Source organism: Grampus griseus, assembly GCF_964374135.1.
Source record: "Grampus griseus genome assembly, chromosome: 1".
Classification (NCBI taxonomy): domain Eukaryota; kingdom Metazoa; phylum Chordata; class Mammalia; order Artiodactyla; family Delphinidae; genus Grampus; species Grampus griseus.
In genome coordinates, this window is record NC_139017.1 from 137,478,647 (window position 1) to 137,550,259 (window position 71,613).

Consider the following 71,613-nt stretch of genomic DNA (forward strand, 5'->3'; position numbering starts at 1 on the left):
ATGTGGAGCCCAGCCCCAGATGCCTGGAAGGCCAGAGCTCCAAACCTCCCCATCACAGCTCAGTGAGGGAGGGCGGGGTGGTCTATGCATCGATTGGTGCATAAAGGAGTCAGGGGCTGCAGGCACTTTAGCTGAGTCACCACCCAGCCAGCGGCCAGCATTGCTGGTGTGGGTGGGGATGGGAGAGAACGAAGGAGCGGAAGGGGTCAGAGCTAGCCATATTTAGGTATCCAAGGTGGGCTGGATGCTTCACAGACCAAATTTATCATCACAACAACCGCATGACAGATATAATTTCCTTGCTGTACAGGAGAGGAAACTGAGGCCCAGAGAGGTGAAAGGACTTGCCCAAGGTCTCACAGCTCCGCTTCTTTTCCATCACAGTAAGTACATTTGTCCATCCTCCTGGGTTCCAGGAACGTAGACCTCATTCACGCCATTTTTCAAGCCTGGGACGGGTCTCATGAGCAAGAGGGAAAGAGCTTTGCTCTGTTCTGCCCTTTTCCCTGGAAAGTACCAGCTCAGGGCAAGGGTTACCAGAGGGAAGAGCAGGGTCCATCCACCCAGAATTCATGCATGCATACAGACAGGCATCACTACTTAATGTTGCCCAGGTACCTCTGTGTTGCAGGAAACCCCAGGAGGGTTCTAGTTCCTCCCTAGAACTTTTGATTCCAGCCCCAGCTCCTCAGCCTGGGACTGACAATGTGTAATCTCATTGTTTTCTTGCTGGTCTCCCTACCTGATGCTGGGGGCCTGTCACTGTCCCTCCTCTTTATCTCTCAGAAGCCTCCCACAGGAAATAGTCCAGGTACCTCACCCAAAGTGTTCCCAGGACCTGGCCCCTCCCATCACCCCCTCACACTTCACAGTAGCCCTCCTGAACCCCTGGCTTCTCTCCCTCATCTCTGTTTGCACAGGCAGTTTCCTTTGCCCAGACCACCTCCGCTCACCCACTCTCTACGACGTCCCCCTGACCACCGCTCACCCCCTGCCACTCCCAGCGACTCCTGTCCTACTCTGTGCCTCCTGCCCCTTGCAGATGGTCAGTCAGAGCTTCTCACACTGTGTGGAGAGGGCAGGCTGGTCTGGTTCACCTGGGGCCCAGCCAGGCCTGGGAGTCTCCTGATGTTGGCTCAGAGATGGATGAATGAGTGAATGAATGAATGAATGGTGAGGTAGTCTTCTTGGAAAGCGGCCGTCTGCAAGCCAGGAAGAGAGCCCTCACCAGAACCCGACCATGCCGGCACCTTGATCTTAGACTTCCTGCCTCCAGAAATGTGAGAAGTAAATTTCTGTTGTTTGGGGAATTCCCTGGTGGTCCAGTGGTTAGGGCTCTGCACTCTCACTGCCGAGGGTCTGGGTTCAATTTCTGGTTGGGCAGCTAAGATCCTCACAAGCCGCACAACACGGCCAATAAATAATAAATAAATTTCTGTTGTTTCCACTCACCCAGTCTATGGGATTTTGTTACGGCAGCTCAAGCAGACTAGGATTCACTGCTTCTTAAACAGCCCTGGAGTTGGAGGAGTGGGGCAAGCAATTTAGTTGCTGGTTTATTTCCATCTCCTGCTCTCTGTGGTCAAAGTCCACCCCATGGGCACTAGCCCCCTGCACGGCCAGCTTGCACTACTTGGCCCCCCAGGAAGCTGCTGGGAAAGCCAGGGCCTCTGAAGTTTCGGTCCAGGCCAGCTAGTGGGCAGAAGCAGTAGTCTCTCTTTGTCAGCTGGCGCTGACATGGGGGCTTCTAGGTCTGTGACGAGTGTCCAGGCTTTAAGGCCAACGTAAGGTGGGACTTGTCACTAAGGCCACTCTGGACAGGAAGCAAGGCAGGCGAGCTGAGCAGATGTAGGGGTGGGGACGCTTGAACTGGGTCTGGGACCGTGCCTCTTCTCCCTTTGGAGCTGAGTACTCCGTGAAGACAGGGGCCACGGCTTGCTCCTTGCCCGCCCCTAGTGCCATCACAGAGCCTGACACAATGTGGGTGTTAGTGAATGTTCATGGATGTGGCAAACATCTGTCACTTTGGTTGCTACAGAGCATATGAAAAATATCTGTGTGTTTCTGCACCATTAGGGCTTTCTGAACAAATTTTCCTGAAACCTGGGCCAGACCTAAGAGCAAAACTTAAAGTTATTTACAAAAGTGTAGATGAGAGAACTCCAGAGAGATGCACCTAATCGTGGACGAATGTGTTTCCATTTCCAGGGAGAATGGAGTTTCTCAGGTACTCAGTCTCTGCCGGACAGACTTACATACCACAGGGCTGCAGTGAGGACTCAGGCCCATTCAGTTTCCGAGGAGACCCTTCCAGGAGGGGCAGTGGACAGCTGCCTCCTTCCCCTCTGTAAGCAGAGAAACTTCATTTTTCATTCATTCCTCATTTATGAAACAGATTTTGTATACACAGGAGATTTTTCTGACTCTCATTATATTACCCCAAGGGTGAGAATTGGGGTGTGGGGAGTCAAGTGATTATTATTTGTCTTTTAAGTGAATAATGATAATCTATCTGATGTAGTCACCTTGTGTGCACATTCAGTATAAAATTAACAAGCATGAATACTAAAAATCCAACAGCTGTCCAGCATCTGAACATCCTTCCTATATTGTAGGGACTCCCAAACAGGGAGAAACAGACAGGAAACCTAAGGAGGAGAGAGTCCCATCCAGCCCCTTGGCACTGGAGTGTGGGCACACATTCTAAGTGTAGCTGATTAGCTGCTCCTTCCTGGCTTTGACCTTTGAAAGACATCTGGTCATTAGGGATTCTTGAAGACGGGGGTGAGGTCTTCAGTGGCCCGGCAGCAAGTGTCCAAGAAGGCTTCATCCCTCAGCAGACACTTCGTGGGCAGCATCTTCAGTGTGCTTGGCCTCCCTTACTTCCTGTCAAAGTCTGGCTCTCAAGCCATCCCATCATGTCTTACAGCTTCCTGATACACTCCATAGATTCCTTTTCCTCTTGGATTAGCCAGGACCCATTTCTGAGTTTGAGAAAGAGAGAGAGAAGGAAGGAAGGGAGGGAGGGAGAGCCTGACTGACACAGCTGAATTTCACGTGCAGTTGAATGTGTATGATTAAATCTCAAGCCAGCTGTAAGGTTGAAAGGTTGAGGTCTCTATTTCTCTTTCTCTCTCTCTCCAGTGGAGATAAATAGTAGCAACAGCCTTGGGCATGTCCTGACCTCTGGCCATCAGCTCTGGAATGCTGGAATGCCCAGCTGTGTTATCTGATAGTTGGTAACATTCTCTCTACCTTCAGCAGCAAACTATTATTTATGCCTGCAGGACCTCAGGAACTCAACAGGCTGAGATTAACACCATCATAGGGGGCTAACCTTGGAGAAGAGCTGAAATCTATTATTTGGGGCCCGATCAAGATTTGGCCTCTCCCACCTGAGCCCTGTCTTCATCAGTCTGGAGAGTTCACCGCCCTCCCAGCCCCTCACACCTCTGCACCTTTGCTCAGGCAGGGCCCCTGGAAGCCGACCCCCTCCTCTGCCTAATGGGATTATGCCCTCCTACATGGCCCAGGTCACCTCTGCGAAACACCACCCATTCCCACTCCAGAATGAACACTTACCATTCACTCTTCTGTGTTCTATTTCAGTGTTTTTTGTACTGATTATACACACAATTGGTTCTATGCCCTCTGATAACTTTATTGAACTACAAGTCTGTTGAATCCCTAGCAACCATACACTACTGGTCACCTACTAATGCTCAATAAATGTTTGATGATAGAATAAATGAATGGATTCAGTTTAGTCCTCTCATTTGACAGATGAAGAAAGTGGGACTCAAAGAAAGACGTATTAACTTGCTCCAAGTAATAGAGCAAGTAAATAGTGGAGCTGGGCTTTAAAATCAGGTCAGTCTGAATCCTCAGTCCTGTGCTCTTTCCATTTCTATGCCTTCACCATGATCATCATCGTCACTGTGATCGCCATCGACATCACCACCTCCACCACCGTCACACCACAATCATACAACCATCATAACTACTATCACAACATCACTACCACAAGTACCACCATCACCACCACCACCACAATTACCACCATCATCACCACCATCACCAGCATCACCGTAATCACCACCACAATTACCACCATCATCACCACAACCATCACCAGCATCACCATAATCACCACCACCTCCTCTACCATCACCACCATCATCACAATCACAACCATTACCATTGCCACTATCGCCATCAACACAAACATCACTGCCACTGTCATCAGCACTGTCACCACCACCATCACCACCACAGCCGCCACTACCAACACTATCAGCATCACCATGAGCTTCACCACCACCACCACCAACATCACTACTACCAACACCTCCATTAACCTCTCAATTACCCCCATCATGACCATCACCACCACCGCCATCATTACCACTGCCATCACTTCTACCACCAGTTCCACCACCATCATCATCATTGTATCCAAAGCTCATTCAAAGAGTTTTAGAGTGCTGAGTCCTCCTCGCTTTCTCAACTCCTGTTCAGTTGTTAACAAAACCAGCTTTCCCAATACAGTTTGTCCCCAGATGTGTCAATGCAAATCTTTCTCTGGTGGGTTTCCTACAGGACTTTCTGTGGCTGTATCAGCCAGACGGTCGGTACACATAGAGTGTTGTGTGGATACTAAACAGGGCTCCCCGTCCACGAGGAGCACATTGAACAGCCAGGAAAGCGTGCTCAGAGCACACAGGTAGGCAGCATGGCTCCTCGCTTCACCTGAACTACCTGACGTAGTGGGTCCTAAAGTCAAAGTGGCCTGGTTTCAAATCCTGGCTCTGCCTTTAAATGGCTCCATAACTCTGAGCCAGACTTCTCCACACTTCATCCATAAAATTAGATGAGTAGCACCTATTCCTCGACTTGTTGGGAGAAGAAACGAGATAACGCCTGTAATGTGGTAGCTCAGAGCTGCCAGGTATCAAGCATCTACTGTTAGTTCTGTCTGCCCCGAGTCTAGCATGGAGCTTGGCCCGTTGGTCCTATTGATTGATCTCCCCTGAACTCCTCTCCCAGGCTGTGTGATCAATCTCTTACAAAGGTAGAAAGAGCCACAAGGGTTGAAAGGAAGGAGTGACAGAGCCCAGCTGGAAGCTGAAGGTGGGGCAGGAGGCACTGATCAAAGGGGACTTCATTGGTGACTGAGCTCACTTTGAAGAGTACGCAGGGTTTCCCTTGGCCCAGGTGGATGGGAAGAAAAGGCAAATTTATTGTCCCTTCTCTGCCTTATTTCTGAGCCTCGACCATTGTACAGTTCATGCTGCAGGATGCCCACCACAGAGCTGACTTGCAAAAAAGCTGTTGAATGAATAAATATAAAGTGACTTTATTTACATATTACGCTATGACCACCACTAAACTGGTCACCCCTGAGAGCAGGAACCACACCTTCTTCCTCTCTGTACCCCAGCACCCAGCAGTGTCCAACACATTGGCAGTGAGCTGTGTTTGCAAGCAACACAACTCCAGATAATTAAGCAGAAAAGGAACATATTAAAAGATCTTGGGTATCTCACCGCATTTCTGGGAGGCCCGGAGAACCTGGCTTGGAGACTACACAGCCTTGAGCAAGGCCACAGAAGGCGCACGGGCTTCAGTAGTTGTGGCACGCGGGCTCAGTTGTTGTGGCTCTCGGGCTCTAGAGCGCAGGCTCAGTAGTTGTGGTGCACAGGCTTAGTTGCTCCGTGGCATGTGGGATCTTCCCGAACCAGGGCTTGAACCTGTGTCCCCTGCGTTGGCAGGTGGATTCCTAACCACTGCGCCACCAGGGAAGTCCCTGTGCTGAGCATTTTCCACACTTTCTCTCCCTTAACTACCAGCACATCCCTGTTAGGTTGTGTACTGTCCCATTTTACAGATGAAATCTGCCTTAGACTTGCTCAAAGCCACACAGGTGACAAGATGAGGATCTAGAATTTGAGCCCAGATGTGCCTGTCCCCTGAACCAGAGTCCTCGCCTGCTAAGCTCTTTTTCAGAGCAGAGCTTAGCCTTAGGGATATGGCTGCAATGGCCATGAGTTAACAGGATGGGCTGCAGAGGGAGATGGGGGCTGCAAGACCATTTCAGCAGCAGGGCATCCTCCAAGCTTTACGTGCCTATTATCCTTTTGGTCTCACTTGCCTCTTACTCAATTCTGAATTCCTCAGGTCGGAGACCACTTTAATTTACCTTTGCCGCCCAGCCACTGGCTCAGGGCCCAGCCCCCAGTAGACCCTCTGTGATGTGAGTTGAGTGAATTGATTGGATGCCCTGTGTGTTTCCAAGACAACAGGCCTGTCCCATTCATCTCTGCAGCCCTAGAGCCTGGCACTGGGCCTGGCACGTGGAGGGCCCTGAATGGCTGCTTGGTGCTCACCAGGCTCCTCATAAACCCAAAACCCTCTCCAAGGAGACTTTAGGCCTCGACTCCCTCCCCGTCTTAACCTCATCAGAAAATTACCTCCCATTTATCTCATCCTCGTGGACGATTTAACCTTCCTAGGTCACCATGTGCTTCTTGTTCTTCTCCGCTGGAACCTGATTAGAACATCGACTTGATCCCCTTTTAACAGCTTGTGTCCTGGCAGCTCTCCAAAGCATGGTGTCAGCTCTCTGCCTGCCTCATTTCTAATTCTAACAACCCAAAGGGGGGTATTACCTCCATTTTCCAGAGGAGGAAATGGAGAGGAAGTGCAAGCAATTTGCCTAATAATTGAAAAAGTCTGATTAGAAACCCAAATCCTGTTAATGCTAAAACATGGACTTTAAGGTCTGTCTACGGGTCTCGCATTAAAAGAAAAGTGTGTAACAGCTTCATCCATTCTGTGTGTGTGTGTGTGTGTGTGTGTGTGTGTGCGCGCGCGCGCATGTGTGTATTTGCTGCTATGCCCAGGCACTCACTCCGATAGACGCCAGACTCATCATAATGACCCAGTGGCCGCCCTCCGGGAATTCAGAATCTAGATGGGATGTTTTGTTTATTTTTAAATTAATATATCATAGAGGATCTTGGCCAAGGTCCAGTTATTTTAACAGAGAGAGTTTAGTATAAAGAAATATAAGGTCAGTTAATGTTGTTGACTCGGTAGCTGAAGAGTCAAGAAGGAAACACTTAGGAGGGAGTAAGTGCAGGAAGTGCGAGAAGCTGCTGACTCCGCTGCGGGACAAAGGGAAGAGGTCGGAATTATTCAAAGTAAACACTTGGAGGAGGGTCCTGTGGGCCTGGGACCCAACCCCTGGGGATGGGGGCTGGTTGCTGGTGCTGGTGCCTGTGAGGATGTTCTGCAAGGACTGGGAAAACTGCAGATTGGATCCAGCTGCTGCTACAGGGAGGCACTGCTACTGCAATAGAAGCACTGCCGGGTTATGCTCACAGGGAGAGGATGGCAGACACCTCTGGAAGCAAATAGGAGGGAGCAAGTCCCTTCTTCGCCCTTCCCCTCCCCCACTCCAACTGATGGCTGAGCAGCCTTTCTCCCTCTCTCCCCGCCTCTGTCTCTCTCTTTCTCTCTCTGTCTCTCATGTCTTGAGCACATGCACAGATCCTAATGTAAGGCCAGTGGGCAAAGCAGAACAGTGTAGTTTGCAGAATCCCATCTCCAGTATCCAAAGCCAAGCGTAGAAAGACAGGGTTGGAGCTGAGAGGCGATAACTTAATAACTGACACAGGATAGGAAAGGGTCTGGACTGGAAATCAACGTTCCTGAACCTTCTCCTGTCCCCGTCCACTAACTTGCCATGTGGCTTGAAGTATGTTGCTTTACTCCAAGCTTTGGTTTCTTCTGCTGCAGAATGAGAGGGGTGCTCTGAACTCCTGCTTCTCAAACTGTGGTCCTCAGACTAGAAGCTTTGGAATCCCTTGGGAGCTTGTTAGAAATGCAGACGTTCTGATCCCACCCCGACCTCCTGAATCAGAATCTGCATCTTGGCAAGATTCCCAGTGCACAGTCAAGTTTGAGAAGCAGTGCTCAGAGTGCCCCTCCTAGCCAGGCCCAAGGCTGACAAGCATAGCAAGGCCAGGGACAAGACCCAGGCTCGCGGTCAGACAGGTCTGACTCGAATTCTGCCGTGGGAGCTGGCAATTTGCTTAGCTTCTCTCAACTTCAATTTCCTCATCTTAAAAAAAAGAGAGGGATTTCATGAAACTCATGGGATCACAGTAAGGATGAGACAAGGTGAAATATGCAAAGTCTCCAGACGCCAGCAGGAGGGCCTCAAGAAGACGTTTATAGAATCTGTTAGAGAATCAGTGTACCAGTGTGGGTCAGGACAGCAGGACAGTCAGTCTTCCTGGGAGCAACACTGAAACCGGACCTCAATGAATTCACAGGACATGAACAGATTAACCACACTCCAAGGAGACTGGCATCTGAAGAGACTCCTTAAAAAGCCAGAAATGTCAAACATTTGTTCTCGCCTCTAGAATAAACAGTGTGCACCTAGGAATGCCTCGTATTTGTTGTGTGCTCTTGAAGTCATGATGACTCTTCTCCTGGCCTCAGTTCCCACATCTGTAAAATGGGATCATTTTGTAATTTTCCCATGGTGGACATTACTTATATAATGAAAAGACATTTGCATAGTCGTTTATCTTTTAAAGAGTGACTCCAATGCTTCCAGCTTGGGGACTGTATTGGTTGTGCCACATTCCGGGATAGGGCCTTTGGGAGGTTAAACAGCAAGAACTTCAGGTATGCTGAGATTGGCGTTCCCGCAGGACTCCAAGAGGAGATGTCCAGTAGCATTGCCTATACAGGATGAGAATGGGGGTATGTTTGTATATGTGTGCCCGATATGTCTCACTCATTTCCTCACTGTACAAATGTGGTCACATCTTTGTTTTTCACATTAACTGCTCAAGCCCCCACCTGCCTTTCTTAACAGAAAGTCCAAAATCTCTCTGTTAAGAGACCTGTTTCCTTCCCAACTACCCAAGAACTCGGAGGATTGAAGTCCTTACGTCACTGTTGTAATGACTCACCACTGTCAGATGGTGTCACTGTTCAACACCACTCCAGCTGCAGCCCATAGAGGCCAACAACCCTCTCCTTCATTTCCCCAAACAGAAGAGCAGAGCTAAGCCCTCCCTGTCCCCCGGTGGATGCTCGTCCACCGGATCCCTGTGGTAAGCTGTCGGTTGAGGCTTTTGCCCTTTCCACCAGCTCCAGGACCAGGGACAAGCTCGTGCGGTCCACCTGCTGGGTGTCTCTACCTTCAGATCTCAAGGAGAAGGGGCTGAGGAGGGGGCCCTCTTCTCCCCAGCAGTGCTGGATTCTTATGTAAATTGGCCCACGTTCCCCTCCGATCCTCTGCTTATCCGAGCCTGAGTCCAGAGACCCTGCACAGAGCCAAGGTCAGTGCCAAGGCGTCTTGCTTGGGAACGGCATTTCTGTCTTCCCGGACACCTGGTGCCCAGAAAGGTTTGGGAGCCTCTGCGTATGGGTGAAGAGTGAGGTCACAGCAGGTCTGGGGTGTTGAGCACCAGGAGAGCCATGGGCCAAGGAGGGGTCCCTGAGCCCCACCAAGGCTGGGAAGAGGGAGGGAGGGGGCAGTGCCAGGTGGGAGGCTGAGCAGACTGGTGGAAAGAGGGCATGGGTCACAGGCTCGGAGGGACAGGGTTTCAAGGAGAGAGGACCAAGACGGCAGGGAGGAGGCCTGAAGGGACCCTCTGGGTCAGGCAATTCTAAAGTCATGGGTGGTCTCGATGCAAGCGTTAGGAGCGGGTCACAGGAGCCTAAGTGAGGTTGCAGTGGGATTAGGAATGAGGAAATGGGCAGAAGTATGTGTAACTTACCCAAGGAGCATGTCTGTAAAGAGAAGCCAGAGTTGGGGTAGGGAGGGGGGCAGGTCCGGAGAAGGCTTTGCTATTACAGGGCGGTGCCTGTGAAGACAGCACACAGAAGGGGTAATTGACTTGACTGAGGGAGGAGAGAGAGGGATTGAGGGCAAATGTTGGGGGGAGACGGAGAGGAACAGGAAGGGTAGGTTGGCCCCATCTTGGGTCATCATGTGATACCAGCTTAAGGAACCTGCTTGTAGCCAGCAGGGAGCCATGGAGCTGGTAGAGCAGGGGCTGTGCTTGGAGAAGGTCATGTGTCTGGATGTTTACTTCACATTTAACCAAGCTGGAGATCTCTGGGGTTGACGTTACGTTTTAAGCCAGCTTATCAAAGGAATACCAGTGATCTAATTAAGATATATATTTCTACACTCTGACTTCTCAACCCTATCATCTCCACAACAATCTGAGACACATTTCTGTGCTGGTGAAGAAAGGCAGGACTTGACTTGGGCTAAGCTATTCATTCACTTGACCTGTATTACAAAGATAAAGTTGTCAGTTTCTTCTGGGGAATCAAAATGTTCTAATTAGATTAGATATGATGATGGTTGCACAACTCTGTAAATATACTAAAAAGACATTGAACTGTACACTTTAAACAGGCAAATTTTATCATATGTAAATTCTATCTCAGTAAAGCCGTTAAAATTTATTTCATACCCAACTAATGGGCAGCCGCCTATGAAACACCATGCCAAGGGGAATGATAGGTTTTCCAACCTACGATGAAAGAGTACTGTCTTCCTGGAGGCTCCAGCTCTCCCAAGCTGCCTACACACATTGCTCTCTCCTACTGACATCTGCAGCCCGGCACTGCTAGGCTGGTGGAGCCCACGCTCCACCAGTCCACAGCCAGTGCTAGACTGAGTTTTCATTGCTGTGGACCAGAGTTCTAATTATAGAACATCTGACCTTCCCCATGGCATCCCCACAGCCTAGCAGATTGTCTAACACATTGTAAGTGCTCAGTAGATATTTATTGAATGAATGAAAGAATGGCATAGCTGGAAGGAGCATAAAGATTTCTTTTTAATATCACTAACTTTAGGGACAAGAGTACTGACGCTCAGAGAGGTTAAGTGAACGGACCCCTTAGCGAATAAGAGGCAGTGGGTTCAGTTCAACATGTCCTTAGTGAGTATCTGTCTATAAAGATTTATTCTGAGGACTGTGAGTGATACCCACACAATGAAGATGAAGTCCTCGCTCTCCACAAATAGGGGATTTAAACTGCGTCATGCCCGTACAGGAGAAGGGAAGAGACGCTGAAAAAGTCCTTGAATCAGGCTCTGAGACGGAGCCGTATATTCGCCAGTCTCCTTCAGTCTCCGTAATTTTATTTTCCCCAATTTACAGATGAGGACATTTAATCTCAGGGACATGAGACACTAGAGGAAGATTCAAAATTTGAACAGGGGTCTATCTGGTGGCAAAATCTAAGCTCCTTTCCTAACACTATTTTAATTCAAGAAATAAAGACCAAATGAGTTCAAACGAAGAAGTTGCCTGCATCTCTTGGAGATGAGAGAGTACTTGATTGAAAACTTTGACAGAAAGCCATGAGGTGGAGGGAGGGTAAGGAGATGGGTGGTCATTTTGGATGGAGAAAATGCAGAAGGAACTTCATGTATGAAGAAAGGCCCATAAATCAGTTTAGCTGGAACTAGAGTCCATGTCAGGCAATAGTGGGGACAAGGGGGGAGTGGGAACTTAGGGCCATATCGTATGCAGACCCTTGAAAGCCAGGAAGAGAAACTTGGACTTACTTTGAAGATAGTGTTTCAACAGGGAGATGGCACACATAATCAGAGCTGGGCTTTGGGAAGAGTAACCTATCAGTGTATGCAGGTCAGCTTACAAAAGTGAGAAACTGGAGGGAGGGAATCAGGAAGTTGCTGAAATCATGCAGGGCCAGAAATAAATGGGTGTTCGGTGGAGTTGGAAAGGAGACAATGGTTTATATTGCTATAATGTACACGTGTGTATCCATCTGTGGATGGATGTGGATGTGATCCATCTGTGCTATAATTATATAATTGCTGAGTACATCTACTCAGTAATAATGAGATATTTACTGAGTACTGGGCACTTTGCTAAGTGCTTTATAAGCACAAATTCATTTACTACTCATAGCAGACTTAAATGGATGCTGTTATTATCCCCATTGTACAGATGAAGAAATTGAGGCTTAGAGAGACTAGGAAACACAGGCCAGCTCATACAATTAGCAACTGCAGAAAATGGAACTCAACCCAGGTTTGTCTGACTCCAGAGTCCATACTGTTACCCACCTGTTACATACTCTGTCCTCATGGCTACCTCTTCCTGGTTCCGCCTCCCCTTAAATAAGAAGATTTTGATGGAAATTTAAGGGCAACCTCATCCAGTGGAAAGAACATGAGACCGGGAGTGCCACAGGCCTGAGTGTGGTGGAATCCTGGCTCAGCCACTCACCAGCTGAGGGATATTGGGCAGTTACTTGACCTCTCTGAACTTACTCTTTCTGTAAAATGGAGATAAGAGACCAACTTCCCAGGGTTGTTGAGAACATTAACAATGAGGAGATATGGAATATCCCTAGGCAGTGTGTGGCACATAGTATCAAGTGTTCAATAAATGGTGGTTGTTAATAATGAGAATAAAGAGGCCTTCACATGAGGGCAACCAGGCTGATGAGAGGACTAGAGATCGAGCCATGTGAGGACCACTGATGAGCAGTGGCTGTGCTCACCTTGAGAAGGGAGCTATAATCGTCACCTTCAAATGTAGACAGTGTGTTGTCAAGTGCCAGGAGACAGGGAAGAATCATTCTGGGTGGCTCAAGAGGGTAGAACTGGGACCATCGAGACCCGTCCAGGAGTTTCTAACCACCTGAGCTGACTCACATTGAAACAGGCTTCTTTGCGAGGTGGTTGGGATCCTGTCATTGGAGGGTTTCCGGAGAGCATATGTGCCATCCATCTAGAAGGGATGCTTTGGGGGACATCCCTAGCTGTGCAGTGGTTAAGACTCCATGCTCCCAATGCAGGGGGCACAGGTTCAATCCCTGGTCAGGGAACTAAGATCCTGCATGCCACAAGGCACAGCCAAAGGAAAAAAAAAAAATAGAAGGGATGCTTTGCAACCGTGGTTCTTCTCAAACTTGGGTGTGTCAGCATCACATGGAGGGCTTGTGAAAGTACAGGTTGCTGGGCCTGCTTCCACAATTTTTGCTTCACTAGGCCTGGGGTGGGACCTGAGAATGTGCATCTGTAACCAGTTCCCAGGGGTGCTACTGCTGGTCTGGGCCCACGTTTGGAGAACCTCCACTCGAGAAAGCAGTAGTTTCTAAATCCCAGGCCCATTTGTTCGGTACACAGCAACACTTCCAGAAGGTGCAGCAAAGTCAGAAAAGTCATGAAATGCGGCAAGTGTTTTGCAATGCCAAATGTGTTCAATTTGAAGGACTGTCCTTTATTCTGAGCATGTGACTTTCCTACTTTCTCCGACGTTAAAATTTCCTTCCTTTCGTGGAAAGATGATAACAGATGGTGGTTCTCTTGTTAGTTTCTTGGTTTCTTTACATGGCAAAATAACAAGCTGGCAGCCCTGTCATGGTCTTCAATTTTTTAAAACATCTTTTTGGTCCATGTACTTCTAAAATTGAGGACATGCTGCTCCTGGGCATGTAAGAGTTTAGACTGAGTTTCTCTAAGAGATGCCGTCCAAAGTTAAGCTCAGGGGTCTTTTAAAAAGGCATTACGCACCTCTTTGCCTGGCAGAACTGCTTACTTGGAATATATGTGATCTTTTATTGATGATTCAAGGTATTATTATGCACATCTATTACTATAAAGAGCTGTCAAACCCACAAACATGCCCTCAGGGAGGCTACTCAGAAAAGGACAGTTTGTCTCTCATTAAACCACCCAGACTCCTTTCCAGTTGTGAGTAGCAATCCTTCTGCCTCTGCAATTCACTCTCACCCCACCCACTGTTGTCTATTCTTCCACCCATCGCCCACAGCATGTCAGGCCGCCGAGCTTATTAAATCAGTGGTTTCATTTTACACATTTTTAAGTCAGTAGTCTGTGACTTTGGGACTGTTTATCTCTGCCAAGGAATGAGGCCATAGGCCCAGTACATGATCAAAGAGATTTGCCCCTTTCTTCTGGGAAACGATGACAGATAATATTCACTGGAATTTGCCACCTGCCAGGACTTCTCTAGAGTGGATAATTAACTTGCCCAAGGTTAATATATGGAGGAGTCAGGATTCAAATTAGAGCTACGGGAATGAAATTGGTACAGCTAACCTCTTCTCCACCTGCCTTCAGGGGTGTTTGCAGTGCTGAGCAGCTGGAGGTCTGAACACTGAATAAATGAAGGTTCATAGATGGTATTGTTTGTATGTGATGCTTAGTCGTTGATCATTTTTTAAGGGATGTACTGATTTTGTTGGGAGAAATTGAAATTATTCTGATTTCAAGAATCAAGATGGAGAACAGGTAACTTCAGGACACTGGCCCTGTGCGGGCACTGGGCACTGGGCAACTAGGAGGCAGCTCTTTTGTCCCCAGGAGCTCACAGCGCGGCTGCAAGAGAGGAAAGCAGGACTGGGTACGGGAAGGGAGGAGCAGGAGACTGCCATTTTTGTGAAAAAACCTCTTACTGTGCTTTGGCCTGTTGAACTATATGCTTGTGGCCTTTGCTGAAGTCGAACAAAGCCCGGACCCATACCACTTGTGTGTGCCTGGTTCATGATAGCTTTCTTAGGAGGTCAATGCCCAGCATCTTATTCTCTTTGTCCAGCTCCCTAACCTCTCCAAACACTGACATATCAAGGACACATCAATGCCTACATTACAGTGTTGTTTTGAAGGTTATATTAAGATGATGGATGAGTCATGCCTGGTACAACAGGTGCTCAATTCTTCTCCTTATGATGATGATGCCAGAAAAATTTCCCTTCCTTTTAAGTATTCTGCATAATTGGACCGCTCATGAGGTATTTAGCATATTCTACTTTGTACTGTTACACTGTATTTAATTGTATTATGATAGTGTATTTAAATGTAGAGCATTGAGAATTGTGTCTGACAAAGAATCATGTTCCATAAATATTAGCTGCTGTGATTATTATGATTGGCATTGCTTTTTCTGCATATATATCTTACCTACCACACTATGACCCATGGGACAGAGGTCCTGTTGGATGTATCCATCTTTGCCCTCCCAACCTGTTCCCGGCAGTGATAGGCACATAGGCATTTGACCAATATTTTTGGAATGGACTATGGCCTATCTTATATAGTTATGAATATGTATATGACATTCCCAGAATTTCACTAACAGTTGTGTTTGTCTCTCAGTTGTATAGTACTCACATTCTGCCTTACTTTATAGTTAGCTTTTGTCATGTCTCCCCATTAATCTATGATCTCAAGGACCGTGTCTCTATAACCTAAGACCCAATTCAGTTTGCTGTATGGAGTTAAAGGTGGATACACAGAAAAGTGTCTATATGAAATAAATGAAACTTAAGCTTCAGGGACCCTCACTTACCGGAGCACCTCCTGAATCCCTGGTTAATGAGTGTCCTCAATTCAAAAAGCAGAGATTATTCACTGCATGAGAAAATTCGAAATGCTTTGAAGACTTACAGCTCATAATTGAAAGAAACTTAATAGAGATTTTTCCGAATTTGATAATGATCCGAAAAAATTTGCCATGACATTGACAATAGTTACTTATATACCAAAACGTTTCCAAACTATCAATGATAAAAAGCAAATGTTGATCAGCCATGTTGGAAGAAGGACTGAATTATCATTTTATTCTCTCTGCTTATAAAATGATATTATAAAATTGTTTTCACAGGAAGAAATGATAAAAGAGAATTGAGGCCCAAAAATATACGAAAAAAGTATGAGACAGGTGTATCCAGCAGTTTAATAAAAATTTTATTTTTCTAGATTTTGTGATATTTGTGGTACCTGTCATCTTAAAATGTATAATTTGTGATTTTTTCTCATTCTAAATAAGTAACCACAATGATGCTTCATAATTTTGTGGTCTTTTCCTTAAGAAGAGCATCCCGAATTGTATAAAACTTAGACTCTGGGAATTCCTTGGTGGTCTGGTGGTTAGGACTCCACGCATTCACTGCAGAGGGGGTGGGTTCGGCCCTGGTCGGGGAGTTAAGATCTTGAGAGCTCATGGCACAGCCAAAACAAACAAACAAGCTTAGACACCATAAAACCTGGGAATATCCTTGTTGATACAGGTTGCTTGTTAAAATAATAATCTGACTGTATTACTCTGAAATTTTTAATGTTTTTTCTGGCCCCCAAATGAAGTCCAGAATCATTACCGTGGCCTAGCTCCTGCCTGTCTCCTCCACTCTTCTCCTTGTTCCTTAAGCTCCAGCCACACAGGACTTCTTCCTGTGGGTCCTCCCAGGCCCAGAGTCTTCCTTCCAGGAGGCTATTTCCTCCATCTTGACCAAGTCTCACCCGGATGTCGTTGCCCGGATGATGCCTGTTCACTTTTCAGGTTTCCCAGGCAAACTGTCCCTTCTCCCCCAGATAAGATCTTGTTAAAATGAAGATTCTGATTCTGTAGGTAGGGGGTGGAGCTAAGATTCTGCATTTCTACCAAGTTCCCGGGTGAATCAGGCACTGCCAGTCCAAGGACCACATTTTGAATAAGAGGCACTGGACCTCATGAAGTCCCTTGCTTTACTACCCTATGTTCCTCTACTGTGCAACTTGTGTACTGTGTTCAAAAACATGATAATGAAAATTCACTGGAACTTTGCCCATCATAACAAAACTTTGAAAATAAATGTCCTTCAATAGAGGACTGATTGAATAAATTAAGCCACACACATATACCCCCGTACACACACATACAAACACACACTGGAATACAAGGAAACCATTAAAAATGCCTATAGCCGGGCTTCCCTGGTGGCGCAGTGGTTGAGAGTCTGCCTGCCGATGCAGGGGACACGGGTTCGTGCCCCGGTCCGGGAAGATCCCACATGCCGTGGAGCGGCTGGGCCCGTGAGCCATGGCCGCTGAGCCTGTGCGTCTGGAGCCTGTGCTCCGCAACGGGAGAGGCCACAACAGTGAGAGGCCCACGTAATGCAAAAAAAAAAAAAAAGCCTATAGCCTATGGTTCAGTTTTTATAAAGCAAACTGTAAAGCTCATGTTGAGTTGATCTTGTTTGGGAAATTATGTACATATATGTACATTGGCCCAGAGGTATGTCTAGGAGGATGTTCACGAATATGGGAACTTTAGTTGTCTCTGGATGATGAACCATTTGAGGTGATTTTTTACTTTCTTTTCTGGCTTTTTTTGTGTAGTTTGAATTGTTTAGAAGAATATACCCCACATTTCAAAAGGAATAAAGCTATTTTTACACAAAATATAATAAGTTATAGTATTATTAATCTGCTTTTTAAAAATATTGCTCCTTCTAAAACAGCCATGCCTTTAAAATAGCCACGACAAATTAGTAAGGGCTAATTTGCTAGACTGATTCATTAACGTCTTGGAAAGAAGACAACAGTGCCCTAAAGGCAAAGGATCAGAAAATGGACTCCGATGGCTTGTCCACTACTTACCCCAGTGATGTCCAGTTATCATTTCTTTGCCCCAGACCCAACGACCATAGACTCACTCTCTCAGTCAGTATAACAGAATGTTGTAGAGTGGGGAGCTTAAACAACAGACATTTTTTCTCACAGTTCTGGAGGCTGGAAGTCTGAGATCAGGGTGCCAACACGGTAGGGTGCTTGGTGAGGGCCTTCCTCTTGGTCCACAGGTGGCTGTCTTCTCACTGCACCCTCACATGGCAGAGAGAAAGAGCTCTGGTCCTATCACCTCCTTATAGGGGCACTAAGCGCACCATGATTAGCTCTTCCCTCATGACCTCATCTAACCCCAATTACCTCCCAAAGCCCTCATCTCCTAATACCATCACATTGGGGATTAGGGTTTCAACTTATGAATCCGAGGGGACACAAACATGCAGTCCACAGCACTCATCTTTTCTCCTATTCTGCCCCCAACCTATCACTTTACAGTTGGCCCTCCATGTGTGCAGTTCTGCATCCACAGATTCAACCCCCTGGGAATCAGGTGATACTGTAGTATGTATCTAGTGAAAGAAATCCACACATAAGTGGACTCGTGCAGTTCAAACCCATGTTGTTCAAGGGTCAACTGTATAGACATATATATATATATATATAAAATGTATACAACTCTTCATGTGCTTCCATAGTACCCTATAATTCCTTATCATAATCACTTAACACATTGATTCATAATTGCCTATTCATTTGTCCAGATCCCCCACAATGATCTGTCAGGACAATGATTGTGTCTAGTTCACTACTGTATCCCCAGTACCTTGCACGATTCCTGCACATCAATAATCACTGAAGAATGCAGACACGGTTAATTTCCATCTAAAATTGATTCCCCTTCTCCTTCAGGATGTTGCTGTATCTGATGGAGCCCCTGGAACCGTGGCCACTCTGGCCATTATCAGGGAAGCTGACCCGGGAAAGACAGAATAAGCAGAAGACAGGAAGAACCGGGTCTTTCAAGAAGTCATTGAGGGGCTTCCCTGGTGGCGCAGTGGTCAAGATCTGCCTGCCAATGCAGGGGACACGGGTTCGAGCCCTGGTCCAGGAAGATCCCACATGCCGTGGAGCAACTAAGCCCGTGCGCCACAACTACTGAGCCCGTGAGCCACAACTACTGAAGCCCACATGCCTAGAGCCTGTGCTCTGCAACAAGAGAAGCCACCACAATGAGAAGCCTACACACTGCAACGAAGAGTAGCCCCCGCTGGCCGCAACTAGAGAAAAGCCCTCGTGCAGCAATGAAGACCCAACGCAGCCAAAAATAAATCAAAAAAAAAAAAAAGTCATTGAGCTAATGACTTAACCAACTCTGGGTCAAACTACACTCAGACTTCTGGCTATATGAGAGAATAAACACCCTTATTGTTGCTGCTGTTTGAGTTATAAAGCATCACCAGTGAGAGGTTGAGGGAACAAATGAATGAATGACTCTGACCACGAGCATAAGAAAGCCAGCTCCCCTAGAATGGAGTTAAAGTCTTGTCCTGGAGACTTCAAAAACTGCTTACTGTTTTTAAGATACACAAGGTGATAAGACAACAAAGTCTTGATTATCTGGAAGTTAGCTTATTATGGTTTTCCAGATAAACTGGGCTTTTAGGCAAAAGCTGCACTTTGCAAGGGAAAAGAATCTCTTATTAGGGCTTCATTTAAAAACAAAGACTATTCTTAGAGATGTTTCAGAGTCAATACACATTCAGTCCAATCTCCTAAATGTTAGCACGTGTAGTCATAACTTGGAGACCTGTTAAAAAGCTGACTCCTGGGCCTCACCCTCAGTGGGATGTGGTGGGGTCCTGGAATCTGCATTTTAGCCAGCAATCGGATGTGGATGGTCTCAGACCACACTTCAAGAAGCCCTATTCTTTTTTTTTTAATAAATTTATTTATTTTATTTATTTATTTTTTGGCTGAGCTGGGTCTCTGTTGCTGCACGCGGGCTTTCTCTAGTTGTGGCGAGCGGGGGCTACTCTTCATCGCTGCGCATGGGCTTCTCATTGCGGCGGCTTCTCTTGTTGTGGAGCACGGGCTCTGGGCACGCGGGCTTGAGTAGCTGTGGCACACGGGCTCCGTAGTTGTGGCACACGGGCTCAGTAGTTGTGGCACGCGGGCTCAGTAGTTGTGGCACGTGGGCTCAGTAGTTGTGGCTCACGGGCCTAGTTGCTCCGCGGCATGTGGGATCTTCCCAGACCAGGGCTCGAACCCGTATCCCCTGCATTGGCAGGCGGATTCTAAACCACTGCACCACCAGGGAAGCCCAAGAAACCCTATTCTAAAGCTTGCACTTCGTATCTCTAGAACCTAACCACAAGATATGGTGTTTCACACAATAATCAAGGGAGCAGATTCAAGTGATGGAAAGATCCAGAAAATGGGAGCCATAGCTGGGCTTCTCTATTCACCAGAATAAGACGCTGATGAGGCAAGTCTCTCAAGCTCGCTCTGTCTGAATGACCCCATTTATTAAAAACAACGCAGATTAATAGTTCTCTGTAGTGCCACCCCTCAGACTGGTTGTGAAGACCAGATGATCTCAGTAGCTGTACTGTACAAATATAATAAAATGCTCTTTGTTAGGACTCTGGTGTTTACTGAGCTCCTTAATAAGTAAAATTATTTGTGTTCCTTAGGCTCTATTCATTAAGCAAGAAATGGGGACTCACATTTTAGAAAGATTGTTTCATGGTCAAACTGTAAAAGGGATTTTGCTTAATTTCCAGTTAACCTGAGTACTTGTTAACCAGAACATCCTATTCCTAAGTATTCTAACTAGGTTTTTATGTAAATAATATACATTTATTAACAGTAATTCATGAGTAGACTCCCTATCAAAGGGAGCTTCCTTGACTTGTGCAAAAATTAATGGGCCCAACAACCCACAGAATTGGAGAAAATATTTGCAAATCATGTATCTGATAAGGGATAATATCCAGAGTACACAGAGAACACCTAAAACTCAACAACAACAACAAAAAGCCCCAATTCAAAAATAGGCAAAGGATTTCAACAGACATTTCTCCAAAGAAGATAGAGCTATGGCCAAAAAGCACATGAAAAGACGTTCAACATCATTAATCAACAGGTAAATGCAAATCAAAACTACAGTGAGATACCACCTTACAACCATTAGGACGACTACTGTCAAAAAATCAAAATAGAAAGCAACAAGTACTGGTGCAGCCACTGTGGAGCAATATGGCAACTCAAAAATTAAACACAGAATTACCATACAATCCAGCAATTCTACTTCTGGGTATATGCCAAAAGAATTAAAAGGGTCTCCGAAAGATATTGGTACACCCATGTTTATAGCAGAATTATTCACGATAGCTAAAACATAGAAGCCACTCAAGGGTCCATGGATGGATAAGCAAAATGTGGTACATAAAATGGAATATTATTCAGACTTAAAAAGGAAAAGTAATCAATATCAAAATTATTAATGAGGTATTCTGCGTTCTCTTTTTTGCACTGTCTTTGAAATCCGGTGTGTGTTTTACACCTAAAGTATGTCTCAGTTTGGACTAGCCACATACCAGTAGCTAGAAGCTATTGTGTAAGAGAGTACAAGTCTAGACAATTCATTTTTGAAGCCTAATGCAAACAGCCTCTATTTTGACTTTTACGTTTACTTGAATATTTGAGCCTCTGTCTACATTCTTCCTTCATTCACTGGTCAGCAAACACTGGCGTGCCCACTATGCACCTAGCATTATGCTAGAAACTAGAAATACAGAAGTGGACATTTTATCCTAAAGCTCAGTCTGTGAGGGTGAGAGACACACAGAGATGATTATGAATAATGTAAAAGAATCATGACATAGACACCCTCTATTTTATGAGCACTTGAAAGGAGAAGGAAGTACCATCAATGTAGTTTTAGAGGTGTCCCTGAGTTGACTTCAAGGACCTGTAATGTTAGCTCTATGAAAAGGATGGGAAAGGGCATTCCAGAGGTGTCAGCTTGAGCAAAGGCCTGAAATGAGAGATAGTGGGACCCCAGGAACGTCCAAAGAGTGCCTGTTAGGGCAGAGACGAAAGAGAGGAAAGTGTGGAGGCAAGCAAGGCCACTGAAGGGCCTGGTAAGTCATGTTTGGCTTCTAAAATAAAAAAATCTACACTTCCTAAAATTTCATAAGAAGTAACTGTCTCTCTACAGGATTGCGGTGGAATGCAAATGGCACTGGATTTAAGCTTTTGCTGCTAACAGTCACGCTCCTCTGGACTGGCTGCTCCTTGTGGGCTGGGCCGTCTGCTTTGCTCACCACCCTGTCCCAGGGCCTGCAACGCTGCCTGGCAGAGCGGGAACTATAAGTTTACAGAGCCGGTACCTTCCTTCAGTCCTTTCCCCCAGTCCTCCCCTCCCCCTCAGTATAGCGGGAGAGGGGGAAGAGCGCCAACCCTAGCCTACGCTTCTTAAGTCCTCGGGAGTTCAGAGGCAGGCCTTCACCCTTCTAGGATGTTTCCTCATCTATAAAACGGGCTCACAACTACCCGCCGCTGGACTGTTGCGTAACTCAAATGAATTTACAGAAAGCGCCTCGAAAAATGAAAAGGTGCATCTCGTGGCCATGAGGGCATAGAGTGACACGACCTGTGGAGGTCGAGGCCAGGTTTCCACCCTCCCTGGCCAGTACGGACATCCTCGGCCAAGCTGCAGGGTGACGGACCCAAGGCGTGGGGCGCCCCGACCCGACCCCCCGGGAGGTAACCGAACGCATGACCGCTTAACGCGCCTCACGAGAAGGCGCCACCTAAGGAGAAGGGGAGGAGGTTGCAGCCGCGCCCCTCAGCGGCGGGGCGACTCGTCAGTCCCCAGGGCCGGGAAACCTGAATCCCGGAGCCGCAGAGCGCCGTAGACCCCACCAGCGCCAGGGTCCCCGGCCACCCCCTCCCAGCGTGTCTGAGAGGAGAAGAGGGTGGAGCGGCCTGACTCCCGCAGCCAATAAAAGCAGCAGGTTCCTGGTCCGATCCCCGGCGCGGCTCGCCATTGGTCACCACCCGGGTCTCGGCCCACCGAACCTTTGCGACCCGAGCCAATCGCGAGGCGGCGAGGTGTCCTGGGGCTCGCGGGGAGCGGGCCGCGGGCAGCAGCGAGCGCAGGCCGGCGAAGAGCGGGTGGCGGTGACCAGCGGCGCGAGCCGGCATCCCCTCCCCCGCGCGGTGAGCCGCCGGCTCCACCATGGAGCCCGCCGTGTCGCTGGCAGTGTGCGCTCTGCTCTTCCTGCTCTGGGTCCGCGTGAAGGGGCTGGAGTTCGTGCTCATCCACCAGCGCTGGGTGTTCGTGTGCCTCTTCCTCCTGCCGCTCTCGCTCATCTTCGACATCTACTACTATGTGCGCGCCTGGGTGGTGTTCAAGCTCAGCAGCGCGCCGCGGCTGCACGAGCAGCGCGTGCGGGACATCCAGAAGCAGGTGAGCGGAGCCGGGTGGGGCGGGAGCCAGGCGCGAAGTGGTGCGCGGCGCAGGGGAGCCAGGGCTTCACGGAGGAGGTGGCGTCTGAGCGGGATTTGAACTAAACAAAAATGTAACTGGGGGGAGGGGTGCTTCCGGAGAGGGAACGGAGTAAGCAAAAGAGTAGAACAGAGCATTGCTCCGACATTTATGGAGTGCCTACTATGTGCAGAGTACGTACGGGGATCTGCAGGGATGTAAAGAATCATAAGAGAGGGTAGGAGAGCCATGCTCAAGTAGCTCTCACCCGGCCCAATCGATTTCAGAGGAGAAGGGGGTCTTCAGGAAGGTTCACCTGGCGCTGGAGACTGGGAAGCAGGGGGAGTGATTGGGGGAAAGTGTGAGCATAGGAGAAGAGAGGCAGAAGGTTGGAAAGTCAGTTTGGAACTAGGTTGGGGAGGGCCCTTCAGTTTGGAGTTTACTCCTTAGCAAGAAGGAGCTTTCCGCCTTCTTGTAATAGAGGACTAAAGTGAGAAGGTAGCCCCACACCAGGGTGGGGAGCCTCACAGACCCTGCGCCAGGCGCTCACTCTTGACAAGGCAGTGCCCACCTCCCAGTAACTCTATACGTCCTCCCCTGTGTCAGCACCCACAGAACCCCTGCCCCTGCTGCCGCTCACAGCCGCGCCTCCTCCCTCATGGCCACAGCTGGCATGGGCATCAGGCCTGGGCATCAGGCCTGGGCAGTTTCTTGGCTCCCTCTGCCCCTCCTTATGTTCCTCTCTTACTGGCGTCAGGTTGCAAAGAGCTTCTGTTTCCTGCTGCCACCCTCGCCACAGGTGTAGCAGCCTCCATGTTCTGTTTGCTGCTGGCTGGGTTCTGCCTCCAACAGCATGAAGATGGATGCGGAGAGCCATCCCTGTGAGGGATAGACCTTGGGCCAGGTGGGAGCAGGCAACGTCTGGAAGCGCTTTACTCAGGCTGCCATGGGTTGCGCTGGTCACAGTCACAGCTCCAGAGCCCAGCCTACCCTCTGTCCCAAATGCACCCTGTTGCCTAGTTCTTTCTATGTGTTCAGATTTTTGATTTACCTGCTTGTCTGCCCCATCAGAGTGTGAGCTCCTTGAAGGCAGAGACTGCTATCTGACTCCCCTCTATCCCATGGGCCCTGGCCCAAAGCAGCACAGTGAGTGCTTAGGAACCTAAGCTAAACCAAAGGGCTCACTAGGGACAGGAAGATGAGGGACCTTGCCAGACTGGCCCGCTGCTGAGGACCTGCCCTGTGCCACACCCCATGCCATTGATGACCATTATTTCTCATCCTCACAGCAACACTTTTTTTTTGTTAACTTAGGTCTTTTTTTTTTTTAACTTTTGTTTGCTTTTTTTTTTTTTTTTTTTTTTTTGCGGTACGCGGGCCTCTCACTGTTGTGGCCTCTCCCGTTGCGGAGCACAGGCTCCAGACGCGCAGGCTCAGCGGCCATGGCTCACGGGCCCAGTCACTCGGCGGCATGTGGGATCTTCCCGAATCGGGGCACGAACCCGCGTCCCCTGCATCGGCAGGCGGACTCTCAACCACTGCGCCACCAGGGAAGCCCTGCATTTTTTTGTGTGTGGCATTTATTCCCAAGCCATAAGTTTTTTTGTTGTTGTTTTGTTTTGTTTAATTAATTAATGAATTTTTGGCTGCATTGGGTCTCCGTTGCCGCACGCAGGCTTTTCTCTAGTTGCGGTGTGCGGGGGCTCTCATTGTGGTGGCTTCTCCTGTTGTGGAGCACGGGCTCTAGGTGCGCGGGCTTCAGTTGTTGTGGCACATGGGCTCAGTAGTTGTGGTGTGTGGGCTCAGTAGTTGTGGCTCATGGGCTCTAAAGCGCAGGCTCAGTAGTTGTGGTGCATGGGCTTAGTTGCTCCGCAGCATGTGGGATCTTCCCGGACCAGGGCTCGAACCCATGTATCCTGCATTGGCAGGTGGATTTTTAACCACTGTGCCACCAGGGTAGTTCCGTAGGCCATAAGTTTTTATTTCTTCAGTTTCTTCTGGAATATATTTTTCTTCCGTGCAACCTCCTCTTCTGGTTTAGTAACAATCTGCTCTTTTTCGGTAAAGATCATCTCAGTGTGGCAGGGAGAGCTCATGTATGGGTTGATCTGACCATGAGCTCTGTTAAGTCCTGTGCCGCATCTTGGGGGCTTTATTCACTTGGATGTGCTCAATGACCAGAGAATCTGCATTTAAGCCCTTAAGTTCAGCATGACTGTCTGCATTTTTGAGCATGTGCTGTCAAAATTCAGCAGTCCTTTTGGGCCACTGACCCCGCGTCCAGCCCCACTGTTCGGCCTGGGCACACCTACTAACTCCACCGTTGTAACAACGGAATGGCACACGTTGCTTCTGTAAAGTGGTATCCGTCAGATACTTGGTGGCTTTTCGGTTATGCATACCCTTAACGGCCTGGACAGTTTCACCAGTGTTCTTAAAGTGAACACGAAGATTCGAACCTCTTGATTTGCATGATTTTGTGGGATTTTCTGGGTCAAGTGAATACCAAATCATTTTTAGAGGTCACCTCAGGCAGCTTACCAGAAAACGACCACCCTGGTAGGTCTTGTACCTGTTCTACAGGTGGGAGATATTGAGGTTCAAACTGTCAGTCATGTTCCCAAGATGATATAGCTAGTAAATGGGTCTGGAACTCAGATCAGCTTGATTTCAGAGCCTGAACTGTGACATTTCTCTCCCAGCCCATTTCATTCCACCCTGGAGGTCTGGTTCCGTTGACTCACACCTGGAATGTGATAATAGCTACCTGACCAGTTGCCTGTTCCCTGGGCCCTCCCCACCTCTCCTTGGCCTGCCCTTAGTCATAAGGGCAACACTCCACAGGATTGCCTCCCTGCCCGAAATCTTGGTTGGCTCGGGTCAGGATCCAACCCAACCAATGTTTCAGGCTTGATGGTCTCCACATTCACTTCATGCCCCACTGCCCCCCTTCCCATTCCAGGCTGCATGCAGCTCTCCCAATCCATCCTCCACACCTCTGATCTTGTATTAAGTCCTGGGACTGCAGAGTCAGGCAGGGGCAAGGTCTGCCTGGTCATCCCTTTACCCCCTGCTCACAGGAATCCCTTCCTCAGTAACACCCCTCTGCGCGAACACCTCTGCTTCACGTGGCACCCTGGCCTCTCCAGTCACAGAACAGTTCTTCCCCACGTTGAACTGTTTGCCTGACCAGCTTCAATCCAGCTTCTTCCAAGGACTCTTGGTTGCAAGTGATAGAAAACCAACTCCAACTGCCTTGAGCAAAAAGGGACTTCGTTGACCCAGGTCTTGAAAAGTCCAGGAGTAAAAGTGGCTCAGACATCACCGGATCCAGGATTCCTCTCCAGCTGCCATCCCTTGTCTCTGCTTTCCTCTGAGTTGACTTTACTCTCAGGGAGGCCGTCTCCCTGCGGAGGCCCCCTCCCTGCGGAGGCCCCCTCCCTGCGGAGGCCCCAGCAGTTTCTGGCTTACATCCAACCAGCCTAGCAAACCCAAGTGAAGTGAGAGGGCCTCTCCCAGCGTCGGTCTTAACTGGCTTCACTTGGATCACAGACCCATCCCTGAACCAGTCACTGTGGCCAGGGGGATAGAATCAGACCTCAGTCATGTGCCCACCTCCTGGGGCAGGAGGGGAATCAGCTTCACCTGGACCAAAGGAAGATGGGAGTGTTACAAGCAGATGAAGAGGACATGGGTGGTCGCAGGTCACAGCAACAGATATCCACCTCCCTGCCCTTGTCCATCAGCAGGAAGGGCATGCTTCCTCCCATGTTCCTGATGGGCTTGTCATTTCCTGGGCCATTTCTTCTCTGTACTTTGTGCTCTGGTCACTTACAGAAGGGTTTTGCAAAAGTTCTTCCTTCCATTGGCTTGGTTGGCCTCCCCTGCCTGTCCTCTCCCCCTGCTAGTGATGCATGAGTTAACATGCGCAAATGCTTGGAACAGGGCTTGGCACCTAATAAGCCTCAGTAAATGTTAGCTGTTACTCTGTTGACTATTAATTTAAGCCCATTTATCCTTCCAGGCCTAACGTTAGTTAGTTCTGATGGTGAATCTGGGCTCTGCCCTTCAGTGGTTGTGTGACCTTGGACAAGTTATTTTGCCTCTCATTTTCTTCGTCTGCAAAAGGAGGCAGGTCATCCCAACCACCTGGGGTTGTTGTGAGAATTAAGTGAGACAAGATACAGCAGTGCTTGGTACAATGATGGCAGCTAGTAAATAGTTATCATTTGTGCGGTTGTTATTACTACCATTACGAAACCTGTCCTGAACTTTGCAGTGAGAATAAACGTTTTCAAAGTGCTCTGATCCTGTTCTCTTGCTCTTTTTTCATTCTGCTTTGTGATGTGGCAGCACTTTGGCTTTTCTGTCGGCCTCACTAGCCGGGGAGAGTCCAGAGGATAGGGCCAGTGGGTGTTTCATCATTCCGCTCCTCCTGGTACCTGGAAGGATTCAGGGCCTCGGTAAATTCCCAGCTCCTTCTCCTGAAAGCAAGGCTGTGAGCTGCCCAGGGGATCTCTGGCAGGCCCAGCTCAGCCTCTTCTCATGTCTGCAGGTGCGGGAATGGAAGGAGCAGGGCAGCAAGACCTTCATGTGTACAGGGCGCCCTGGCTGGCTCACCGTCTCGCTGCGGGTTGGGAAGTACAAGAAGACACACAAAAACATCATGATCAACCTGATGGACATTCTGGAGGTGGACACCAAGAAACAGGTGAGAGTGGCATGGTTCCCTGGCTCTGGGAGTGGGTGGGGCACTGCCCCTGGTGCAGATGACTCACGGGGAGATGATTTTAGCCAAAGGCGTCTCAGAGTGGACGGGACCAAGGCCCTTGGTCATCACAGAAGGCTCTGGCCACCATTGCCATCCTCTAGAGCCTCACAGCTTTGGAAGAGAATGGTCATAGCCCCATCTCACAGGTGGGCAAAGTGAGAGCTCAGGGGGATTCTTTGATTATCTGCAGTTCTACAGGAAGACAGGGATGGGGAAATCATGGGCAAAAATGAGAGACAAAAATGAACCTATTTACCTCTTCCCAGTAAGGAAGCATGCTGGCAAAAATTGGGCTGTGGAGGTGGCTCAGAGGGTGGGCCTCATTCCAAGCTTTCTGGGGACCCACTTGTTAATAGCCTGAGATGTGTGCATACTCTTTGGCCTATCTCGTATTTCTACTTCTTGAAACCGGGCTCAAGGAAAAGGGAAATAAACTTAAATCAAAAACAACTCAGAGAGAGAGATTGTATCACGGCTTTGTTTTTAATCAAAGACAACACAATATCGAATAGTAGTGAGTTGTTAAATATGGTATATCCATGTCATGGCATTTTGTTGTGACACCTTGGCCAAGTTGCTTAATTTCCCTGTGCCTTTTTTCCCTTAACAGCTTTCTTGACATATACTTGACGTACAATAAACTGCACGTAAAATGTACAATTGGTAATAAATTTTGACATGTGTATGCACCTGTGAAACCATTACCACAATCAAGACAATGAACCATCACCCCAAAAGTTTCTTCATGCCACTTCGTAATCCCTCCCTCAGGCTCCTCCCTGCCTCTTTTCCCCACATCCCTAAGCAGATAATGACCTGCTTTTCATCACTATAGATGGGTTTGTGTTTAGAGTTTTATATAAATAGAATCATGCATTATGTACTCTCTTTCATTTTGTCTGGCTTCTTTCACTCAGCGTAATTATTCTGAGATTCATCCATGTTGAAGCATGTATCAGAAGTACATTCTGTTTTTATATATATTATGTATATATATTATATATATCAATCACAGTTTGTTTATTCTTTCACTTATTGATGGATGTTTGGGTTGTTTCCAGTTTGGGGCTGTTACAAGTAAAGTGGCAAGGAGCATTTGTATATAGTCATTGGGTGGACATATGCTCTTGTTTCTTTTGGGTAAATACTCGGCGGTGGAATAGCTGGGTCATATGGTAGGTGTATGGTTAACTTTTTAAAAACTGCCAAAGTATTTTCCGAGTAGCATTTACATTCCCGCAGGTATTCCAGTTGTTCCACGTCATCGTAAACTTGGTATGGTTAGTCTTAATTTTAGCCATTCAGTTGGTGTATAGTAGGTATCTCAGTGTGGTTTTAACTTGCATTTTCCTAATGACTAATGAATGATATTGGGCATCTTTTCATGTGCGTATTTGCCCTTTGTATATCTTTGGTGAAGTGCTTGTTCCAGTCTTTTGCTAAAAGTTTTTAATTGGGTTGTTTGTTTTCTTACTAGAAACAAGACCTTCATCATATATACAATTTGTAAATATTTTCTCCCAGGCTTTGGCTTGTCTTTTGAAAACCAGAAAATTTTAATTTTGATGAAGTCGGATTTAATAATTTCTTTTATAGCTTGTGCTTTTGACATTTTATTTAAGAAATCTTGCCCTACTCCATGTCACAAAGGTTTTCTCTTCTGTTTTCTTCCAGCAGTATTATATTTTTCAGGGTTTACATTTAGAACTATGATCCATTTTGAGTTAATTTTTGCATATGATGTGAGATATGGGTCCCCCCAAATTTTTTTTCCACGTGGATTTCCAATTGTCCCAGCCTGTTTTGTTGAAAACACAATCCTTTCTCCACTGAATTGCCTTTGCACCTTTGTTGAAATCAGTTGTCCATATACACAGGTCTGTTTCTGGACTCTGCTGTTCTATTGATCTGTTCGCCCATCTGTATGCCAAGAACACACTGTCTTGATTACTGTAGCTTTATAATAATAAGTCCAAAAGAATGAGTTGGGAAGTATTCCTTCCTTTTCACTTTTCTGAAGGAGTTTGTATAGAATTTGTATTATTTCTGTAATAATTAGTGGAATTAACCAGTGAAGCCATCTGGGCCTGGAGTTCTGTTTGTGAGCAAGTTTTTAACTGCAAGTTAATTTTTTTTAATAGATACAGGGCTCCTCAATTTATTTGTTTCTCCTCAGTGAACTTTGGCAGTTTGTGTTTCTAAAGGTATTTGTCCATTTCACTAAGTTGTATAATTGATTGACATAAAGTTATTCATAATATTCCCTTACTGTCCTGTGAACATTTGTAGAATCTGTAGTGATGTCATATCTTTCATTCCTGATTCTGGTCATTTTGTGTCTGCTTTCTTTTCTTCCTGAGCAGTCTGGCTAGAGGTTAATCAGTTTTACTGATCTCAGAGAACTAGCTTTTGGTTTCATTGATTGTTCTCTCTTTTTGTTTGTTTGTTTTCTATTTCATTGATTTCTGTTTGATTTTTGTTAATTTCTTTCTTTTGCTGACTTTGGGTTAAATTTTACTCTTCTTTGTCTAGTTTTTTAAGGTGACAGCAGAGGCCATTGACTTAGACCTTTCTTTTTTTTTTTAATATAGATGTTTAGTGCTATAAATTTCCACCTAAGCACGGTTTTAGAGCCATCCGCAAATCTGATATCTTACCTTTTCATTTTCATTCAGTTCAGACTACTTTCTGGTTTCCTTTTTGATACCTGCTTTGACCCAGAGGTCTTTTAGAAGTATGTTAGTTTCCAAATATTGGGGGTTTTCCAGAGATCTTTCTGTTACTGATTTCTAATTTAATTTAGTTGTTGTCAGAAAACATACTTTATATGATTAGAATGCTTTTCAACTTATTGAGACATACCTTATGGCCCAGAATATGGTCTACTTCGTAAGTGTTCCTTGTGCCTTTTTTAAAAAAAATGTGTATTCTGCTGTTTTGGGGTGATGTGTACTGTACGTGTCAATTAGGTCAAATTGGTTGATAGTGTTGTTCAAGTCTTCTATATTCTTATGAATTTTCTCTTTACTTATTCCATCAATTCTTGAAAGGGGGATATTGAAATCTGCCTGTGATTGTAGATTTGTTTATATCTCTTGCACATCTTTCAGTTTTTGCTTCATGTAATTTGAAGCTCTGTTATTAGGTATATAAATGTTTGGGATTTTTATGTCCTGTTGATTAATTGATCTCTTTTTTTTTAAAATAAATTTATTTATTTTTGGCTGCATTGGGTCTTCATTGCTGCGCGTGGGTTTTCTCTAGTTGCGGTGAGCAGGGGCTACTCTGTTGCGGTGCGTGGGCTTCTCATTGTGGTGGCTTCTCTTGTTGCGGAGCATAGGTTCTAGGCTTGCGGGCTTCAGTAGTTGCGGCGTGCAAGCTCTAGAGCGCATGCTCAGTAGTTGTGGCACACAGGCTTAGTTGCTCCGCAGCATGTGGGATCTTCCTGGACCAGGGCTCGAACCCATGTCCCCTGCATTGGCAGGCGGATTCTTAACCACTGTGCCACCAGGGAAGCCCAATTGATCTCTTTATCATTGTGAAATGACCTTTTTTAAAAATTTATTTTATTGAAGTATAGTTGACTTACAATGTTGTGTTAATTTCTGCTGTACAGCAAAGTGATTCAGTTATACATATATATATTCTTTTTCATATTCTTTTCCATTATGGTTTATCACAGGATACTGACTATAGTTCCCTGTGCTATACAGTAGGACTTGTTGTTTATCATCCTATGTATAATAGTTTGCATCTGCTAATCCCAAACTTCCAATCTTTCCCTCCCCCACCCCACCTCCCCCTTGGCAACCACAAGTCTGTTCTTTATGTTTGTGAATCTGTTTGTTTCGTAGACATGTTCATTTGTGTCGTAGTTTAGATTCCACATATAAGTGATATCATATGGTATTTGTCTTTCTCTCTCTGACTTACTTCACTTAGTATGATAATCTCTAGGTCCATCCATGTTGCTGCAAATGGCATTATTTCATTCTTTTTTATGGCTGAGTAATATTCCAATGTATATATATACCACATCTTCTTTATCCATTCATCGTCAGTGGACATTTAGGTTGTTTCTATGTCTTGACTATTGTAAATAGTGCTGCTATGAACATAGGGGTGCATGTATCTGTGAAATGACCTTTTCTATTACTAGTTATATTCTTTGCCCAGAAATCTACTTTGTCTGATATTAATGAAGCCACTCCAGCATTTTTTGACTAAGTGGTGACATGGTGTATCTTTTTCCATCATTTTCCTTTTTTTTTGCGGTACGTGGGCCTCTCACTGTTGTGGCCTCTCCCGTTGCGGAGCACAGGCTCCGGACACGCAGGCTCAGAGGCCATGGCTCACGGGCCCAGCTGCTCCACGGCATGTGGGATCTTCCCGGACCGGGGCACAAACCCGTATCCCCTGCATTGGCAGGCAGACTCTCAACCACTGTGCCACCAGGGAAGCCCCATCATTTTCCTTTTAATCTATTTGTATCTTTATAGTTAAAGTGTTTCTTGTAGGCAGCATATAATTAGGTCTTGCTTTTTTATCCAATCTGACAATTTCTGCCTTTTAATTCAGATTTAAGACCGTTTACATTTAATGTTATTATTGACACGGTTTGGTTTAAATTTGTTGCCTTGCTCTTTGTTTTCTATTTGTCTCATTTGTTCTTTGTTCCTTTTTTCTTTTTTTCTGTCTGCTTTTGGATTACTGAATAATTTTTATGATTCTGTCTTAGCTCTTTTGTTGACTTACTAGCTATAAGCCTTTGTTTTGTTATTTTAGCAGTTGTTTTAGGATTTATGGTATACACTTTCCTTGTCACACTCTACCTTCAAGTGATGGTATCCCATTTCATGTACAGTATAAGAATCTTAGAATAATATGCTTCCATTTCTCTTCTTTCCACCTTTGTGCTGTTGCTACCCTCCTTTTACTTTTATATATGTTATAAACCCCACACTACTAGTTATCTTTTAAAGAAATTTAAATAATAAGAAAAATCTTATATACTTACCCATATAGTTACCATTTCTTCATTCCATTTTGTAAATTTGTATTTCCATCTGTTTCATTTTCCTTCTGCCTGAAGAACCTCCTTTGACATTTCTTATATGGTGATTTTGCTGGTGATGAATCTTTCAGCTGCTGTATGTCTGAAATAATTTATTTGTCTTCATTTCTTTTCCAACTTGTGTTGTGGTAAGATACACATAACAATTACCATCTTAACCACTTTTAAGTGTGCAGTTCAGTGGTATTAAATATATTCACCTTGTCATTCAGCCATCACCACCACCCATCCCCATGACTCTTTTCTTCTTGTAAAACTGAAACTCTATATCCATTAAACAATAACTCCCCATTCTCCCCTCCCCCCAGACCCTGGCAACCATATTCTACTATCTGTTTCTATGATGTTAACCACTCTAAGTAACTCATGTAAATGGAATCATACAGTATTTGTCTTTTTGTGACTGGCTTATTTGACTTAGCATAATGTCTTCAAGGTTCATCCATGTTGTAGCATATTGCAGAATTTTCTTCCTATTTAAGGCTGAATAAGATTCCGTTGTATGTACATACCACATTTTGCTTATCCACTCATTCATCCATGGACACTTGGGCTGCTTCTATATTTTAGCCATTGTGAATAATGCTGCTATGAACATGGGTGTACACATAGCATTTCAAGACACTGCTTTCAATTATTTTGGGTATATACCCAGAAGTGGAATTGCTGGATCACATGGTAGTTTTAATTTTTTGAGGAACAGCCATACTGTTTTGCATAGTGGCTGCACCATTTTAACATCCCCACCAACAGTGCACAAGGGTTTTAATTTTTCCAAATCCTCACCAACACTTGTTATTTTCTGGTTTTGTTTTGTTTTTAATAATAGCCATCCTAATGGGTATGAGGTTGCCTTCATTTTTTTTTTAAATTTTTTGTATTTTAATCATATAGAGATTTTACAACATCTTTTATTCTTTTATTATTATTATAATTTTTTATTTATTATTATTTTCTTTTGGGGTCCACGGACCTCTCACTGTTGTGGCCTCTCCCGTTGCAGAGCACAGGCTCCGGACGTGCAGGCTCAGCGGCCATGGCTCACGGGCCCAGCCGCTCTGTGGCATGTGGGATCTTCCCGGACCGGGGCACGAACCCGTGTCCCCTGCATCGGCAGGCGGACTCTCAACCTCTGTGCCACCAGGGAAGCCCTGCCTTCATTTTTGAAAGATATTTTCAGTGGTCATAGAACTCCAGGTTGACAGTTTTTTTCCTTCAGTACTTTAAAGATGCTCCAGTGTCTTTTTTTTTTTTAATAAATTTATTTATTTATTTTATTTTTGGCTGTGTCGAGTCTTTGTTGCTGCGTGCGGGCTTTCTCTAGTTGCGAGCAGGGGCTACTCTTCGTTGCAGTACGAGGGCTTCTCATTGTGGTGGCTTCTCTTGTTGCGGAGCACGGGCTCTAGGTGCGTGGGCTTCAGTAGTTGTGGTACACAGGCTCAGTAGTTGTGGCTTCTGGGCTCTAGAGCGCAGGCTCAGTAGTTGTGGTGCACGGGCTTAGTTGCTCTGTGGCATGTGGGATCTTCCCGGACCAGGGCGTGAACCTGTGTCCCCTGTGTTGCCAGGCAGATTCTCAACCACTGCACCACCAGGGAAGCCCTCCAGTGTCTTCTTGCTTGCGTTATTTCTAACAAGAAATCTCTCATCCTTATCTTTGTTCCTCTGTATGTAACTTATCTTTTTCCTCTGGCTGCTTTTAAGATTTTATCTTTATAACTAGTTTTGAGCAATTATTACAATGTGCTGTGGTATAGTTTTCTTCATAATTCTTGTGCTCGGGAGTCATATAATTTTTCATCAGATTTGAAATTTTGGGGGTCATTATTTCTTCAAATATTTTTCTTTCCCTTCCTCTCTCTCCTTTGAGGACTGCTGTTACACATATGTTGGGCCACTTGAGGTAGTTCCACAGCTCAGCTCACTGATATGCTGTTCATTAAAGGTTTTTTCCTCTGTGTGTTTCATCTTGGATAGTTTCTATTGCTGTGTATTTAAATTCATCACTCTTCTTCTGCAGTGTCTAATTTGCTGTCGGTTCCAACCAGTGTATTTTTCATCTCTAACATTGTGGTTTTCATTTCTAGAAGTTTGCTTTGGATCCTTTTACTGCCTTTTAAATGTCTGTACTTAACGTTCTGAACATAGGGAATACAGTATCAATAATTATTTTAATATCCTTGTTTGCTGATTTTAATATCTGTGTCAATTCTGGGTCTGTTTTATCAAAACACATTGATTGATTATTCTCCTCATTATGGGTTGAATCTTCCCGCCTCTTTGCATGCCTGGTGAACTTTGATTGGATCCCAGGCATCATGAAGTTTACCTTGTGTGGGGCGCTGGATATTTTTGTACCCCTGTAGACCTTAGTAGACCTGTAAGACCTTCATTCTAAGATAGAGCCGAGTTAGTGAGAAACAGTTTGATCCTGTTTGGTGTTGATTTTTCAGGTGGGGCTGGAGCAGCATGTAATCTAGGGGCAATCATTCCCCGCTGCTCAGGCAAGAATATTCTGAGTACTCTACCCAGTGCCCTGGGAGTCATGAAGTTTTCCAGTCTGGCTTGTGGGAACAGATACTATTTCCTGCCCTGTGTGAGCCCCTGGCACTGTTACCTGCCAGGCTCTTCCCCTGGCGTCAGCCTCTGGTAATTTCGTCCTGTGTACGTACCAATCAGTCCTCAGTTGAATACTCAACGGGCACTCTTCGCAGTACTTCAGAGTTATCTCTCTGCAGTTCTCTCCTCTCCAGTACTCTGTCCTGCAGACTCTGTTCACCTTGGTCTTCTAGGGCTCTCGACTCAGAGTGCACTGGGCTCTCCCTTCCTGCACCGCCTAACTCCAGGCAGTTAGCTGGGGCATTCATAGAGCTCACCCTGTTTGTTTCCTGTCAGCAATCATTAACTTCCCTGCCTGACGTTTACTGTGTTGAAAACTCCTGTTTCATATATTTTGTCCTTTTTTTCTCCAGGCAGCAGGTTAAACTGGTTCTTTTCGCTCCATCTTGACTGAAAGCAGAAGTCCTCCTGATGGCATATTCGTGTGTCCATTAAAAATCATGTTTTTTTTTTTAAGCGCAAACGTTTTTTGTTTATTTTTTTATTATGTGTAACATAGGCAAAATTATTTAAGTCAATAAATTTTTAAGGATTTCCTTCTACTGCCGGTCACCTCAGTTCCTCCAATATTTGGGTCATAATCTTCAAGATAGCCCTTTCAAAAAGAATTTTTGCTCAATACACAGTTGTCTTGTCAGTCAGTCCGCAATTCTTTTAGTTGGGCTTCTTTGATCTACAGTGGAATATGGACACACTACAAAATTCCCCACCTGTAATCTTTGGGATCCAATTTCCCCAAGCAGTTTACTTTAGGACCGTGTTTAGGGTCAGAGGGGATGAATCTTCGTGGTTCTGGATTTTACACACCCTAGAAAAAGAGAAGCATTAGTTCCTGTTGAAGATTATGTCAAATTGAACAGTTTGAGAAACTATAGGAATACTGTATCGGTAGAAATACCAGGTCTAACATGCACAAAGCCAAGAAAACCAATGATGTCAGATACTGAATTAATATTGCCCTGTCCTTTGAACAAAAATCATGTTTTCCAGGAGCATTTAATGACAAGGGATCATGTCACAGTATAGCATTAAATTTTTTTTAAAAAGTCTGTGTTATGTGTGTTTGCATTGGTGTGTGTGTGTGTGTGTGTTGTATTAAAACATAAAAATAGTAATATAGATATGCATGGGAAAAGACAAAAAGGAGATATACTCCAGTATTAACATTGATAACTTCAAAGAACTAGGATTAATGATTTTTGTCTTCTTCGTATATGCTGTTTCTTCCAAATAAATGAGTATTTCTTCTTCTAGAAGAAAAATAAACTAAGTATTAAATATAAAGGTATTTGAAAGAACAAGATTAAACACTATCTAACCCAGCACCAGAAACCCCATTCACTGTAACTAAAGGTGGTGGAATGCTCTGGAAAGAGGCTCTAAAGCCCATATAGGAATCCCCATGTTGATTGTTTGGGAAGGTCTGGGATAACACCTTCTGCAGACAGAAGCCCCCATTAGGCCTGGCAGCCTCCTTGTGACCCAGGGTCTCTCTTCTGTGTCAGCAGATTGTCCGCGTGGAGCCCTTGGTGACCATGGGTCAGGTGACTGCCCTGCTGACCTCCATTGGCTGGACTCTGCCTGTGCTGCCCGAGTTGGATGACCTCACAGTGGGTGAGAACTCAGACAGTCCTAGCGTCAGAGCTGAGGAACCTCGGCCCACCTTCCATCAGGTCCAGGAGTCACCACTGTCCCATCTGTGACAGATGTCACCCTGTCTGCTCGTCCAGCACCAAAGACAGGGCACTCACTGCCTGTCAGTCCATGTCTGAACAGCTTATGTTATCAGAATGCACTTTTCAATCGCTGTTTGGAACCTACTTCCCTGTGACTTGCATCCATTGCTCCCTTTCTGCCCCATGGAACACACAGAATAAGTCGTCTCTCCTTCTATAGGATTCAAGGTCCCAGAGCCTTTCTTCTCCAGGGGAAACACCTTCAGGTCCTTTAACTGTTCCCAAGGGACACGGCTTCCCCCACCCAACCAACCCTTCTTTCATCAGTGTCCCTGTTGAAATGAATGCACAGGTTTCTAGGTTGTGTCTGGCCAGAGATGATGGCGTGAGCGCCCTTGACGGGGTCTCCCACCCATCTTCCACCTCTAAGCAAGCCCTCATGCCCACATCTTAGGCCCTCCTTCTCTCTCCTGCCCTCTACATCCATAGAGATGGGAAATCTCCCCTAAGATCTGCCAGCCCTGTCATGCCTCCTTCATGCTCTGAGTTTCCCCAGCTCCAGCAAGGTGTCCTTTTCCCAGCTCTCCCCGACCCCCTTCCAGCTCTGCCTGGCTAATGCACATGTCTCTGCAGGGGGATTGATCATGGGCACAGGCATCGAGTCTTCATCCCACAAGTATGGCCTGTTCCAGCACATCTGCACTGCCTATGAGCTGGTCCTGGCCGATGGCAGCTTTGTGCGATGCACACCGGTGAGTTCAGAGATAGGGGATGCCCCCACCAGCCTGCTCTGGGCATTAAGGACCCCTGGGAGGTGGCTCCCCTGGGGGTGCTTCGTTTCAAATACACCTGTCCAGTCTGGGTCTGTATCCATAATAATAACAGAGATTTATGTAGCCCCTGATATGTGTTCAGATACTGTTGTAAATGCCTCATGTATATTAAGGCATTTAATTGTTAAACAACTTTATGAGGTGGGTACTATTATTAGACACATTTTACAGATAGTAAACTAAAGCACAGAGAGGTGAATAAACTTGCCCAAGATCACACAGCTAGTAAATCCCACACGGCTGGGATTCAAACCCAGCTTATCAGGCTCCCAAGTCAATGCCCTTAGCAATTCATGTCACCATACTGTCTTGAAGTCAGTCCCAAGCATCAACATTCTATGCCAGTGGTGAGGTGTAACCAACAGTAATAAGAGGGGCTGTTTTGGAGAAATAAAAGGCAATTCCACGGCCCAAAGTAGGATGCAAACAGTTACGGAGCAGGACAGATTGAAACTTTAAATAAACTCGGATCTCACTGAGCATATCTAAGGAGCCCCTGGGAGAGTGATCCTTTAGAAGTGAATGTTTCTGAGAGCCACCAGAGTTGTTGGCCTCACAGAGTCCAGGGCAGGACTCCAGGCTTGAGAGCTCTGGTCTGGACGAGATAGACCTCTTTCAGGATTCACACCAGTTCAGCTCGTTTCCCGAAACGCTCGCTGGGCCCTGCCTTCTAACCTGTTTATTATGAGCAGAGAAAGGAGACAGGCATTCATGAATTACTTCCCTTCTCTGAGGTCCCGTTTCCTAATCTGGCAAATGCGTTGTCAGGAGGAGAACGTAGATGCCGTATGTTAAGCTCCTAGCACAGAGCCGGGTGTGCGGCAGACACCTGCTTATTACTGCTATGAGCTGACAGTGTGATCAGGCGGTGGCCCAGATGGGCATCGGGTGGCCCATGTCTGCTGTTGCAGAGACTTCTGCCAGCCTGCTGCAGAGCTCCCCTGCTCCAGCATGGTCCTCACCCCACCACCTCGCTGCACCCACCACACCAGTGCCAAGGGCGTTCAGCGTGAGCAGAGACCACACAGGACTGTCCTCTCCATAAAGCCTGGACAAGGCTAGACTTCTTCACAAGGAGCTTTATTAGAATCAAAGAAGCTGCCTTAGAACAGCCAGATGAAAAGTTGTTTGTCTCCAAGACAAATACCAAAACAAGAAAATCATGAGGTTAGAAGGAGGATCGCTGGATCAGGTGTCAGGCGGCCTTGCCTGAGCCCGACATTGCTGCACTGAATTGGGGGGAAGCCTTGGGTGAGCCATTGTCACCTCTTGGAGCCTCCCTCTCCTTACCCACTCAAGCAGGAACGTTAATGCTCTCCCTGGACTGTGGTTGGGGAGGGGCGGATTCACAGCTAATGGAATGGAAAAGGCTTTGTAAGTTTCAGTAATGGCCCATTTTAATGTCCCCTGGCTACCTTGACCCTCATTAAGGGTTCATCTCTCTCTAGCCTGGCCTGGGACCCCTGGCCCTTGGTCCCTCATTTTAGGACTCTGGGCAGAGCTGGTCCTGGCCTCTTCCTGGGTAGCCTGTGGTCCAGGGGCTGTGCCCAGGTGGAGGAGAGAGGAGGCACTCTCCCTGAGCATCCCTGGTACAGAGGACAGTGTAAGGTCAAATGTCATGCTGAAGCTGCAGGGGGAGGACTGAGGCCCAGAAAGTGCAGTTGCGAGGTCCTTGTTCAGGTTGACACAGATAGTGCCAGGACAGGGATTTAGCGCAGGCCCCGGGTCCTCTGCGCCCCGCTGATGACTCGCTGCAGCGCGGGGTTTGGGGGTCAAACATTCAGCATGTGTCCACTCCGCCTCACAGTCGGAAAACTCGGACCTGTTCTACGCTGTGCCCTGGTCCTGCGGGACCCTGGGCTTCCTGGTGGCCGCCGAAATCCGCATCATCCCCGCCAAGAAGTACGTCAAGCTGCGGTTTGAGCCGGTGTGCGGCCTGGAGGCCATCTGTGACAGGTTCACCCGTGAGTCCCAGCGGCAGGAGAACCACTTCGTGGAAGGGCTGCTCTACTCCCTGGAGGAAGCTGTAATCATGACGGGTGTCATGACGGATGAGGCCGAGCCTGGCAAGGTAGGCCCAGAGGAGGAGGGCCTGGATGGGCTGGGATAGAGCCTGATTCCCCACCCTAACCCTGCTCTTTGAGGCTGCGACCTGGGTCAGCCCACCTGGGCTGGATCTGTAGTCCACCATCTTAGGCTGTGACCAAAGTATCCATTTACTCTGCCCCTACCATCTGCCAGGTAACGTGTGTGTCTCTTGATAGGCGTAATCTTTGATCCTCACAGTAACCCCATTTTATAGATGAAGAAACCAAGGCTCCAAGAGGCCATGTAAACTTCCACAAGACGACAAAGCCAAGATTTGAGTGATTGATTTGATGCCTCAGGTTCACACCCCTTCAGCGTACACTGTGTAATGTTTAATAGCCGTTCTTTCTCCATTGAGAAAGGATTTGTGCTTATTATGAGAGGCTGGGAAAGTGTACCAAAGTAAAAGGAAAGAAGAGACTCCACCTATAAATATGACCCAATCCGGCTCTTGCTAATGTGTTTGATAGATTTATTTCCTCTCCTTTCGATGCACAGATGTTTTTAAAGCTTTTACAAAAGTAGTACAACAATGTTGAAATATATAAAGAAAAAGTTAAAGTGCATCTCTTCACCCAAGCATGCTCCCAGGGTAACCACTTGTAACACTGCACTCTTCAAGGCCTGTGCGTGTGCATGCGCGTGTACGCGTGTGTACATGCCCGTGCCCTCGTTTTATCCCGTGCTTTCTGTTGTTGCCTGTAATTAGCCTAACTCATTGCTTCCCGATGAGCATTTATTTTGCTTAAAATGTTTTGCTCTTACAAATAATATTGCATTGAAGAGTCTCTCGCATCTATCCTTGGCCTCTTGTACATGCATTTCTGTAGGATTGAGTCCAAAAAAAGGAATGCCTGACCCAGGGGTTTGAATATATTAAATATTGATAGACATGACCAGTGACCCGCCAGAAATGTGTGCTTCTGTCCACTTCCAGCGACGCAGTGGTGTGTGAGAATACCTTTCCCCCACGTTCTTGCCAGTGCTGGATAGCATCACTCTTTCATTTTTGCCAATCTGATAGGGTTAAAAATAGTAGCTCGTCTTATTTTGCAGTTCTCAGGTACTTTCAAGGTTACCATCTCTTTGCACAGTGTTTCGGTTTGTTTGTCTTCAGCTGTGATCACCAGTTCAAATTTGTAGTTTCTGGTTTAGTGCGATAAGCATTTCTACATATCGTTACATTACCTTCATGTTTAATGACTGCAGAAACATTGCAGTGAGCAAATGCCCTATCCTCTACTAAACCACTGCCCCATAGTTGGAAATTAAAGTGGTACCCTGGTTTTCATTATTTTAATTAATGTAGCAGTGGACATCTTTTGTCTATAATTTGAATAATACCTTCAAGTAGAATTAGTACAACAAAGGATAGGCACTTTTAAGGCTCTTGATCTATCCCTATATACTTAAAGCATTTTAAAATCCAAAAGGACTCAAAAATCATCTGATACAATTCCCTCTCCAAATAAGGAACGGAGGCCCAGAAGGGGAAAGAGGCTCCTCTGAAGACCCACGGCAAGCATGGGGCAGATTTAAGTTCGGGTCTCTGACTCCTGGTTGGGTGTTTATTTCCCGCCATACCAGCTTCTAGAATTTGTCATCATCTGCAGACTTTGATCGAGCACCATTCTTTATGGGACACTAGTGAGCACTGGAGGATGGAGATCCTGGAGAAGGAGTGGGGCTTCAGACACTGAGCCCAAATGTTCTGGTGTCCCCGGGCCCTGGCTCTGCCTGAGCTCAGGTCGGGCCAAAGGCCAGGCAGTGTGTCACTCTGAACCTAGTCACCCGGCAAGGAGGCCTCGTCCAGAGGTTTTCCACCTCGTCTGAGATGTTCCTCTGGAGGCTGCCAGTGGTGATAAGCTAAGGGCCGGGACCAAGGGGTATCACCACCCCCTTTGTACTGAAAGTCATCTCTTTGATGTATTAGGTATCACCTAAGGTTGCAGTTGGGCAAAAGGGATTGTACAGCTTTTAAATCGTTTGAACACTCTGACCAGTTCCCTTATTTCCCAGGAAGACCAAGGTTTTCCCCAGAGGCTTGCCTGGTATCGGTGGCAGAGGGGCCGGGCCTCGGGCCATAGACTTTTGCAAAGTGTTCCCACGATGCCGGATGAAAACGGGGCCTGGGGCCGGGGGAGAGTGATGGGTGCCAGAGGCATGTGCGTGTTTCATCTGAAGAGCATTTCTCCCAAACATGCCTGTTCGGCAGGCTGCTCGGGCGTTTGTCCCTGCGTGCCCAGGCACTGTCCGCCCTGGGGGAAGGGAGCCACCCCCGTTTTACAGGGGAGCCCAGAGATAGGAAGTGGCTTGTTATCTAAGTGCCTGGGCTGGAACTGGAACTCCTGCCGCCTCTTGGCTGCCACGGCCGCCGTGTGCCCCAGGAGAGACGTACCATCCAGGTTCTTTATCATGTCCCGGGCTTCTCTGGCACAAAGAGTTACCGATGAGTCCATGAACACCAGGAGTGCAGGTACCCCCGAGTCTCGGGTTCACGCAGCTGGTGCCTCTGCCGGTGTGTGACCAGGTCCACCTGGGGTTAGATCAAGCTGCTCTGTTCCTGTTGGATCTGACTCCCCTTTGCATTCGCAGGTGGAGGCCAGCCTATGGTGACTTCTGCCCTGCCCCGCACTTTCCACGCTCTAACTGACTTGGACAGGCAGGCTCTTTAGCCCGGTTCTTGGTACTTTGTGGCCTGGTTTCCCCACTGCAGAGTGGCCTAGCAGCAGAGTGACCTGCACACAGCAGTGACCCCCCGATGGGCTGCAAGTGTTGGCTGCCAGAGGTGGAGGGCAGAGGTTGCCTGGCTCCAGGGTGGAGGGAGCTGCTGAGGGGCTGGGTGCAGTGAGAGGGCCGGGAACTGAATACTGTGCCCCTGCTGTGGGCAGGCCCTGTGCTCGGCTCTTCCTGCCTTATCTCTTGTAGTCTCTCTAACCATTTTGCCTGTACTGAAAATGAGGCTCAGAGAGGCTAAATAACCTGCCAGGGTCAGCCTAGTGCATTATAAGTGGAGACAGCAGATCAGTAAACAGTAGGCACACGGCAGTCCCATTTATATAAATCTGTGTGTGTGTGAAAATAAAACCTAATGAATACACATCGGTTTTTAGTAGTTCCCTCTGGAGGGTGAGGCTGCAGGGGCATCTCTCAGGTTACACATTACTGCAGTGTCTGAAGTTTTCACAAGGAGCGTACGTTGCTTTTAGAATCAGGAAAAAAATTAATAGTTTTTTTTTTTTTTTTTTTAATAATGCCCACATTCCAGAACCCACCATTCAAGGTTCTCTGCCGTCCACCTTGGCCTTCTTTTGCAACATGGAATGTGCTTGAGTCCTTGCTTCTTGCCAGCCTTGTGACCTCGGGTAGTCCCTTCAACCTTGATGATTCTTTCTCCTGGTTAGTGAAGCAGGGACAGCCCTGCTGTGCAAGGTCGTGGAGGAGATAAAGAAGGAATGTGTGCAAGGTCATGGAAGAGATAATGAATGTATGCAAAGTCATGGAGGGGACAAAGAGTGGATACTCGGGTGCTGGTCCTGCCTCCCTGGAGTGTGGGCGCTTAGCCCGTGCTGCGATTATTCTCCAGCCACCCTGGGCTTGCTTACTTCTTGCCTCTGCTCCTGTCTTTCCCTCCCTGATGGTCCCCTGGCAACATTCTACCTCTCCTACGCGGCCTCCACTCTCTGCTTCCTCCTGTCCCTTTGCTGGGTGTGATCTCACCTGCCGCATAAAACTCGGGTGCCTCTCCCACCCTAAGAGAAGCTGGTATGACATGGGCCCGAGCGTCTGCAGTGTGTGTGTATGTAATTTCTAATAGTCACAGAGATCTCCCACAAAGTATTTATTTTTATTGCCATTTTACACATGAAGAAACAAGCTCAGAGTGTCCTGCGCCAGGTCACACAGCTAGTGGGTGACAGCCAGGGTCTGGCCTCAGCCGCCCAACCTGAAGCCCATGACCCTTCCGGGTTGCTGCCTGCCTGTCTCAAAAGCATCGGCCCACAGTTCCTTTCATGGGTGAGGAAGCTGAGGCTCAGAGAAGCTAAGTCATCCCAGGGCACACAGTAGATAGAGTCCTGAACCATTTAGGGCTGAAGAAAACACCAGCTAAATATATGATTTAGGCTTGGAGACCACGGGGCCCAGTGCCAGGGAAGACGGTAGCTTTACTGTGAGCTTCCTCCGTTGATGGTGGCTGCGTGGGGGGGAGCGCTGTGGCCAGAGGATGTGGAGCTTGGTCCAGGGCAGCAGGGAGAGCAATGTGGTCAGTTAATGCTGTCGGCTGTGGGACCCAGTGGGGAGGATGACCCATGCGCCGTGTTCGTGCCGACGCTGGCCTCGTGGGAGGGAGGTGGGGAGGAACACGCCTGTATGGAGCGCTGCACTGTGGCCGACGGCGACAGACGTCGGCACTTCAGTTCTCTCACCGAGGAGGAGTAGCAGGCTGAGCTCTCGAGCCTGTCAGGAGTTCGCTGTTGGGCCCAGGGCTCACCACTTAACCTCTGTGAGCTTCTGCTCTCTCTGCTAGAGAATGCCGGCTCTGCTTAGTAACCTCGCCCGGCTTTCAAGAGCCTCCAAGGCAATACTAGACATGAAAGAGCTCTGGAGAGGCCAGGAGTGCTGAACAGAAGCCGGGTATCACTGTTACGCCCCGATGGCTTTGGGGCTTGCCTGTGGCCTGACACAGTGCCCTCTGTCATTGCAGCTGAATAGCATTGGCAACTACTACAAGCCCTGGTTCTTCAAGCACGTGGAGAACTACCTGAAGACAAAGCGCGAGGGCCTGGAGTACATCCCCTTGAGACACTACTACCACCGCCACACGCGCAGCATCTTCTGGGAGCTCCAGGTGAGGCTAGGATTTCCTGGTAGTCCTGGCTCCTGGCCAGGCTGGCAACCAGGATGGTTTCCCCTCCCTTGGGGGAAAAGAGTGGCTTTGTCCTAGGGACCAGAACAGCCTCTTACCCAGCAGCACAGTGCTTCCTTCTTCAGGAGCGGCCCCCTTGCCTTAAAGCAGCGGGCTCTCCCCACACACTTGCCTGTGCCAGAAGGTGGGGCGCGGGGCCCCGTGCTTTGGGGAGCACAGACCTGTTCTGTCCTTGAGGAGCTGTAGCCCAGCCGAGCAGACAGACTGCGGCCTGAGAAGAGGAAGTGGCTGGTCCTGCCCAGGGCTGGAGGTAGCTGTCAAGCGTGGCCTTGACGTGTGAGCAGGAATTTGCTGTTGTGTGATGAGCGATGGGGAACAGTGACGTTTTAAATAAGTGGCCAGGGAAGGCCTCTCAGGAGATGCCTTGTGAGCGGGACCTGAACATAGGGAGGACACGCCAGGCAGAGGAGGAGCCAGAGCACAGGTCCTCAGATGGGCTGAGTGGGTAGCTTTTTATTTCTTTTTTTTAATTGAAGTGAAAACATAAAATCAAACATTTTAACGCGTACAGTTCAGTGGTATTTTGGTACATTCATGATGTTGTGTGTCCACTATATCTAGTTTCAAAATATTTTCATCGCCCTAAGAGGAAATCCTGCACCCGTTAAGCAGTTACTCCCCATTCCCTTTCCCCAGACTCTGGCAACCATCAGTCTTGCATTCTGTCTCTGTGGATTTACCTATTCTAGACATTTTATTTAAATGGAATCATACACCATGTGGCCTTTTGTGCCCGGCTTCTTTCACTAAGCCTGTTTTCAAGGTTCATCCACGCTGGAGCATGTATCAGCACATCATTCCTTTTCGTGGCTGAATAATTCTCCATCGTGTGGCTGGACCACAGTTTGTTTTTCCACTCACCTGCTGGTGGACGTTTGAGTTGTTTCCACCTGTCGGCATTGTGAACGGTGCTGCTGCAAACATTCACGTACAAGAATTTGGGTACTAGTTTTCAGTTTTGGAGGATACACGCCTAGGAGTGGAACTGCTGGGTCGTGTGATGATTCCGTGTGTAACCTATTGAGGAACCGCCAGACGTTTTCCATGGTGGCTGAGCCATTTTATATTCTCAACAGCAGCATGTGTAGGTTCCAGTTTCTCTACATTCTCGCCAGCACTTGTTGTTTTCTGGTTTTTTGCGATAGCTATCCTAGTGGGTAAGAAGTGGAATCGCACTGTGATTTTGATTTGCATTTTCCTAATGACTAGCGATGTTCAGTATCCTTCCATGTGCCTGTTGGCCATTTGGATAGTTCTTGGAGAAGTGTCTGTTCAGATCCTTTGCCCAATTTTAATTGAGTTATTGATCTTTGTTGTTGAGTTGTAAGAGTTCTATATATATTCTAGATATAGACCCTTATCAAATACATGATTTGCAAATATTTCCTCTCAATCTGTAGGTTGTCTTTCACTTCCTTGATAGTGTCTTTTTTTTTTTTTAGATTTTTTTTGATGTGGACCATTCTTAAAGTCTTTATTGAATTTGTTACAGTATTGCTTCTGTTTCGGTTGTTTGGCCGTGGGGCATGTGGGATCTTACTCCCCGACCAGGGATGGAACCCACACCCCCTGTATTGGAAGGTGAAGTCTTAACCACTGGACCGCCAGGGAAGTCCCGATAATGTCTTTTGATTCACAAAAGTTTTTGGTTTTGTTGAAGTCCAGTTGACCTATTTTTTCTTTAGTTACTCGTGCTTTTAGTGTTGTATCTAAGAATCCATTGCTAAATCCCAAAGTCACGAAGATTTCTTCCTGCCTTATCTTCTAAAAGCTTTATGGTTTTAGCTCTTATATGTAGGTTCTTGATCCATTAAAGTTAAGTTTTGTATATGGTGTGAGGTGGGGGTCCAGCTCCATTCTTTTGCATCACAGCAAGGTGCAGGTTGTCACAGCAAGGCTGCGTGTTTCTGAAGACAGCAAGAAGGCCCTTGAGCTAGACCTATGGTGGAGAATGCTGTCAGAGAGCAGCCATGGCCTAGATCATGTGGGTCCTTGTAGGTCGGGGAGGACTTTATGTTTTACCTTGTGTGGTAAGGAAGCCAGTGGAGGACTTGGTGCAGAAAAGTGACGTGACCTGATGTTTGTTTTAAAAGGATAATTTTGACAGCTAGGTGGAGAGTGGATGGGGTGGAGGTGGCAGGAGTGGGAGAGCGGAAGAAAGAAGATTGTGTCGTCCGGGGTGGTAGCGGTGGAGGAGGAAAGGGGTCTCAGATCTGGGAGGTGCTGTGAAGGTTGAACCAACCAACGGGATTTCCCACAGATTGCCCTTGGGTGTGATTCCAAGGTTAGGGACCCAAGCAACTGGGTGACCCCAGGTGCCATTGACTGCTATGGACAACATGGGGGAGGGGTCTGGGAAGGAAAATCAGAAGTTTGGTTTGGGACATGTCAGCGTGAGATGCTTTTCAGACATCCAGGTGGGACATTGAGTGGGCAGCTGGCACATATGTCAGATCTTCGGGGCAGAGGTCGAAGAAATCCATATCACTGTGGGTATCATCAGCAGAGAAATGTTAATTAACACCGTGAGACTAGATGAGTGAGGGAGGTTAGAGAAGAGAAGTCCCAGAGCCAAGCCCTGCAAGTTGAGGGAGGAGGAAGCAGCCAGGAGAGGAGAAGACGCCGTCAGCCCGAGGGGAGGAGAAACCCAGGAGGACTGGCATCCCGGAAGCTACCTGAGGACAGCGTGTCAAGAAGGAAGATGAACAGCTGTGTCAAATGCCCCTGCGTGAGATGACGACAAAGCATCGACCCCTGGTCTTAGTCGTGAGAAGATCACTCATGACCTTGAGCCATGGGGCTGAAAGCCTGACGTGGGTTCGAGAGAAAACAGAGACAGGGAAGTGGAGACAGTGAAAATGGAAATCTGAGAAGGCTCAGTATAAGGGAAAGCAGCAAAGTAGGGTGGGAGCCAGAGGGGGATGCAGGATCGAGAGGAAATATTTTGTGTGACTGTTTTATTTTTTATTTTGATTTTTTTTTTTGGCTGCGCCGCACGGCACATGGGATCTTGGTTCCCCAACCAGGGATCAAACCCGTGCCCCCTGCAGTGGAAGTGCAGAGTGTTAACCACTGGACCGCCAGGGAAGTCCATGTGTGACTTTCAAGAAGGGAGAGGTTACTGCATGTTGACGTGCTGGCAGTGCAGGGGAGAGGGTGTGCTCACAGGGTGAACCTTGAGGATGGATGGATCCTGTGCTCAGGTGGAGAGGTTGCCTTTAGGTGAGAGCACGGAGATTCACCCACTGGACAGGAGGGAGGAAGTGTTAATGGAACAGTTGCTACAAACAGGAGGACCATTTGGTGGTGGGAGGGTGTGGGAGTTCTTCTGTTTTCTCAGTGAGATAGGAAGCAAGGATTTTAGCTGAGATGAGGGGTGAGGGGTTGTTGAAGGACTGAGGAGAGAGGAGATGGGAAATTGTCCCTTGGAGAGTGGGAATGAATTAACTGGGGAAATGTCATAGGATTGCTGGGCAGCACTGGGCCTGCCAAAGATTCATGACCACGAGTTTACAGTGAGACCAGCCCTGGTGGTTGTGGATTTTCACACGTTCAGCTCTGTGGACGGGGTACAGCATAGGGAGAAAGTTAGATTTAACCACGGTTGAGGTTTTGCAAATGAGTATGACAAGTGGGGCAGGGTTGGAAAAGCCAGGACATGATCGGGATGAAATCCGAGCCAGCTGAGGCAGGGCAGTGAGGATGTGCGGGGCTGAAGGGACTGATACGGTGGCCTGGGTGCCCCTTGGGGTGAAGAATTGACGTCAGAGCACTGGAGGGCATGGGCGGCAGGAAGGAGAGTTAGTGGTGGCCAGAGGGCGAACGCTTGGAGTTGAAACTATGGAGATGCCAAATGAAGAATGTTGCCTACCATCCAGTTCTGCAGGAATGAAGTCATTAGGCCTTGCCGTCAACACCCCCTGAAAGGAATTCAGGGCAAAGGTCAGTAATGAGGCACTCTGTGCTATGGGAAAACTGGCAGATAAAGACAGCCTTCAGTTAGGTAGATATTTTGAGGAGAAAATTTTATGAACCCAAATTCTTGGATCTTCCCATACTTAGAAAAGTACCAAAACCATTAAGAAGACGGCTGCTCCTCATAACTAGCAACAGCCTTCGACCGAGACCAGTGCCTGATTACATGTACGCTTCCCCAAAATCACGTACATACTGCTCTGGCCTTTACCTCTTCGGAAGGTTTCTCAGAGCTGTTGGAGAGCGGGTCTCCCAGGCTATAGTCGGTGAGACACTGAATAAACTCAGCTCACAGCTCTGACGTGCTTTTTCTTTTTCCAAGTCAGCAGAGGCAATGAATACAGACAATAGGACAACATCGAGAGGTCAGCAAACTTTCTTAAAGGGCCAAACAGCAAAAGCTTTAGGTTCTGCGGGTCATACGTCCTGTCACAGCTGCTCAGCGCTGCCCTTGTAGCGCAGAAGCAGCCACAGGCAGTGCACAAACAAACGTGCATGGCTGTGCTCCAGTGATACTATGTATAAACACAGGCAGGGGCCAGATTTGGCCAGCAGGCTGGATCCGCTTGCAGACCGACTCCCACGGGCTGTAGTTCGTCATCCCCTGCTCTGGAGTGTGACATGAGAGTCAGGGCAGAGGCCAGGTGGAAGGTAAGATCGCTGGAGGACAGAGAGGAGGCTGGGGCGTGGGAAAGATCATAGAGGTGGATATTAAATCACATCAGTGATAAGATGAGTGTTGAAGAAGGTGGTAGTGATCTGGGAACGAGGGAGATGATGGGGGTGGAGATGATGGGCAGGTGGCTGCAAAGCTGCTGAGGGTTTTCAGGGAATGGGAGGGGCAGAGACCTAGAAGCAGTAATGAGGAGCCAACCTCCCCTCCGTCTACCCCAGATGGTCATGGAGAGAAAATGATACCGCCTCGGAGGGCTGCAGGGGCCAGCCAGGTTCCAGCTAAGAGCAAGGAGAGGACACGACACGGTCGAGAGAAGAGCTTGAGGATGGAGGGGAGTTGCTGCTGTTTAGACCATGAGAGAGCACAGGGGAGGGGTTTGGAAGATGGGGGGACAGCGGCCAGTAGGGTCAGGTTAAAAGACATTGCATCGCTGTAGCACATCAAGGGTGCTAGTGGGAGGCACCCAAAAGTCCACCGTGACTGAGATAAATCGGGATGTCAGGCATGAAGGAATTACACCTGGTGGTCTCCTAGGAGGAGGTGTCAGGTCACTTCTAATCGTGGGCTAGGTCTCTCAGGCAGGATGTGACGGGGCAGTGGTAAGGGATGGAGGAGTGGGCAGCAGAGGCTTCATCAAGGCCTGGGGAGCCCTGGGCTTCCCCCATCCCTGTTAGTCCTCCTTTGAGCAGTGTCCAGGCCCAGAACGTTTGGTGGAAAGTTTTGCCAAAGGCAGAAGACCCCCGAGTCCCTCTTTATCCCTGCCAGGAGCAGTGTTAAGGATGTGGGAGGTGTGGTTTTGTCAAGAGCAGGGATATTTAAGACAGGAAAGGAAAGAGGGGCCAGCAATTAACATGAATCACTCCTTACATGTTAGTTCTTAGGCCAGACACTTTACATGCATTCTCTCCGTCTTCCTAACAGCCCTGTGAGGGTAGGTCCTAGTGCTGTTTCCACTTAACAGATGAAGAAACTGGTTTAGGTTATCCAGAGTAACACAACTCAGTAAGAGATAAGAGTGTATTGGTTATCTATTGCTGCATAATGAATTAACCCCAAATTGTGAGGATTAAAACAACTGCCCAGTTTCGAGGCTCAGGGATTGGAGAGCGATGGTGTGGGTGTTTCTGGCTCAGGGCTGCAGTCAGGTGTCGGCAGGGCTGGTGTGCTGGAGGCTCTAGTGGGGCTGGAGAATCTGCTTCCTGGAAGGGTCCCTCACGTGGCTGTTGACAAGAGGCCTCCGTTCCTTGCCACCTGGGCTGCTCAAGTGTCCTCACAGCAGGGCAGCTGGCTTCCCCCAGAGCAGGTGATCCAAGAGAGAGACCAAGGAGGGGTCCTCAGTGCTTTCCGTGATGCAGTCTTGTCACCTCACCACTCCCACCATACTCTCTTATTAGAGCGAGTCACCAAGTCTGGCCCACACCCAAGGAGGGGGGAATTAAGCTCCACCTCTTGAAGAAAGGAGTAGCAGAGAACTCCTGGATGGGTTTTAAAACCACAGAGCTAGGTTTCAAAATGAGGTCTGTCTTCTATTTTTGTGCTGTTAAACTCTAGCCTGTACTGCCTGAAGTTAAAGGAAGAATCTGGAAGGATGGGTGTTTTACTACCAAGATGTGCGCACAGGAAGTTTGTTCAGGAGAACTCTGGCGATCCTCAACTGCGAGAGGAAAGGGAAGCAGGGCCGGGCAGAGGGAAAAGCGGAGGTGTCAGGCAGCCACAACAAAGACCTCAGCCAACCCACAGGGAGCTCTGGGGCTGGATGGCCCTCCAGGGCTGTCCCACCTTGAGGCCAGGGGGCTAGGACTTTGCAGCCCCACTCCGTGAAGGGTGACCTTGGAGATATTGCATGTTGGGTTCCAGACCACTGCAGTAAAGCAAATATCACAATAAAGTGAGTTACACGAATTTTTTGGTTTCCCAGTGCATATATATATATATATATTTTTTTAATTTAATATCTTTATTAGACTATAATTGCTTTACAGTGTTGTCCCACCGCATATAAATGTTATGTTTACACTATAGTGTGGTCTATTAAGTGGGTACTAGCATTATGTCTAAAAAAAAAGGGCATACCTTAATTTAAAAATACTTTATTGCTAAAAAATGCTAACCATTATCTGAGCCGTCAGCAAGTCAGAGTAGTGACATCAAAGATCACTGATCACAGATCAGAAGTGCAATAAAACGAGGTCTGTCTGTACAGTGTCAGGCATCCAGGACAAAGAATGCAGTAGCGCTCTGTGTGCTGACACCCAGGATACAGTGATACGCAGGAGGCTAGTAGACGCTGCCATTTGCGACTTGTGTTTTTCTTAAGCCCACGGACTTGTCTGTGCATCGAATGTCTCTAGAAGGGTACACAAATAATTCCTAAGAATGGTTGCCTTTGTGGAGGGGAAAGAGATTGGGATGGAGGAGGAATGATGAGTGGTCAGGGCTGTGAGGGAAATGGGATCAGGGCTTAGCCTTTGAGGGGGGATTTCTGCTATGGGCCTGTGTGGCTTTTCCAAGGACAACCAAGGGAACAATAAAAGCCACGCTATTTCCTGAGCTCCTGTTGTGAGCCAGGAACTGGTGTAGGAGCCGGAATCTAACAGAGAAGAGAGCAGACGGGCCCCTCCCTCCCTCATGGGAGTGGGCTGGTGATCAGAGGAGATGATTCCAGGGGAGGGGAGGGGAGAGGAAGAGTCATGCAGCCTCTGAAGCTTAGCATGGGGGCTTCTTTGGGCAGCCCCCACTGACCCTAGTCTGACGTGGACCCTTTTATGAGCTGCCTCTGCATCTCTCTGTTGCAGCTCTTCACACCTGAGGTCAGGGACCACGTCTCAATGATCTGGGTATCCCCAGCACCCAGCACAGAACCTGGCACCTGAGCACACAGGCACCTCGTCATTGTCTAACGAATGAAGGAATGTCCTTGGCTTCGAGGGCCCAGGAGCTATGAGGATGGGGTGTCAGGTGCACGCTGGCAGCCCTCGGGAAGACGGCAGACTGGGGGCAGGGAGGACGATCGTGAATGGGGGGCTCCTCCCTTGTGGAGGTTTGAGGAGTGGAAGAGTAAGGACAGCCCTGCTCAGGGGGGTTTCCCAAGAGGCCAGCTTGGGGGAGGCAGGCGGGGTCGCACTGTGCAGGGCCACAGGAACAAGAGAAAGTGGCTAGCTCTGCCTAGGATTGAAGGTAGCTTGGCCTTGACAGGTGAGCAAGAATTTGCTGTTTGTGTGTGTGGAGGGGTGGGAAGCAGTGACATTTTAATAGGGGCGTCAGAGAAGTCCTCTCAGGATATGCTGTAAAGCGAAGGGCTCATCGTTGAACCTGAGCGAGACCTTCCCCACCTCGGTGGGAGCCGTCTCTGGCGGTGTGACCTTAGGGAAATTGCTTAAGCTCTCTGAGTATCCATCCCTCTTGCCATTCAACGGCATTCTCAAACATTTATGGAGTGCCTGCACTGTGCCGGCCACACTGCCCTCAGCAACTAGAACAGCAACGATAGCTTCGTTGTCATTTTGCTTCAGGCAGTGGGCTGAGTGCCTTCCATTTGGTATCTTACCATTCATTCTCACAAGCCCCATTTTGCAGATCAGGAAACTGAGCTCAGGGAGGTTAAGTCCCCAGCCCAAGATCAACATCATAGCTGATAAATGCCGGAGCTGGGAATCAAACCCAGATCCGGCTGGGTACCACCACGCCCCCCCAGATAGGAGTGGACCCGTCACATTTCTGTCCAGTACCAGAGGAGGACCCAGCCCCTGGCACGTGGGGACACTGGGCCCTGCTGAGTTCCTTCTCTCCATCCCCAACCCTTGTCTTTTAGGACATCATCCCCTTTGGCAACAACCCCGTCTTCCGCTACCTCTTTGGTTGGATGGTGCCTCCCAAGATCTCCCTCCTGAAGCTGACCCAGGGCGAGACGCTGCGCAAGCTGTACGAGCAGCACCACGTGGTGCAGGACATGCTGGTGCCCATGAAATGCCTGCCGCAGGCCCTGCACACCTTCCACAGCGACATCCACGTGAGCCGGGCCGGGAGCTCAGCGGGGACGCGGGGTGAGGGTGGCGTGTGAGCAGCAGAGAGAGGGGAGTGCTGCAGAGCCTGCCTCCTGGGGGAGGAAAAGCACCAACACGCCCTCCCTGGCCCCCCAGGTCTACCCCATCTGGCTGTGCCCATTCATCCTGCCCAGCCAGCCGGGCCTGGTGCACCCCAAGGGAAACGAGGCCGAGCTCTACGTCGACATTGGTGCCTACGGGGAGCCGCGCGTGAAGCACTTTGAAGCCCGGTCCTGCATGAGGCAGTTGGAGAAGTTCGTCCGAAGTGTGCACGGGTGAGCGAGTGCCCAGAGTGTGGCCGTCAGCCACAGAGCACTGATGGGGGTGCTTTAGACGTGTCCAGGGGCTCCCACTCCAGGTTGGAGGCCAAAGCTGAGGAGCGGGGGGGACTCAGGACCACGAAAGCCACACAGAGGCCTGGACAGAGCATTGCTCAGAAACGTCCTGGAACAAACCGTGGACGTGCAAAATCCATGTGGACGAATCTCAAAATAATTATGCTGACGGAAAGAAGCCAGGAAAAAAGAGTACTGTATGATTCTATTTAGATATATATTTTTTATTTGTATAAAATTCTGGGAAATGCAGATGAACCCATGGTGACAGAAGGCAGTTCTGCCTGGCATTGTGGAGGGTGACGGACAGACAACACAGGGGAATTCGGGGCATGAAGAAAGTTTGGGGGTGATGGATATGGCCGTTACCTGGACTGAGGTGACAGTTTCAAGGTTACAGACAGACGTCAAACTTATCAAGCCGTACATTTCTTGTTTTTTAATTTATTAAAAAAATTTTTTTGCTTATTTTATTTATTTATGTTATTGAAGCATAGTTGCTATACAATATTATGTTACAGGTGTACAATTTAGTGATTCACAATTTTTAAAGGTCATACTCTATTTATAGTTATGATAAAATATTGGCTATATTCCCTGTGTTGTGCCATATATCCTTGTAGCTTCAAGTTGTACACTTTCCTTATGTGCAGTTTACTGACCGTCAAAAAAGAGAGAGAAAGCAGCCTGGTGAGCATATCGGGGAGACGGGCATGCAGTGCCCTGCATTCTTCTCCTGACTCTGCCTCCACTGCCACTTAAAGCCCTGAGCCCAGACTCCCCGTCTGTAAAATGGGGATAAGAATTCCTGCACCAGCCCCAACCACTAGCTCATTAGGGGGATTAAACAAGAGAAATCCTCCAAAAGCGCGTCCTGCCCTGCAGAGCAGGCGGTGCGTGAGGGGCGCATTAGGGATGGCTGGGGTTCTTTGCTCCCCTTTCCCCTCCCTACCCCTCTGACCCCCGTCCCCGAGTCCTCACCCTTGTGTATGCGCTGCAGGTTCCAGATGCTGTATGCCGACTGCTACATGGACCGGGAGGAGTTCTGGGAGATGTTTGACGGCTCCCTGTACCATAGGCTGCGGAAACAGCTCGGCTGCCAGGACGCCTTCCCGGAGGTCTATGACAAGATCTGCAAGGCTGCCAGGCATTGAGCCGGAGCCCACCCGGAAGGAGGCGGACGCGAGGGCGGACCCTGTCCCCAGGGCCAGAAGGCATCTATCTTCCCTCCACTCAAGCTTGGCTGCTCTGCCAGATCCACACTTTCAGAAAGAAACCCCCCCAGAAACCCCACCCAGGCAGCCCCGACACTTGCTCCCAGCCTCCAGGGGCAGCCAAGCAGAGTGGCCAGGACGTGAGATTTGGAGTCAGACAGACCCGAGTCTAGTTCCCAGTTCTGCCACTCATGAGCTGTGTGACTCTGAGTCACTCAGCCACTCTGAGCCCTGTTCCTCACCTGTTGAAAGGGGGTAATGCCGTCTTCCTGCTACTGTCATCTAAGTCAAGCGCCTGTCGCAGCAGAGGTGCCGGAGAAGCGGCAGCTGCTGTTAGCACGGCTTCCCACTCAGCGTCACGTCGGACTAAGTGCTTTGGATTCAGTGGTTGAGTCCGGGAAGGCTCCATGTTAGGTCACCTGGGCTCGGGTTTGGCTGAAGGGGGTGCCCTCGAGTTGCGCTGCCATCACTTGTCAGCTGCAAGACCTCCTCGCGGAGGGAAGGAAGGAAGGTTCCTCTCCATCCCTGGGGTCTTGGGAGGGCAACAGATGGGGCGGGCGGGCCCAAGATGTGCTGTGCCAAAGCCAGGTCTGATTCCAAAGTTCTCCCTGCCGTGCTCGGTGGCGCCTTGCCCCTTCCTCCTTCACGCTCAGGCTTGCAGGCCCACTGCAGCCGTTGCCCAAGTCCACTCAGAGGGGACTGTGTCCTTGGAGAAGACACTTCAGGGTTGAATCCTGGCCAGGCCCAGGCCTGGGACACCTGCCCAGGCTGGGTGAGCGGTCTCTGCTCTGAATTGAATCCAGAGGACGTGGGCTCATTCTTGCCTGTCCACCCTCCATGGCTCTTGTTCCCAGAACCCGCTTTGCCATGGTGGGGCTGTGTCCTCTGCTCTGCAGTAGGGGTGGGAGTTGGGGGGGGGGTGGGACCGCGCCAAGCAGGAAAATGGAGCCCGCCGTCACTCGGCTTCGTGGGGTTCCTCACTGCGGGGCTGAAAGAAAACAGCATCAACTTGATTTCTCCAACCACTCATCTCCCCCTTTTTTTCTTTCTCCCCCGACCCCCAACTGTAGTTAATTTTAGTGCCTTACAAATCCTAAGCTCAGAGAAAAGTTAGCTCCATTTCCGTTCCAGAGGGAAGGAAACCTTCCCAGGTCCCTGCCCGCCTAGTAGAGCTTGGTTGTTTGTGCAGCTCTGTCTTAAGAACTGCCCAGCCTCCGCTGAAAACCCAGAATCTGAGAGGGAATTGTGTAAGGGAAGCTGGAATTAAGTGAACTGTGCCAGGCAGTGACATTTTGGGAGAGAGAGAGGGAGAGAGACCACTGCACCAGGAGCCAGGAGGCCTGGGTTTCATTCCTTGCTGTGTTCCTCACGAGCTCTGCACCCGTGGGCAAGTCATTTGTCCCTCTGAGCTGTAGTTTCCTCATCTGTCACATCAGCGCACACAAGACCACCTGAGGCCCTTCTGCTGTAGGAGCGCAGAGCTGTCTTAAACACCACGACTGCAGACCCCATGAAAAGCCTCTTGTGTGGATAGTCAGAGGAAAAACAAATGATCCAAGTGGACGCTTGGGGGTTGTCTCCCCTTTAAGGTCCTTCCTTCAGCCCAAGGCCCGCTCTCATCTTTTCAGAAAGGCGCAGCCATGGCCTGCACGGAAGTGTCAGTCTTGTCACCACAGGTTGCCAGGATCCTCCCAGAGCCGTGCTTTGGCTGCCGAGGCTCGCTCATCCTGCCTGGGCTTGGCACGCTGTAGCGTCTCGGCGCGGTCCTGGGAGTTCTGGGCGCGTTCAGGACACTCAGATGGCAGAGGAACCACTCTTCCCCATTTGGCCTCTGGAGGGGGCGTAAGAAAAAAATAAGAAACCTCATTTTCTCGCTTGTATGCAAAGCACGTGAATACTGGCATTAGCTCTCCTAGTGGGCCCGTGGGCTTCCCGCTCGGCGCTAAACTGATGATCCTACTTACTGTAGAGGAATGGCGAGCCCGAGCTAGGTTAGCCCCACAGATAAGGTCCCATCCTTTCACCAGTGGGGCCTCCGTCCCTGGGCCCCTGGGAGTGTGGCCAGAGATGCCAGCAGCTTCTGTTATCCTCAGTCCTACAAAGCAAAATCCTGCCCTTCGCAGCCCTCACTCGGAACCCGGGGCTCAGAAGGGAGGGAGGGTCTGGGGATCACACCAGCCTCAGGTTAGTGTTTCGCTTCTGTGATATCTTGCCTAGAAAGGGGCAGTCTTCCAAGCATGTTGAGCTGAGTGACCAGCTCGCTCTTGTAGCCAGTCTCGTCACTACCCATCCAGATGGTGGTTTCAGGTGGAATTAAACTTGGCACGTGGCGGGAGTGGGGCAGCGTGTGTGGAAAGTATAAGAAGAGGCCTCTCCCTTCCGGAACGCTGAGTTTCTCTGCATGAAGGTTTTCTGTAAAATCCGGATTCTAGCCAGTTTCTTTGGCTGGAAGGATGCATAATCTAATTAGCTGTTACTGAGAGGGAATGGGTGGGGATGGGGGTGGCAGTGAATGCTGTGTGATTTTTAGTTTTTTCCTTAATCGTGGGGACCACGGAAAAAGGCCTGGGTCCCCCCCACCCCCCAGCAGGCTCTGCAGCTGCAGGCGCTGTGCCTACTGTCTGAACACTTCATGTCCCTATGGCTGTGTGGCCCCCGCTTCTGTAAGAATAAAAGTGTGATCTGGAAAGTAGCCTTTATCATTTCTTGCTCTGGGGACCCCAACGTAGAGGCACTCCTGGCTCAAGTGCAGGCTCCAATTTCCCTCTGAACCCGCGAGGGCTAGAAGATGGCGTGGGGGAAGGGACAGGTGTGTTAGGGCAGAGGAACCAGGGTGATTTTCTTAACTGTTTTTGAATTTCCGTCACCGTCACAATGATCTGGCGTAGATGTTAATATTCCCCTATCTGCAGGGTGGAGAACAGAGCACAAGGAGAAACTTGGAAGCTAGGAGACCAGTGAGAAGAGTTCAGGTGAGGTGGGGCTCAGATCGAGGTGGGGCTGTGCTTTTTAAGGCACCAGACATGACAGAAGCTCTGGGCCGCAGTCCTGGCTTTGTCACTTGGATGACCTAAGTTTGGCAAATCAATTAATCCTATTGAGACTCTTTCCTCATTTACACACTGGTAGAGACCACCAACTGTCCACTAAAACCCCTTCCTCCCTTTGAGCACACCACTGGACTACATTTCCCAGCCTCCCTCGCCCTCAGATGGGCGGGCCCTTGGGTTAGAGTCGCTCTAGGAGACTGTGAGCAGAAGTGGTAAAGCCCTGTGTGAGGTTCTCCTGGCTCTTCTGTTATTTGGACGCAGATGACAACCAGGCCATAGGTGGTAGCAGAGTCACAAGGGGAAGGAGCTAGGTGCCTGGATCACTGTATGGAGAACTGCCCACCAACCTGAACTTAGGCCTGGTCTGGGAACTGGAAATAAACTTTCACTGTAGTTGAGTCACTGCATATTCAGGACTAATTGTTAGAGCAATTTAGCTCACCCTAATTGTTACAGGTCGTCAGGCTTAAATGAACAGAGACACATGGGTTGAGTTTAGTGCAATAAAGTTTTATGCAAATGCATAGATATTCATGATGGACATTTTCCTAAAATATATGTGATGTCAGGGTCCCATCCTAAAGTTGTTTGAGAGGAACCCCTTAGGAAATTCTTTTTCCAATTGTTCAGTTTCACAAATCAGGATTTGTAAATTCTCCTTAAAGGAGGAGAAACCTTTAATGTCCTTAAAACAGATTTTGTAGTTGAAACCTGAAATATCACCTTACATTTGAATAGCATGCGACATACAATATTTTCTTTAATCCTCACAGTCCTGTAACAAAAGCAGGTCAGTTTTTATCCCCATTTTACAGATGAGGAAAGCGAAGCTCAGGAAAGGTCAAGTGATTTGCTTGGAGGCCACACTGAGGCCATTAACGAGTTAAACAAGGATGCAGACTCATTAGTCTTAAAACATCAAAATGCTTCAAGAGCCTCACCCCGAGCTAGTTAAGACCGTAGTTCCAGGTCTAGAAACAGTGAAATGAGACCCTTGGCTGAGCCCCACACATAGTGGGGAGTCAGGAATCTCTTCGTGAACTCAGCTCAGAAAGGAAGCCACTAGGGATCAGCAGAGGGTCCTGCTTTGACCCAAAGTAGTTCCTTCTGCAAGGGAACCGTCTTGCCCCACCAGACCCTGTGGGCACTGTGGGCAGTGTCCAGACACCAACATTCATGCCAGAGTTGCAACAGTTGGTTCTCCAAACTTGGCTTATATAAGAAAAATCACACACGCATGCACACACACACACACGTACACACACTACACAAATTAAATGTAGATGTGTTTCAAAAACATGTTTTCTAGCTATGTCCTGGTGTTAAGATGGCCTACAGGTTTCATCCTGTAGGACCGCTGCAGTCATTGCAGGTTGTGAAAGATGGGGAGGCTTTGTTGATTTCTAGGAGGTGGTATTTTGATGCTATGGACTGTTTGTGACCTGAAATTCATATGTTGACAGTGTTATGGAATTGGGAGGTGGGCCTTTTGGGAGGTAATTAGGCCATGAGGGTAATTACCCTCATGATAGGAGTGGTGTCCTAAGAAGAGAAATGAAACAGCTAGCCCTCTTTGTGAGGATACAAGATGCCCATCTGCAGACCAGGAAGAGGGCTCTCATCAGATCTTCCAGCACCTTGATCTTGGACTTCCCAGCCTCCAGAACCATGCAAAATAAATTGTTGTATAAGCCACGCAATCTGTGGTAATTTATTATAGCAGCCTGAACTGCTGATGACAGATGGTTTGAAGATAGTTGAGCCAAGGAACCCAGAAATAGCTGAATCCTGCTCTGCCCATCATACTCCTCCCCATGGGTTTCCCTAGGGGGCAGATCCAAGGGAATGATAAAGAAAAAAAAAAATGGGGCACTGTAAGATAATATAAATAAATATAGATATAAATGTATATCTATCTATAGATAGAGATATAGATAGATGATAGATGATAGATAGATAGATAGATAGCTGATAGACACTCCTGGTTCCTGACACTGAACTCCTAAATCTCTTGGAATTTCCTGGGTAATGGGGTGTCTTTTGTTCTAATGAGGTGACTCTGGGTGAGCACCTGGATTGCTCTTGTATGGGGGCTGGTCACCAGAAAGGCCAAGCCATGATTTCAGCCCCTGCCACCACCACCCACATCCTCCAGGGTGGGGAGAGGGGCTGGAAATGGAGTTAATAATTGATCATGCCTGATTAGGCATGTTCCTGATTTTGTAAGACCATTCATTCTTCTATATATGAAGGAACCATGAACAGAGCTCACAACCATCTCCTGCATATAATCTATAACAGAATTGCAGGGATTGGCAGTAAAAGCAAATAAAGTCAGCAATCTAGGGATCAATGACCACAGCCTGAATCAATCTTGGTTGACCAGTTAAACGACAGATAGTTGTGCATTCATTGTAGGCTTGGCCCTGTGCTAGGCATCCCAGCATTGCAACAACAGGTAATCTCTGCCTGAAATTGCGAACTCTCTGTTTTGCCACCTTGACTCATATGAAGGACTTGAGGTATATCAAGCATATTTGCAGCTTAACTGATGAGTAAACAGAGCGGGTAATACCCCCAAATCCTTAAAATAAGAAGAATAAGCACCACTTTATAGGATTTGCTTATAGGGATCTGCTCCAACCTTCTGATGGATGCCTACAATTCCTCCATTAGAGTCCCATCTTGTTAATGTAAGGGTTAAAATGCAAATAATTTCAGAAAGGAAAACATTAAGTTGTTTTTCATCAATTATGCCTCCTTGTTAATAAAATACTTAGGAGTAAGTTTTTAGGAAGACAGGATGAGAGCAAGAAGGAGTGTAGGAAAGAGGCATTGGCAAGTGGGTAAAAGGTTGAACTGAATGTTGAGAAAATGAGTGATTCCACAGGACTGAGTCAAATAAGATGAATTATTGTTTTGGATGAGCAAAATCAAGGTAGGTTGTTACATAAAAATAGAAAAATACTAAAATTTGGCTATTTCTAATAATTTTCAGAAATTTCTCTACTAAGATAAAAAGCAAATGTGTACGACAGTGAACAAATCAAAAGGTTATTGACAATAAAGCCACAATGTCAAGGGCCTGAACCAAGATGGTGGAGTAGCAGGACGAGCTCTCACTCCCTCTTGTGAAAACAACAGAATCACAACTAGCTGCTGGACAATCATCGACAGGAAGACACTGGAACTCACCAAAAAAGATACCCCACTTCCAAAGACAAACGAGAAGCCACAATGAGACGGTAGGAGGGGCACAATCACAGTAAAATCAAATCCCATAACTGCTGGGTGGGTGACTCATGGACTGGAAAACACTTATACCACAGAAGTCCACCCACTGGAGTGAAGGTTTTGAGCCCCACGTCAGGCCTCCGAATCTGGGGGTCCGGCAACGGTAAGAGGAATTCCTAGAGAATCAGACTTTGAAGGCTAGTGGGATTTGATTGCAGGACTTCGACAGGACTGGGGGAAACAGATACTCCACTCTTGGAGGGCACACACAAAGTAGTGTGCACATCAGGACCCAGGGGAAGGAGCAGTAACCTCAGGGGAGACTGAACCAGACCTACCTGCTAGTGTTGGAGGGTCTCCTGCAGAGGCGGGGGGTGGCTGTTGCTCACCGTGGGGACAAGGACACTGGCAGCAGAAGCTCTGGGAAGTACTCCTTGGTGTGAGCCCTCCTAGAGTCTGCCATTAGCCCCACCAAAGAGCCCAGGTAGGCTCCAGTGTTGGGTTGCCTCAGGCCAAACAACCAACAGGGAGGGAACCCAGCCCCACCCATCAACAGTCAAGAGGATTAAAGTTTTACTGAGCTCTGCCCACCAGAGCAACAGTCAGCTCTATCCACCACCAGTCCCTCCCATCAGGAAACTTGCACAAGCCTCTTAGATAGCCTCATCCACCAGAGGGCAGACAGCAGAAGCAAGAAGAACTACAATTCTGAAGCCTGTGGAACAGGAACCACATTCACAGAAAGATAGACAAGATGAAAAGGCAGAGGGCTATGTACCAGATGAAGGAACAAGATAAAACCCCAGAAAAACAACTAAATGAAGTGGAGATAGGCAACCTTCCAGAAAAAGAATTCAGAATAATGATAGTGAAGATGATCCAGGTCCTTGGAAAAAGAATGGAGGCAAAGATCGAGAAGATGCAAGAAATGTTTAACAAAGACCTAGAAGAATTAAAGAACAACCAAACAGAGATGAGCAATAAAATAACTGAAATGAAAACTACACTAGAAGAAATCAATAGCAGAATAACTGAGGCAGAAGAACGGATAAGTGACCTGGAAGACAGGATGGTGGAATTCACTACTGTGGAACAGAATAAAGAAAAAAGAATGAAAAGAAATGAAGGCAGCCTAAGAGACCTCTGGGACAACATTAAACGCAACAACAGTCGCAATATAGGGGTCCCAGAAGAAGAAGAGAGAGAGAAAGGACCCGAGAAAATATTTGAAGAGATTATAGTTGAAAACTTCCCTAACATGGGAAAGGAAGTAGCCACCCAAGTCCAAGAAGTGCAGCAAGTCCCATACAGGATAAACCCAAGGAGAACACACCGAGACACATAGTAATCAAATTGGCAAAAAATTAAAGACAAAGAAAAATTATTGAAAGCAGCAAGGTAAAAACAACAAATAACATACAAGGGAACTCCCATAAGGTTAACAGCTGATTTCTCAGCAGAAACTCTACAAGACAGAAGGGAGTGGCATGATATACTTAAAGTGATGAAAGGGAAGAACCTACAACCAAGATGACTCTACCCAACAAGGATTTCATTCAGATTCGATGGAGAAATCAAAAGCTTTACAGACAAGCAAAAGCTAAGAGAATCCAGCACCACCAAACCAGCTCTACAACAAATGCTAAAGGAACTTCTCTAAGTGCGAAATACAAGAGAAGAAAAGAACCTACAAAAACAAACCCAAAACAATTAAGAAAATGGTCATAGGAACATACATATCGATAATTACCTTAAACGTGAATGGATGAAATGTTCCAACCAAAAGAGACAGGCTTGCTGAATGGATACAGAAACAAGACCCATATATATGCTGTCCACAAGAGACCCACTTCAGACCTAGGGACACATACAGACTGAAAGTGAGGGGATGGAAAAAGATATTCCATGCAAATGGAAATCAAAAGAAAGCTGGAGTAGCTATACTCATATCAGATAAAATAGACTTTAAAATAAAGAATGTTACAAGAGACAAGGAAGGACACTACATAATGATCAAGGGATCAATCCAAGAAGAAGATATAATAATTGTAAATATATATGCACCCAACATAGGATCACCTCAATACATAAGGCAACTGCTAACAGCTATAAAAGAGGAAATTGACAGTAAACAATAAGAGTGGGGGATTTTACCACCTCACTTACACCAAAGGACATATCATCCAAAATGAAAATAAATAAGGAAACAGAAGCTTTAAATGACACAATAGACCCGATAGGTTTAATTGATATTTATAGGGCATGCCATCCAAAAACAGCAGATTACACTTTCTTCTCAAGTGCGCACGGAACATTCTCCAGGATAGATCACATCTTGGGTCACAAATCAAGCCTCAGTAAATTTAAGAAAATTGAAATCATATCAAGCATCTTTTCTGACCACAATGCTATGACATTAGAAATGAATTACAGGGGGAAAAAACGTAAAAAACACAAACAGATGGAGGCTAAACAATACGTTACTAAATAACCAAGAGATCACTGAAGAAATCAAAGAGGAAATCAAAAAATACCTAGAGACAAATGACAATGAAAACACAATGACCCAAAACCTATGGGATGCAGCAAAAGCAGTTCTAAGAGGGAAGTTTATAGCTATACAAGCCTACCTCAAGAAACAAGAAATATCTCAAATAAACAATCTAACCTTACACCTCAAGGAACTAGAGAAAGAAGAACAAAGAAAACCCAAAGTTAGCAGAAGGAAAGAAATCATAAAGATCAGAGCAGAAATAAATGAAATAGAAACAAAGGAAACAATAGCAAAGATAAATAAAACTAAAAGCTGGTTCTTTGAAAAGATAAACAAAATTGATAAACCATTAGCCAGACTCATCAAGAAAAAGAGGGAGAGGACTCAAATCAATAAAATTAGAAATGAAAAAGGAGAAGTTACAACAGACAGTGCAGAAATACAAAGCATCCTAAGAGACTACTACAAGTGACTCTATGCCAATAAAATGGACAACCTGGAAGAAATGGACAAATTCTCAGAAAGGCATAACCTTCCAAGACTGAACCAGGAAGAAATAGAAAATATGAACAGACCAATCAAAGTAATGAAATTGAACCTGTGATTAAAAATCTTCCAACAGGGGCTTCCCTGATGGTGCAGTGGTTGAGAGTCCGCCTGCTGATACAGGGGACACGGGTTCATGCCCCGGTCCGGGAAGATCCCACATGCCGTGAAGTGGCTGGGCCCGTGAGCCATGGCTGCTAAGCCTGCGTGTCCAGAGCCTGTGCTCCACAATGGGAGAGGCCACAACAGTGAGAGGCCCGCATACCGCAAAATAAATAAATAAATCTTCCAACAAACAAAAGTCCAGGACCAGATGGCTTCACAGGTGAATTCTATCAAACATTTAGAGAAGAGCTAACACCCATCCTTCTCAAACTCTTCCCAAAAATTGCAGAGGAAGGAACACTCCCAAACTCATTCTATGAGGCCACCATCACCCTGATACCAAAACCAGACAAAGATACTACAAAAAAAGAAAATTACAGACCAATATCACTGATGAATATAAATGCAAAAATCCTCAACAAAATACTAGCAAACAGAATCCAACAACACATTAAAAGGATCATACATCATAATCAAGGTGGATTTATCCCAGGGATGCAAGGATTCTTCAATATACACAAATCAATCAATGTGATACACCATATTAAAAACTTGAAGAATAAAAACCATATGATCATCTCAATACATGCAGAAAAAGCTTTTGACAAAATTCAACATACATTTATGGTAAAAACTCTCCAGAAATTGGGCATAGAGGGAACCTACCTCAACATAATAAAGGCCATATACGACAAACCAACAGCAAACATCGTTCTCAATGGTGAAAAACTGAAAGCATTTCCTCTAAGATCAGGAACAAGACAAGGATGTCCACTCTCACCACTATTATTCAACATAGTCTTGGGAGTCCTAGCCACGACAATCAGAGAAGAAAAAGAAATAAAAGGAATACAAATTGGAAAAGAAGAAGTAAAACTGTCACTGTTTGCAGATGACATGATACTATACATAGAGAATCCTAAAAATGCCAGCAGAAAACTACTAGAGCTAATCAATGAATTTGGTAAAGTTGCAGGATACAAAATTAATGCACAGAAATCTCTTGCATTCCTATACACTAATGATGAAAAATCTGAAAGAAAAATTAAGGAAACATTTCTATTTACCATTGCAAGGAAAAGAATAAAATACCTAGGAATAAACCTACCTAGGGAGACAAAGACCTGTATGCAGAAAACTATAAGACACTGATGAAAGAAATTAAAGATGATACCAACAGATGGAGAGATAAACCATGTTCTTGGATTGGATGAATCAATATTGTGGAAATGACTATACTACCCAAAGCAATCTACAGATTCAATGCAATCCCTATTAAATTACCAATGGCATTTTTTATGGAACTAGAACAAAAAACCTTAAAATTTGTATGGAGACACAAAAGACCCCAAATAGCCAAAACAGTCTTAAGGGAAAAAAACGGAGCTGGAGGAATCAAACTCCCTGACTTCAACCTATACTACAAAGCTATAGTAATCAAGACAATATGGTACTGGCACAAAAGCAGAAACATAGATCAATGGAACAAGATAGAAAGCCCAGAGATAAACCCATGCACTTATGGTCAACTAATCTATGACAAAGGAGGCAAAGATATACAGTGGAGAAGAGACAGTCTCTTAAATAAGTGGTGCTGGAAAAACTGGACAGGTACATGTAAAAGAATGAAATTAGAACACTCCCTAACACCATACACAAAAATAAACTCAAAATGGATTCAAGACCTAAATGTAAGACTGGACACTATAAAACTCTTAGATGAAAACATAGCAAAAACACTCTTTGACATAAATCACAGCAAGATTTTTTTTTTTTTTGCAAGATCTTTTTTGATCCACCTCCTAGAGTAATGGAAATAAAAACAAAAATAAACAAATGAGACCTAATGAAACTTAAACGCTTTTGCACAGCAAAGGAAACCATAAACAAGACAAAAAGACAACCCTCAGAATGGGAGAAAGTATCTGCAAACGAGTCAACGGACAAAGGATTAATCTCCAAAATATATAAACAGCTCATGCAGTTCAATATTAAAGAAACAAACAACCCAATCCAAAAATGGGCAGAAGACCTAAATAGACATTTCTCCAAAGGAGACATACAGATGGCCAAGAAGAACATGAAAAGCTGCTCAACATCACTATTTATTAGAGAAATGCAAATCAAAACTACAATGAGGTATCACCTCACATCACTTAGAATGGGCATCATCAGAAAATATACAAACAACAAATGCTGGAGAGGGTGTGGAGAAAAGGGAACCCTCCTGCTCTGTTGGTGGGAATGTAAACTGATACAGCCACTATGGAGAACAGTATGGAGCTTCTTTAAAAAACTAAAAATAGAATTACCATATGACACAGCAACCCCACTACTGGGCATATACCCAGAGAAAACCATAATTCAAAGAGACACATGCACCCCAATGTTCGTTGCAGCACTATTTACAATAACCAGGTCATGGAAGCAACCTAAATGCCCATCGACAGACAAATGGATAAGGAAGATGTGGTACATATATACAATGGAATATTACTCAGCCATAAAAAGGAACGAAATTGAGTCATTTGTTGAGACGTGGATGGATCTAGAGACTGTCTAGAGTGTCTAGAGTGAAGTCTAGAGTGGATCTAGAAGACTGTCTAGAGTGAAGTAAGTCAGAAAGAGAAAAACAAATATCATATATTAACGCATGTATGTGGAACCTAGAAAAATGGTACAGATGAACCAGTTTGCAGGGCAGAAGTTGAGACACAGATGTAGAGAACAAACGTATGGACACCAAAGGGGGATAACGCCAGGAGGGTGGGGATGGTGGTGTGCTGAATTGGGTGATTGGGATTGACATGTATACACTGATGGGTATAAAATTGATGACTAATAAGAACTTGCTGTATAAAAAAAGTAATAATAAAAAAATTACTAGGATTTTGATTGGTATTGAATCTATAGATGAATTTGAGGGAATTGGCATCTTAACAACTTTGAGTCTTTTGATCCATGATTATGGTATATCTCTCCCTTTATTTAGGTCTTCTTTAATTTCTCTCAGCAGAGAGAAATTTTATAGTTTTCACTGTACAAGTCTTATACCTCTTTTGTCAAATTTATACCTAAGTATTTGATAGTTTTGATGCTATTATATATGGCATTTTCAATTTTCAATTTATGGTTGTTTATTGCTAGTGTATAGCAATAGTTGATTTGGGTATATTGATCTTATTTCCTGAAACGTTGCAGACTTATTAGACCTACTTGCACCTAGTTTGGCTTATCAACCTTTTTGAGGATTCAGTAGTATTTTTTTTTCGATAGACAACATGCCTGTGAATAAATTCAGTTTTACTTCTCCCAAAACAGTCATTTTGACATGAGTGACGAAGTAACTTCTGTAAGGCACTCATGCTCTTAAGATTGTTTGAAGTATTTTTGATCATTATGTGAGTTTTGTGGCTGAGGCTGTGAGTTTATCTCCTCTTTTCTAAAGACAACACACTCCTGCCATCCCACCCAATCTCTCACTGTCCAAAAACATTGAGGGCAGAAGCTCAGGACATTGTGACCAACCCGCACACACCCACCTCTGGGCTAGACTGGCGTGCCCACGAGTTCTGACTTTGGGAGTGGAACTGTTTGTTCCCAATGGCTGCATGATTCCTGGAGGTCAGCAGCCTCCTCATGGCATTTGGCCCTGCTGAGCTTCCAAGAGCATCCTGGGATGGAGATGGAGTATTCCCAGAGAGGGCCTACGGCCACCTTAGGACATATGCTCCACTCTCCCAACTCTCTTTGGGTTTTACTGATCAGGGATCCAAGGACTTTGGCTTTAGAATAAAAGGGGTTCCAAGAGTGTCAACCACATTCCACCCCTTTAGTCCATCTGCTGTCTGGCTCCCATGTTCACGTCAGTAGCCAATTCTCAGGATAATTGATCTCTCATATCAAAAGATATCTGGCCCAGCAGACATCACGACCTCCCGGTAGACATCTCCAGCAAAAGTGATCCCACCACACCTCTCCCCTCTTCCAGACATTCCCATGTGTCCTTTCTCCAAGACCCCCCATTCCCACTCCTACCCTCCCATCCCCAGATCTGTCTTCAGGCCTTTGGGTCTTCCGGTCACTGCAGGCTGTCCTTCATGTGCGACTTTAAGGAATAGGATCTGAATTGTAATCCACAGTTGGAGAGCACTTCCCCCTAGTAAAAGGTGTGATTCTTTCCCTTTAAAAGACAGAGAAAGAGAAAATGGAACTGGTCCCTTGGAAGAGATTGAGCCCCCCATCCCTGGAGGGGCACCCACAGGGGATGAACAGGGTGCTTCCTAGGGGATCCTACATTAGTTGAGAGGCCAAAATTGATAACCTCTAGAGCTTTTCCAACAAAACAGCCTGGTTCTAAGGAGGAAATTCCTCTGCTATGCACCTACTTTGGCTCATCAGAGCCCCCAAACCGGTTTGTAAGAACTTCAAATACAAAATCCTAGCACCTAAAAGACCATCCCAATAGGGAGACTGAGGGTCACAAAAAGGAGGGAACTTGTCTGAGGTCACGCTGATGACCAGAATTCCAGCCCAGATCCCCTGACCACAGTCTAACATCCCTCCCATTGCTCGGATTCTTTCCTAAGGGTGGAACCATGAGGACTCTCTCTGGTTTCATCTCAGAAGCCATTTGGAAGGTGGCATTTTATAAGAACCCCTTGCTTTGTGTGTCCAACAGCATATACCAGCCATTATGGTGCACACATGTATGTGTTTGTTCGTTGTCTGTCTTTCCCACCAAGACGTAAACTTGATGAAGACAGGACTTTGATGTCTTTATTGATATTTCCCCTATGCCTAGACTGTTTCAGATGCTTGAAAGGTGGTGTCCACAAATATCTGTCAAAGGAAGGCAGGCAGGAGGGCGGGCTTACAGGGCCAAAGAGGCCTTTATGATGATCCGGTGGGTCTCCGTGCCTTCTGCTCTTCAGTCCTCCCCAGCCCACTGCCCCTGGCCTGGCTCAGAGCCTCAGCTCTCACCTGACACTAAGTCGGCCTCCTTGTCTCCATCCGGCCCCATCCCACTCCCCTACCCAACAATGCCACAGAGTACGTCTTTAAAACACAAGAGTTACTTCCCATTTAAACCCTTTTGAGGGTCCGGAAGAAAATATTTGCACAATACATGTCTGATAAAGGATGTATGCCTGGAATATATAAAGGACTCTCAACACTTAATAGAAGAAAACAAGTAACCGTTTTTTAAAATGTGTAAAAGAAGAGATATGGAGGAGGTACATGGAAAAATGCCCAACATCTTGTTGTTAGAGAAATGCAAATTCAAACCACAAGGAAATACCCCTATTAGGATGGCTAAATTTGGAAGGAAAAAAAGCCTTATAATACCAAATGTTGACAAGAATGTAAAGCAATTAGACCCACATACATTGTTAGTGGGAATACAATCTTTTCAGAAAATAGTTGGGCAGTTTCTTATAAAGTTATACATACATTTATCAAGTGACCTAGAAATCCTACTCTAGATATTTCCCAAAGAAGAACGAAAGCATATGTCTACATGAAGACCTATATGGGACTGCTTATAGCAGCTTTATTCAAAATTGCCCAGACTGGAAACAACCCAAATGGCCCTCTCCTTGAAAGTGGATAAACTGTGGTATATCCATTCAAGAGAACACAAGTCAGCATTAAAAAGGAACAAACTGCTAATATAAGCAACAGTATGGATGAATCTCAAGAACACCATGCAAAATGAAAGAAACAAGATTCTACATACGGCATGATTCCATTTATATGACATTCTGGAAAAGGCAAAACTATAGGGCTGGTAATCACATCAGTAGTTGCCAGGGGCTGGGGCCTACAAATGGCACGAGGAAACTTTTAGGGGTGATGGTAATATCCTTTATCTTGCTTGTTTGGGTGATTAATTACATGACTATATACATTTGTCAAAACTCACAGAACTGGAAAAAAGATCTCATAGAGCTATATACCTAAAAAGGGTGAATTTTACTGGCTGTAAGTTTTACTATTATAAATCTAACTTTTACAAAAATCCTTCTGTGGCTTCTCACAGGTCAGATAAAGTCTGAGCAGCTTAGCTTCACAATCAAGGCCTCTAAGGACTGACCTAACCAATCTCACCTGCCTTATTCTCTGCGATTCCCCTTTACACACTCCATACATCATCCGAATCGAACCATCTAGGGTTTTCCGGACAGGTCCTGAGCTTTTTGGCTTCCTTTCCTTTGTTCATGCTCTTTCCTTTGTCCTAATTTTTCTCCTCCCTGAAAGAAGTGAACACTTGTGGAAAGAACACAGCTTGGAACCCTGGGGAAGGGGGACTCTGTGCTGAATTTCCTAAGAGTCCCCCTTTCCTGTTCAAACTTCCAAATCTCCCACCAAAGCAACATGCACAGAGGCCCAGGAGGTCCAAGGGGAGTGACCGGGTGTGAGCAGGTGGGGCGAGGACAGGAAGACTGGCCATGGTGAAGGCTATCTGTGCCTTAGCCTTCCTGGGTTCAAAGGGCCTTCTCTCCTGGTCTCACCCTCCAGAACGCTGTGGGTAAAAGAGTGGGGAGAGCATTCTGGACATAGAAAAGTCCCAGGCCCCTCCTGCCCTCATCCTTCTCACACTACCCTGTAACTGTAGAACGGGGGTTGAGTGCCTTCCCCAGAAATGTGGGAGCCACTCTGGGACAGAACTGCTGTCTGTCTGGTTCTCTTCTGCCATGTCCCAAGATGTGCCTGCCACATAGCAAGTTCTCAATTCATTTTTGAAGATTACATGCATGAATGCTGTTGCCTAGCAGCAGCTTTAGGAAATCCCTTTCTCTCCCCAAATTTCAGTTGTCTCAACTGAAAAACATTGAGAGTAATTCCTACCTTTTAAAGTTATCATATACAGTAAATACATATAAAATCACTTTGAATATTATAAATATACTCTAGTGATATAAGAATTTATTATTATTATTGTTATAAAAATGGATACTTACGATTTCAATTTCAGATTTCTGGACAAGGAATGTGACTTTAGTTAAAAATACTAAAAAGTTAGTATG

General features: G+C 46.8%; 2 protein-coding genes and 1 pseudogene across 3 annotated transcripts in view; 1 reads left to right on the forward strand and 2 right to left on the reverse strand.

Moving 5' to 3' along the window:
• The first annotated feature begins 22,606 nt into the window (after positions 1-22,606).
• On the forward strand, positions 22,607-57,833 carry DHCR24 (24-dehydrocholesterol reductase). The gene is made up of 9 exons (XM_082677020.1): positions 22,607-22,907; positions 27,481-27,636; positions 36,895-37,000; positions 37,696-37,814; positions 39,703-39,966; positions 44,689-44,832; positions 53,373-53,570; positions 53,701-53,879; positions 54,940-57,833. Exons 1-9 carry the CDS (start codon positions 22,677-22,679, stop codon positions 55,091-55,093), a joined length of 1,551 nt encoding a protein of 516 aa, XP_082533146.1. The 5' UTR covers positions 22,607-22,676; the 3' UTR covers positions 55,094-57,833.
• LOC309829575 (large ribosomal subunit protein uL22-like) lies at positions 24,905-25,439 on the reverse strand (annotated as a pseudogene). The gene has a single exon. The product of its transcript is annotated as a large ribosomal subunit protein uL22-like (transcript).
• Positions 57,834-68,692: 10,859 nt separating the features above from the next.
• CIMAP2 (ciliary microtubule associated protein 2) overlaps positions 68,693-71,613 on the reverse strand; it is a gene marked incomplete at both ends in the record, with an annotated part of 23,889 nt that continues 20,968 nt past the window's right edge. The window contains 1 exon segment of the mRNA XM_082649709.1: positions 68,693-68,765. Within this exon segment, the coding sequence (XP_082505835.1) occupies positions 68,693-68,765 (73 nt within the window).

Bases quoted from the DNA above. Each gene is read 5' to 3' on its own strand.
- DHCR24 (XM_082677020.1), top strand. From the start codon at position 22,677: ATGGAGCCCGCCGTGTCGCTGGCAGTGTGCGCTCTGCTCTTCCTGCTC. The intron at 39,967-44,688 runs GTAGGCCCAGAG...CTGTCATTGCAG, and splicing joins ATGAGGCCGAGCCTGGCAAG to CTGAATAGCATTGGCAACTA. The intron at 44,833-53,372 runs GTGAGGCTAGGA...CTTGTCTTTTAG, and splicing joins GCATCTTCTGGGAGCTCCAG to GACATCATCCCCTTTGGCAA.